The following is a 63,387-nucleotide window of genomic DNA, read 5'->3' as shown; positions in this document are numbered from 1 at the left end:
ACACACTCACTGCCGCATTCCTAGTTGTTCTTGTGCCTCTGAGGTGATGCTCTGCTTTGCTAAAAGGGAAGGGAATTGGAGAGGAAGACTTGCTGCTTTGCTTCTGAGTTAAAGTGTAGCAGCAGCTAACACTGCTCCCTAGGTGAGAGAAAGACAGTGAAGAGGCATTGGGCTTAATGGAGGCTGGAAGGAGTCCAGTGTAAGTAATAATTTTATACAAATGTAGCGGTTTAGGTCCCTATAGTCATCAAGAATAGTTACAAATATCATAACCCCAAAGGTCAGTGTTTGAGGGATTCCAGAAGTATATGGCACCCAAGCGGGTGCTTACCCTTTCAAGCTGTTTTCAACAGGGAGTGATGCTAATGTGTTATATGGGAAATAATGCACTGTTACCACCTACATAGTAAGTAAATTAATACTATTTAATCTTTTTTTTTAAAGCTTTGTCTGGGTAGACACTAAAAGCATTATAGAAAGCCAGGACTGAGATGTCCTTTTTAATAACAACTGATAGTACTTTTTATATATGTTACACAGTATGTCCTTTCTAAACTAGTTTGTATTCCTGATGGTTCCTATTTGTGAAGTGTACCTGTCTCTCTTTTTGGTCATTTTCTGCACGCACCCCCTCTGTATAATCGTAGATATTGCCATGGCTCTCCTTGCTCTGCTGTGATGTGTGTACCCCAAGCCCGCTGCCCTCTGAAGCCCGCTCTGGGGATGCAGGGTGTGGCCTCGGCCTCTTGTGCTTCTGCTCTGGAGTTACCCAGCCATCCTTCTCAAAGTGACTGTTGCAGCTACGATAAGTTACATCACATTTATTTTATATTCTTGGTGGAAATAAAACTTAATTGACTTTGTTTCTGTGTGGATTTAATTTTTTAAAGTATCATGCTCTTACATGCGCATGTGCAAAGACAGAGCATATGTAAAATGCTGCAGCACAGAGGTCTGTCTTAGGGTTTCCCTTTGTATGACAATGTTTTATCTCATCGTACAGCTGTCCATCATCCACAGAAGCTGGGGTGGGGACTTTGAGGCGGGAACTGGTGCACAGGCCATGGAGGAGTGCTGCTTACTGGCTTGCTTTTCCTGCTTTATCCAGCCAGGACCACCAGCCCAGGGGGTGTTGTGCCCACAGTGGGACTGACCCTCCCACATCCATCATCAGAAAAATGCACTCCAAGCCTGTCCACAGACATTCTGATGGAGGCACTTTGTCGGGGGCAAGTTCCCTCTTCCCAAGGCCCTCTGACTTGTTACAGGTTGACATAAAGCCATCCAGCACAAGGTTGGAGCGCAACTTTGGGGAGTTGGTTGGCTCTTCTACCTCATGAGTTCCAGGAGAGCAGGAAGTGCCTTTGCAGGATTCACTATTTACCTGGCTCCCATAAAACGAGTTTTGTTTGTTTGAGCTCCAGCTGTCCTGGAACTCACTCTGTAGACCAGGCTGGCCTCTTTACCTGCCTCTTTCTTGTGAGTACTGGGATTAAAGGTGTGGACCTGCCCCATTGCCAGCTACAATATGCTCTTTCATTTGGGGCAATCATGACACAAAACCTCAGGAAAAGTAACTTGGAGAAATAACCGAGACACCCTGTCTCAAACTAAGAGATAGAAATATCTAAATATTTTTGAAAGAACAGAAAAGCATTTTTGTGGATGGTGTTGGGGAACGAGATTCCCCCTTGTGGACCTGACTGCCCATCTAATCTGCCTGCTGAGATCACTCCAGTAGTCAGAGGCATCATGGAATGAAGAATGTTTTAACTGAGGTAAATAGAAAGCTTCCCTTTCTTTGTAAAACAGACTCCGTACATCTAGCTTGACTCTTGGCCCCATTTCTGTTGCTGTGATAAACATTGACCAAAAGCAACCTGTGGAGGAAAGGGTTGATTTGGCTTACTTACCCTGGATCACAGTCCACTGAGAAAAACCAAAGCAGAAATCCAGGACAGACACCTGCAGGCGGGACTGATACAGAGGCAGGGAGGAGTACTTACTGGCTTGCTCAGCCCATTTTCTTATAGCACCCAGAAACACCCAAGGGCAGCACCACCCACAGGTGGCTAGGCCCTCCCATCTAAATCATCAGTTAAGACCCCACAGGCTGGTTTGGTAGGGGCATTTTCTCAACTGAGGCTCCCTCTTTCCAAATGACTCCAGATTATGTCAACTTGGTGTACGACCAGCCAGCCCAGGTCCTGTGCTACTGGATAGATCTCTCCTTGGAGACGTGTTTGCTCGCCTGCCTTTCTCCTGCCATCTGAGTAAGAATGTGTGCACTATGGGCCCTCAACACTCATACCTCTAGGGTTTTAGGATTTAAAAATCGGCATGGTACCCAACACAAAGTAGGTTCCGAATGTGGCCTGTCAGCTGCATTGCTTGTTTGCTTGTATCAAAACCCCAGGTCCTATACTATGCCAAGTTTGTATGTAGACAAAGTAAATAGTTTTGGTGAGTGGGAGCAATTTAGAGATCACTGGCTGTGAGTTACTGTGGTCTGCTTGGGTCTCTACACTCCCTCTCAGTCACTCACCCCACCCAGGGTGGCCTTGCTTTCCCACAAAGGCTGCCCCTTGTAGCAAAGGAGGGTGCATAGTAGTTGGTGTCAGAATGAAAGCAGTGTTTTTTTTCTTTGCAAAGTTGCTGATTTAAGCATGGCCATAAAACAAACCAACCAAGATGACTGAGGCAGTCTTCTTGGGGAATAATCTCTAGACGGATTTGCTCTGGGTTTAAGAAGATAAACAGCAGGGTTCCCTTTCTATCTATTGTGACAGCAATCTGGGGACCAGAAAGGGAGACAGCCTCATGACAGGAATGAGAACCAGAGAACAACAGAAAGAGCTGAAACCAAAAATGTAACATCAGATCAGATTAACCAACCCTGAGGCAGCCCTAACTGTGGACTTCTTTTCTGGAAGATTGTGATTTTTTTTCCCCAATATCCAATTTTATTTTGGCTTTCTGATACTAGCAGTCAAACTCTCCAGCTCTGAGGAATTCTCCTTAGTGCTAAAAGCACAGAATTCTTACAGCATTGTGTGTGGAATGTTTATTGTTTGAAGCCTTAGCAAATTACTGTGAGTACTCTTCCCATAGTACAAGCTCTGAGACCTTTGTATTTAATAAGTGAATGACTGATATCTTTCATGTCTCTAAGTTGGGGAGTGAGACATTCATTTAGAAGCAGTGTCATGCAGGGATGATAAACAATGCTCACTGCTCTAACAATACAATCCCTCAGGGCCTCAGAGCATGCACACCTGCCCTGGGTCTCCTCATTTCCCCTGCAGGTGTCACAGTGTCTGGGCTGAGGCTCTTTGCATGCAACAAGCTTGCAGCAAACACTTCCCACTCTGCAAGGCACTAGAAGAGGGTCTCACCCTCTGTCCTCCAGGTCCTGGGCCTTGACAGTTCTATAAAAGCCTTCCCACACAACTTCCTTGAATTATTACTCAGCCTCCACAAAGCATCGCTTTTAATAGTTTCTGATAGATGCCTAGTTTGGTGCACACAATTTAACATGAATCGTATATATGTCCTGTGGTTTTCTTCTGTTAGTTTCCATTCTCTCTCTCTCTCTCTCTCTCTCTCTCTCTCTCTCTCTCTCTCTCTCTCTCTCTCTCTCTCTCATACACACACACTCGCACACACACTTGCCAAGTGAATAAAAGAGACAGTCATGGTTGGGCTAGGGAGATGTCTGTGCGTAAGAGTGCTTGCTTTGAAATCATGAGGCTCTGAGTTCAATTCCCAAGCACACATGTAAAAAGCCAGGCCTGGCTTCATATGCCTATAATGGAGGAACAGAGAGGAGCATTCTGGATACTTGCTGGCCAGCGTAACCTAATCAAAGAGCTTCAGGTCGGTGAGAGGCGCCATCTTAAGGCAATAGGGGAGAGCAATAGAGGGAATACCCAGTGTTCTCCTCAGGCTCTTTATGCTAAGCTACATGCCCCATACATATACTATTATGGGGTACCTGAAGAGAAAAACTCCCAAGAGGCCTGAATAAGCCAATGGGATCTTTGGTAACTGCTGGTGGGATTGTCCCATAGCAGAGTAGTAGGAAGCAACCTTGACCTCCAGTTGGTTTGAAATTCTAAGGGCAAAAAAACCCCACAATTGTGACATATACCAAAAGGCAGCTCAGGAGAGAGAACTGTCGAATGGCTAAGCACTTAGTATTTAACTCGGGGTCACATTGTCTAGGCATTTTAGGCTGACCCAAAACCAGTTTACCTTAGGAATTTACGGCTGGTCCAGAGACCAGTTTTACCCAAGGCAATTTTAGTATTTTTAGTATTTCTCAGGAATACTTTTGCAAAATGGTATAACTGTATATAGTTCAGTAGCCGACTACAATACTGCACACACAGAAGGCAGACCTGGGGAAAGCATTGCCTAGGCCAATAGGTCTGTGCCAGACACATCCCCTTTAATAATGAGCTTATAACAAGCACATAGAACCTGCTTTTGTTTAAAAAGCAAGGACTCTTGACTTGGGTCTGTATTGTTTACTTTGGCACAGACTATTTGATATCAAACAAGCGGTGTCTGCTGTCTACATGGCCTATCTCACACTCCTTGAGGCCATTGGTACATAGTTTAGCCACTGTCTTCCGGCTGTCTCCTTGAGTCCTGATTCCAGTACCAATAGAACAAACCACCATCCTTGCCCCCACCCCCTCACCCCAAGATAAGAATTGTGTTTATGATGGAGGAACCTATAAGGTTCCATCTTATAGGAATGAGAATGGCCTCTTGGGTTGTGACAGCCCAGGTCAGCAATTTATAGAACTGCCTTGTAGTTTATAGAAAAGAAAAGAAAGAGGAGAAAGGAGAAGAGAAGAGAAAAAGGCCATGCACCCTTTAGGAAACTCCTCAATATAGAGCCTGGTCTGTAAATTTGAGCATGCTCAGAAGTGCTGACCTTTGCCCACTCTAGGCCATCAGTACACCCAAACTATTGATTAACCCCCAAAGTCCCACAGACTTCTAGAAGGCTCTTAGGCATTTAAGTACCATTTTCCTGAGAAGCTTTGGCTACTCACTTGGGCTTGGAGTAAAGCACAGTGTGAAGTCAAAGCCTCCCCGCTTTTGTGTGTCCCTTTGTGTCAGTCACCAGCTGACCTCTGCACTGATCACTCAAGAAGCGTCTGTCCAAAACCAAGTGCCACTTAACCTACTTCATTCTACTTTGAGGCCGAAGACACGGAGAGTGTCCTCTCTGCTGTCGGCTTTTCTGCAATCTCCTGATACAGATCTCCAAGGACACAGGAAGGTCTTCCGCCCGTGTCCCAACTTTTCAGGTCCTTTGGAGGCCAGGGACAGCAGAGCCTCCCTCAGATAAGATTATCTTACGATGAAGTCATCCCCGAGCAAGAGTCATCTCCCAGGAAATGACTGCCACCTAAGCAGTAAGGACTTGACACCATCTTATAGACCCAGACCTGAGATAGTGAGATGCTTGGCCTATCTCTTGTCCTTGTGATGACCAAGCATCTCTGTTGGTATCCTCTAGAACTGTCTCTGATTCCAGTCCCTGGAAGTTGAGTGTACAGTCATATGACAGCATTTTTTTTTCTTTTGTAACCTGATTTTGTAGACAACCAAAGATTTTTGAGTTGCCTTAACCACTCAACTTGGCAGAACAGAACAGTTTTTGCTTTCTTGTATAGATATTGAAGGTCTTTGGGGGGTGGGTGGGGTTCTCTTTTAAAATCCCTTCCCCACACCCCTCCTTCAGGACATACCTGAGATTTGGCTTGAAGACTCTCTTCCTGGTAGCAGCTAATCAATACATCTTTTGATTATAATTGGATTGGATCTGTGGTCTCTGCTCTGATTCATCTTCTAAACCTAAAGCTCATGGGGCTATATCCCAAACATGGGCTGTGGTCACCAAGTCTCTTTATCAGCTTCTAGTCTAAGTTTGTCCGTGTATTTTTAATTTTCTCCCTTTGCCTTTCCTCATGATTTCCCTCTTCCACTAACCTGTTGGTACTTCTGGCCCCGGGCTCTTGACTTGGGTAACGGCTCTAGAGCAATCTACTGGGCTCAACCTCAACCAAGGCCTGCTAGAGACAAGGATATTTATTTATTACTGGATAATCCAGAACTTGACCTTAAACATAGCAGATCTGAGAATGTGAGGTGAATGCCAAAACGCAAGTTTACCTTCCATATGAAACAGAATTGCTCTTTCAAAGTGTGTTAAAAAAAAAAAAAAAAAAAAAAAAAAAAAAAAAAAAAAAAAAAAAAACCCACACGTGGGGATTTTGATGGAAATTGCATTGAATCTGTAGATTGCTTTTGGTAAGATGGCCATTTTCACTATGTTAATCTTACTGATTCATGAACATGGATCTTCTGATATCTCCTTCAATTTCTTCAGGGACTTGAAGTTCTTGTCATACAGGTTTTTCACTTGCTTGATTAGAGATACACCGAGATATTCTTTATGACGTGTAGCAGTTGTGAAGGGTGTGTTTCCCTAATTTCTTTCTCAGCCTGTTTATCATTTATATAAAGGAAAGCTACTGACTCTCTGAGTTAATTTTATATTGAGCCACTTTGCTGAAGGTGTTTATCAGCTGTAGGATTTGGGGACACATATATACTATCATCTGTGAATAGCAATACTTTGACTTCTTCCTTTCCAATTTGTATTTCTTTGATCTCCTGTCATCTTATTGCTCTGACTAGAACTTCAAGTACTATATTGGGTAGGGAGAGAGTGGGCAGCCTTGTCTTGGCCCTGATTTTAGTGGAGTTGCTTTAAGTTTCTCTCCATTTAGTTTGATGTTGGCTGTTGCTTTTCTGTACATTATATTTAGGTGTGTTCCTTGTACCCCTGATCTCTACAATACTTTTAACATGAAAGGGTGTTGGATCTTGTTAGGTTCACAGCTAATGGACATGCAATGGACTAGTCAAAGGAAGCAGTCAGTCAAGCCCTGGGGGAGGGGCCACTCATTGGGATAGTTCTCTGATTTGTTTTCCAGATGAGTTCTCACACTTCCCTCATCCTAGTCCGGGTTCCATCAGTCATGATAGAGAAGTGAATGTCCCATCTGCTTCTTTTCATGACTTCCTAACTTTAATGAAATGCCTTATATTTTGAGTTAGTCTTGTTATAGCTTTCTTATAGAAGCATGTTATCACAGTGGCTTTGTAGTCTTTGATAAGTGTAATTTCTGGGTCTCTGCAGAACTCATGGGCATTTGGCTCATATCCGTGAGTATGAAAGGGAAACCACAGTGAAAGCAGCTTCAGAGGCTTCAGGTATAGCTCAGTGGTGGGACCTTTACCAGCACACACAAGACCCTGGGTTCAATCCCTAGCATTACCAAAACAAAATAGGGGTTGAAGACCATTATGAAACGGCTTACAGCATTGATGGGAAGTTTAGTCATACCTTGGCCACAGGCTTAGCCTTCATATCTGGAGGGAGTTAGCTAGTGCCCAGAGGTGGGAGGAGAGAAAGAGAGTCCACCAGCACCAGCACCAACACCAAACAATTCAAAATGGACCAAAGATCTTAAGCCAGAAGCAAATGCAGGTTAAGCACTTCAAACACAGGCAGTGGCCAGGGCTCGCTGAACAGGACAGCAGAGCACAGGAAAGTATCCCAAGAACAGAATGATGGGGTTATAAGAAGGCAAAGGGCTTCCACACTGTGCAGGAAACCATCAGCAGAGCCAAGAACACCCATGGCATTGGGGAAAATGCTTGTCCTCCATTCGGACCCTGGCTCTTGTTCTTCCCAATGCGTCTGCTCCATTTTCTCCTGCCTTCCTCAGGATTGGGAAGGAAGCTGAACCCATATCTCTTAAATTACCAGTTTCTAAGACCCGGAAGTTTCTTAGTCTGGACTGATTTCCCTATTCATTATCTTCCCCGCATCCAAAACTTCGCAGGGAAGAACCATATTACTGGTAGGAATCACCTCTAAAAGTGCCCAGAAGTTTCTGCCAGAGGATAGAACTCCTAAGAGACAACTATTGAGAGAAGTCACAAGGGTGAGAGCTAGATATTAACCAGCCCTGGGTGGCTTGGCTCAGAGCCCTCCAAGAACAACCCAGTGACAAGCAATACCTGACGAGAGCAAGGCCCACAGTGTTCAGCTGACCTTCAAGAGAACGTGGTGAGCCTGGATCCTGAAACTGGCAGGCTGGAGGAACACAAGGTTCTCCAGCTTCAAGCTTGAAGGGCCGGTTCGTTGACTTCAGGCTCGGTACACCCGGATCTTCTCGTCCATCTCCATGCATTTCATCTTGCCTGTCTCCGTCTGACCTTCCATGGTTGACCCATCCCTAATGTCACCGAACAGGTATATTGGGGTGAGGTCTGAGACTTACTCAAGCCCAGATGTCTGTGGTCAGGCTAAGCAATCTATCAAAGACTTGTCTTAAAAAAAAAAAAAAGTCAGGTGTGGTGGCACAAACTTGTAGTTTCTCTGCTTGAGATGTGTAGGCAATAGTTCAAGGTCATCCTCGGCTACATCGAGAGTTTGGGGTCAGCCTGGGGTACATGATAACTTTCTCAAGGGGGAAAAAAAACAAATCAGCTTCTCAGTTTTATTAGGCATATTTCAACCACTCAAAAGCCACACGTTGCTAGTCATCTTAGCCCCAATGCAAAAAGTTCTACTGGGTGCCGTGCCTTGGGGTCTCCATTTTGTACTGTTTAAATGTGGCAGCGGCTGCGCTGTGCAGGGAGGGGTAGGTGAGCGGCCTATACGTGGGGATTTGCGTTCTTTTCTGAAGTTGCTCCCTGGCCAACCTGATCGGCTTCATGCTTCCTCCATGGTGCCCGGGAAGTCTGCACCAAATCAGAGGTTTCCACTTACTTTATCATCAAGGATTCTTTAGGTTGGTCCTTTGTTCTCTGGGACCCACACCCAGGGCTAAAATAAAGTGTTTTATTAGGTAATAATTGGCTTGCCCTTCCACTTTTGTTAACCAAGGCTATTTATAATTGCCAACAAAACCCTCTAATCAACACAAGATAATCAGAATTCTCATATTGTGTTGAAGCTATTCCAGTCCAAACTTAGAACTCTGGAATGAGGCTTTGCTTGGCGGCCTTATCTCTGGTAATTATACACTTCCCATGTGGTGTCTTTGAAATATTGAAAATAACATTAATCTCTCCTCCCTGTCTCTGCTATTACCTTCCCCTAGCCCTTAGAACGTAAGGGGATCCATTAGGAGTCTTCTGAATACAAGATCCCTTAAGATTTAATTAGGTCTTTGTTTTTTTATTTACTTATTTATTAGAAAGAAAACAAGTTTGTTTGTACACTGTAAGGAAATGACCACAGCAGAATTGCCTATTGATTTTCCCATAGGCCTGTTGGGTGGGTTCCCCCAAATCCCTTCAGTGACACTGGGAATCTAACCTCGAGCCTTGTTCAAGCTGGACAAGTGTCCATCACTGAGCTGTGCCCTTAGCTCTGACTACTTTAAAAGAGATTCTGGGCTCAAAGAAATGAAGCACATTGAAGAAAATTAATTTAAATGTTTATTTGATTCATGAACCAGGTAGTCTTCAGGCTCCGAAGAGTTTCACCTGCTCTATTCTGCAATGTGGGTGTCGATATTTATAGACCAGAAGAAGCCGAAGAAAACAAAAATGTGTGCACACATACACAAAGGGAGGGGGCAATATAGATAGAGAAATAGATAGACAGACAGACAGACAGACAGGCAGACAGACAGACAGACAGATAGACAGACAGATAGATAGATAGAAATCTATTTCAGGCTCAAAAATAGAGGAGGGCCCAAATTGGCCTGTGTGCAAATGTATTTGTTAATAAAGATTCTTGATTTTTTGGGAGGTCGGGAACCACAGTTTGGCAGTGTGCACCATCACTGACCAGCACTGGCTCCATGGGCAGCGGGGGCCAGCAGGCTAGAGGGGGAACAGAGCTGAGACACACACCCAGTGGGGTTGTGAGCAGAGTCAGCCAACTGTGCAGGAACCAGAGAGGAAGCTCCACAGCCAGGCCGGTCTGTGATCACAGTCCTGGTCAGAGTGAACAGCTGACTTGTGGGGAGGTTAATGGGAATCTCTAGAGCTCCCTAAACAATCTTTCAGAGGTGAGCTTCTTCCAGCTTGGCCAGAAAACTGAGCCTGTGCCCAGAGGGAGTTGAGAGAGCCCGGAGGATGAAGAGACAACCATGAAAACGCACAGGACTTCACAGGTATTCCTGCGCACACAGAAACTCAGCAATAAGGAATGTCCCCATCCCCCAAAGGTTTCAGGTGCACTGGCTGAATAATTGGTTGACTCCAGAGCTCTGCAGAGGCAGGTACCTTTACAAAGATGGGCTAAAACTTACAGGAACTAAAAACATAAACTGATACATGGCCAACCCCTTACTTGCTGAGTTTAGTCAAATTAATATTGACAGCAAGAGAGATGGTAACAGGGACCAGAGTTGCTGTCGAATAAAATGCCAAGATCCCAACAACAAACACTGACATGTGAAGATGTGAGACAATAGCCCTGACTGAGTCTGAGCAGGAAGCAGAGTCAGTTGATGAAGATGTCAAAGTAGGTGCTGTAAGTATACTCCAAGGAGTAGAGAACGGTGCTCTGGGATTCAGAAATCAGCATACGGTTGCAGGGGCACAGCAGGAGAATCTCTGTGAGTTCAAGGCCACAAGGTCTACAGAGCCAGTTCTAGGACAGCCAGGGCTACACAGAGAAACCCTGTTTGGAATGTCCATCTATCCCCCAAAAAGAAATCAGCATATTAATAAGGACTCAACAAATGGAGAATCTCAATAAATATGTACAAACTTAAAAAAAAATAAGCTAATGGTTTAAGTGTGTAATAACAAAAAATTGCCAGAGGATGTCACAGAAGAATCAGTGTGCTTAAACTTAGACCATTAGAAACGGTCCAGTTTGAAGAACAATGAAGAAAAAAATTAAATAAAAGTAAACCCTCGCTCTTCCTGTAAGTGGCCAGAGGTGACCAGTGAAGATGGTTCGATACTCTCTTGACCCAGAAAACCCCACAAAATCATGCAAATCCAGAGGTTCAAATCTTTGTGTTCATTTTAAGAACACCTGGGAAACTGCCCATGCCATCTGGGGTATGCATATCTGCAAAGCCACCAAGTATCTGAAGGATGTCACTTCAGAAGCAATGTGTGCCATTCCAGCATTATAATGGTAGAGTCAGTAGGTGCGCCCAGGCCAAGCAGTGAGGCTGGACACAGGGACGGTGGCCAAAAGAGTGCTGAGTTTTTGCTGCACATGCTTAGGAATGCAGAGAGTAATGCTGAACTTAAGGGTTTAGATGTAGATGTAAATTGACCTGAAGCTGTTTGTATTTTAATGTTAATTCCACTTCCCCAAGAAGGGCTGCCTAGTCACAGACTCCAACTGAACCTTCCCATTTTAATTAGTAAAATAAAGGAAAGCCAGTGACTGGGCGGGGGGCGAGGGGGATGGAGAGAGGGAGGTCTAAGGGTGAGAGGTGAGAGGTGGGAGAGCGGGGAGGAGGTGAGAGGACAAGGAGAGGTCGTGGCAACATGGAGCTTCCCAAGGACCAGCTGGACCCAGGTGGGATTTATTGGTGTTAAAAAACTATGAACATTAAGGATTTTATAGGTCTGGCATCTTATATGAAGGGCAGTTTGTATCTTTGTCTATTTGATATAATCTTGTTGTGTAGAGGGTTAGTAGATTGAGAATTGAATATATAAACCTGTATAAAAGCTATTGGGCTGTAGAGTTGTGTTTGTGTGGGATTTCGGGGTACAGAAATACCCCGGGATTGAAGCGGAGAACAGGTGGTAGAAAACCACCAAGGGAAGGGAGTTTCACAGACAAGTTGGGCCATGGTGGCGGCTTGGACCGGGCACCAGAGGAGCATGCGGCTCCGAACTAAAACCGGGCCTGAGTGAGACCAGGTGAACAAGGTGAACAAGGCACCAAAGATGCACCGGCGAACCTTCAGAGCTCATGGTCAGATCAACCATCCATGAGCTCCCCCTGCCATACTGAGATGATCCTCACTGAGAAGGAACAAAGCCAGAAGAGGAGGTTGCACAGAAGAGAAAGATATCCCAGAAGAAACTAAAGAAGCAAAAGCTCACGGCATGGGAATAAATTCAGCATAAAATAAATGCAGATAAAGTAAAATAAATAAATAAATAAATAAATAAATAAATAAATAAAAGTAAACCCTCAGATGGTGGATGGGACGACACAAAATGTAGCATACCCGTGTAATCAATCAACTTCCACAGAGTAGAAGAGAAAGTAGAAGAATACATTTAATGATATAATGAATGAAAATCTCCATCTGATGGCAACCATCTTTTACAGACCCCCAAACTCAACACATCTAGATAAATTCAAAGAGATATGAGACAAGGCCACGATTCTCAGACTGGGTACAAGATCGGGTCCAGTGAGGTGTAATCTGCAGGAGGCAGTCTGATGGTCTAGGGGCGTGGCTCAGTAGTAAAGTACTCACCTGGTTTTCAGGGGGCTGGAAGGGAACTGTGGAGAGGCCTCCAGTAGCATGATCTCTTTACAGATCTCTCTCTGCTCAGGTGCTGTAGAGCAGCCAAGAGTGGCTGTGGGCTATTGAGGATGTGTGTTCTGGAGGTCCAGAAGTGCTGTGTCCACACTTCTCTGAGCTCTGGGCTGCTGGCGGAAGCAATGCAGCTTCCCCTCGGGTCTTCTGACCTCCTGCTGGCTTTTTAATACTAGAGCCGATTAACTTCTCTTGCCCTGTATCATTTCAGGATTCACCACACTTGCAGGATCTGAGCTGGAACTTCCCTGGGCTGTGTCACCCGCAGTGCCACCCAGCATCTGTACCATCGTCATAGTCTTTGTGGCTATGAGACCAGTCTGCCTCCTGTGTCCCTGGCTTTGCCTTCTGGGCTCTGCAAGCTTACATCTGAGACATGTAAAAGGAGAGTAACATGTACAATAACAGAGAGCACATGTGTGTAAGAAGTCAAATTGTGGCCGGCGTGGGCAGCCGTGGGCCTTTTCTCTGCTGTGCTGGAGATGGAGGCACTGAGCCACAAAGAAACCCAGACTTGTCCTTGGGAACCTTCAGCTTAAATGAGAGTAACTCAGGCTTTAGTCAATTACTACGTCATAAATGACCCGTTGTGTCAGCATGCTTTCTGAGGCTGTAATGGAGTGCCTGAGGCTGGACTGTGGACTTGCTTATTGTGGTGATATTGAGGCAAGGCCTCATTGTCCCCACAGTAGGTATCATGACACAGTAGGTATGGTTACACATTCCCACTGGGCAGGTGGATAAGCTTGGACAGAGGAGAGGCTGCTCTGCCTAAGGCTGAGGGGCCCGATGTACACCGCAGATGCAGTGATTCTGGAAAGAATACTGGGAGGAGGCTGAAGGCCTCTGAAGCCCCAAAGGCCTTCCTGTGCCTCTCTACTCAGGAGTGGCCCTCCATCCCTCACAGCCTCTCTTCAAGAGGAACTCCCCCTCCCCCACCCTTTTATTCTCCACGTCTTACCTATTCTGCCAAGTTAAGGTTCTGTTTGCTCAGCAGCATCTAACCTGACAGCCCACTCCACAGAACCCGCATCCTGGAGGGGAAACCAGTCACTGGGACTTGGGTTTGAGTTTAGCAAACACTGAAACGATAACAGAAAAAGTACTGGTTAACTAAGGACGTGTTTCCCAGAGCAGCCACACACAGCATGAACGTCTCTTACATCTTCAGTGTACAGTCGGCGTCAGCTTTCTCCTTCTTACCAGGGACACTATCACTGGGAGTAGAGAAACATTGGCTGAGCACCTGCTGTATGCAGAGGCTGTGTATTTCCATTTGCCCGTAATCAGTATTGTTTTACGTAGAGTCAAGAGGAGCTTGAGTTTGAGTCATGGAAGAAAAATGTTCCTACTTAGCCAACAGGTACTCCTTGGAGAAGCTTCACTAGGTAGCAACTGTGGTGGGTCAGCCAATACAAGGGCCATCTTCATCACAAACAGAAATGGTGGCTCAGCATTCCCTGGGGACTGTACATGGAACAGGTTCGTTGTTCCTCTGGAGACCACAAGTGGACCACAGCGCTCTCTGTGTATCACCCCCAACAGCTAGCCCCAAGAATGACATACTTCCTGGCATTAAGAAGATACTTCTGTGGGAGGTTGAGGCAGGAGGATCATGTGAGCCCAGGTCTACGTAGTGAGATCCTATCTCAGTGAATGAATGAATAGAATCAGAGAGAAAGAAGGAGGAGGAGGAGGAAAGGAGGAGAAAAGGAGAAGGAGGAGTAGGAAAAGGAGGAGGAGGAGATGGTGATAAAGATGAAGAGAAATTTCTTAAATCTGAATACTTGACAGGCTGTGAGGTGGCTCACTGAGAAAAGTACTTGTAGCTCAAATATGAGGACCTCGGCACACTCATTAAGAAGCAGGTCTTAGACTGGGAAGACTGTACTCCCTGTTTTCTCAGAGGCCCAGCGCCCACATCAGGTGGGTCACAAGCTCTGTAACTCCATCTTCAGAAGATCCAACATCCGCATCTGGCCTCTGAGGGAACAGGTGCAGGTGCGCATTCTCTGTCCTCTCTCTTTCTGTCTCTCTTTCTCTCTCTCTCTCTCTCTCTCTCTCTCTCTCTCTCTCTCTCTCTCTCTCTCTCTCTCTCTCTCTCTCTCTCTCTCTCTCTCTCTCTGTCCCCTCTCTCTCTCTCTCTCTCTCTCTCTCTGTCTCTCTGTCTCTCTGTCTCTCTGTCTCTCTCTCTCTCTCTCTCTCTCTCTCTCTCTCTCACACACACACACACACACAGCCTGAGGTTTTTACCTGAATATAGGCAGGAATTACATGCTGCCTGTCAGTTACCAGGTGGCTGAAGATTCATTTCCTCAGTGTCTGTGATCTACAAAGAGAACCATGTAGGGGGTCAGGGAGCAGGGGAGAGTCCCAGGAAGAGAGTGGGTCTCAGACCATCTGGATCGCCTGGCCTGTGCGGAAGCTTCAAAGACTCTGGAGGCAGAATGTCACTAACGTTGATGCAGAGGAGTTGAGTTCATTGTTCACTCTGCCCCTTTAAGTCTGAATCAGACAACGACCTCCACGAGCCCTTCTGTTTATTAAAGGCATAAGTGGAGCAAAGAGGCAAACCGGAAGCCAGTGTCCACCACAGGCTGAGGGGCTGCTCTTCAGGGGGGCATTGTCTCTGTGCCCCCCAGAGCCCTGCAGGGTGGGGTCCCTTCTCTTTAGTTTCTCAGCAAGATCTGGTCGGCCAAGCAAAGACGGACAGACCCAGGTTGGCATTGTCGCAGAGTCAGCTCACTGGCTCATTCAGTCACGCAGGAAGTGCATAGATGCAGCCTGGACTCCGTCACAGAATTATTTATTTGTTTTTCAACCCCGAGGCTGTAGACACACTTCTCAAAAATCACAGACATGGCTCTCAGGGCCGAGTGGTTTCAGACACTAGAAAATGGTAGCAGTAGCAGCATGTTGAGGAAACCTGTTTCTCTCCAGGCCCCTTCCTGCACACATTCAACCTCTCCGTTGTCTGTCTGGTGGACTGTTGTGATTTTATTAGCAGCTTAATTTCTGGTTTTAAATCTGTTTAAAAACGTTTCTCCGTTCTCACAGAGCCCTGACTTGTAAACATCTTCCTATCTGCCTACATGCTACAGCCTAATGCTGCTTTCCTTGCTGAACAGGAAACAGAGATCAGCGTGCACTTCCGTTTGCCAGCTAGCTTGCAGCTGGCCAGCAGGCATGTCTGTGTGCTGCACATTACCATTGATATTATTTAACTGTTGCCAGGTGAGACAGAGAGAAAGGCAGGACATCCTTAACGGCACCACACCTCACGGCGCCACACGGATGCTTGGCCATCAACACCCCATCTCTTTGCTCTTTCATCTGGAGCAGGAATTGTGCTGTCTGTCTGTCCGTCCATCCATCCGTCTGTCTGTCTGTCTGTCTGTCTGTCTGTTTCTCCCTGTCTCCATTTTGGAGACAGAATGTCCATGGAGCCCTACCTACCCTTAGTAATGAGTTTAAAAAACAATGTTGATTTTTTTTTTCCGCCATCAATATTTTTATAGCGTTTTATATCTCCTTGGTGACTAATCTGTAATAACAGTGTGACAACAAAGGACACTGGTCTCCATAGTAGATGCTCAGTAAACTCCAGAAAATATTTAAGTTTCCTCTGGTTGTGGTGGCACACAGGAAGCTGTTGAGTGAGAATCACTACTAGTCTGAGGCTAGCCTGAGCTACACAGGGAAACCCTGTTTCAAACAGACAGCACTTCAGTTGCCCCCTCCTCCAACTCAGCTGAACACAGGAATCAGGGTTCAGAGAACATTAGTTTTGAGGTTGCTTTTTAAAAAATTATTGCATATGGAGGCTTTGCCTTTATGCATGTATGTGTGCCAAGTGTGTGCTTGGCACCTGCAGAGGTCAGAGGAGCTCATCGGACTCCATGGAACTGGAATTACAGATGGTGGTCTGGAATTACCACAAATGTCTGAAGGAGCAGCCAGTCCGTGGACTTAACCTCTGAGCCATCTCTACAGCCACCGGGTTGCGCCTTATTGTTTTTTTAACATTAATATTAAAATTGAAAAAAAGTTGTGTAAAAGTAAAGGGATGTGTGTATGCATAGGTGGGTCTCCTGGGGCTGTGAGCTGCTTGAAGTGGGTTCTGGGAACTGAACTCAAGTCTTCTGTGAGAGCAGAAGATGCTCTGTGCCCCTCACGCCATCTCCACCCTAAAGCAGTGTCCTGTGCACGTGGACAGAAGGCCTCTCCAGCCAGCTGTGCCATGCTCCCCCACATCTTACCCCACAAAGCTTTGTTCCCAGGGGCAGCATGCAGAGTTACTTCACCTGCCATAAGGTCACTGAAAAGCCTGCTTTATAAGTCTGGAATTCAGAAAGTGTATTTTGTCACCAGATGCCTCCCCTTGACCCAGTTTCACAACCTTCTTCTTCCAGACTTTGCCTGAGAGAATTCTCTCTACAAATGTTTAAGGAAGTTAAATCAGTGCGCCGTGTGTGCCTGCGGGGCCACTCTATTTTACATACACGCGGTGCACCTTGCCCCAGGTGACTTTACAGGGGCCCTGCTGACTCCTCAAGGAGCTGGCCCAGCATTGGCCGACCAGTGTGAGATGCAGAGAGACCAGAGTGAACAGGACAGAAGGTCCACGGGGGCTGCAGAGCGCGCCACCAGCAGGAGCCCCAAACACTGCCTGCCGCCTCGTGCACTCTGCACAAACACAAGTTCCGCTCCTTTGTGCTGTCCCTGAGTGTTTGGCAGATCCCAGGTCACGTTGCAGGGACCATGTGGCTTTGCAATGAAAGGCCCTATTGTGACCACTGGTCAACAAGGCAGGGCAAAGTCTGTCAGTGCAGCAAAACCAGGAACCTCCCCACTTTTACGTGCTGAGGAGTGTGTGTTTCGTATTGTGTAGATGGGGTGGGGGCAGTTCCTTTAAAAAGAAAACAACACAAAAGCCAGAGCAAGGAAAGAGAGATACTTATCTGCTCATCTCTGGCTCCAGAGGTTTTAAAATAACTTAAGCAATGGGTTTACGGTTTCCATTGTCCTTCCCCCTTCTTTTTCTTACGCCCCCATGCCCTTTCCAAAACCTTCCCTCTCAGCAGCCCCACGCTTCTGTTGGGAATTCTCAGTCATCCAGAGATAGCAGACTGTTTAAAAATATGTAGATATCATCGATAAATATTCCATTCACATGCACAGAGACATGGAAAAGCCTTAATAATACAAAGCTCCAGCTGGTTTGGAGCAGTTGCTAAATGCTGTGTGGTAAGCTGATCATGCATCGAAAATACGAGTTATTGTTGGGTGTGATGGTGTATGTTTATAATGTCGAATCTTGGGAGGGAGACTGAGGCAGGAGCATCAGGAGTGCAAGGTGAGCCTGGGACACAGAGTGAGATCCTGTCTCAAAGAATGAAAACGAAAGAACAAAACCTTACAAACAAACCAGAAACAGCAAGAAGAGCGAAATACTTAATGCTTGGCGGTAAATTAGTCTGAGTGCTGAGCACACAAGGGCCCCGGTTTCCTTGTCTGTGAGAGGATACACAACTCAGCTCCAGCCCCAGCTTTGCTGTCTGCCTCATGCTGGTGCGCCAGTTCCATGATATGCAATTATTCTGGAGGCCGGCGTCGATGATAGCCAAGGGGCCTGGAAGCATCCACATTTTCATGCAGCGACGGAGGCTGAAGCTGACATCACCAAGCCCATGGACCACAGTAAGTGTCGTAATGAGGAAGAGAACGAGACCCAGAGGGCAACAGACTCTAACATGCAAAATTCCACTCCTCCAAACTCTTTTTCCTCTCCCCAAACAATTCTCACCTGAAGTCAGCAGATCAGGGCAAATGACTTTCTTCCACCTCACTTTTCCCATGGCAAATGGATGATAAAGATTTAGGTAATCCCCGAAATCCAGCTAAACGCTGTGTACACAATTCTAGAAACTTCAAGACGTTTCGTAGCCACTAAGTCTTGGTTCTGCAATAAAACACCAGACAAAATGTTTTGTTTTTCCTTTGAGACAGGCTGGCCCCGAACTTTTGGGTTTAAGTAATCTCCCTGTTGTGGCTTCAAAATGCTGGAGAAGTACACACCACTCAATTACAAGGTTTAAACTGATGGTTTGCAGACCCAGGACCACAGACAGCGCAAGGCAGGGAATTTATGAGTAGGAATAAGTATTACAGTTACCCCTGCTTAATCCCTAGAGAGTTCCTGGCTGAAGGAGACTTCTGGGACAGACTCAGAGTCCCTGGGTTAATGGAGGTCAGACGGTCAGAAGGGCTGGAGCTTGTAGCTTCCCTGGCTACTTCTCCAGAGGAATTCAAGTAGAGCCAGATACTCAGGGATTGAGGGTCAGGGGGCCCAGAATTCACAGGGCAGTCTCTGTGGCAGAGAGATGCAGCTGTGGTTTTACAATATGGCCTTGGCATCTTTCTTAAATACTTATTTATTAAAATAAGTATTTTACAATATGGCCTTGGCATCTTTCTTAAATACTTATTTATTATGTATAGTGTTCTGCCTTCGAGACAGAAGAGGGCATCAGATCTCATTACAGATGGTTGTGAGCCACCATGTGGTTGCTGGGACTTGAACTCAGGACCTCTGGAAGAGCAGACAGTGCTCTTAACCGCTGAGCCATCCTTGGAATCTGGGTATGGATCAGCACAAGCACCTTAGGTCCCAACAGAAAAGTGTCAGAGCCGGTGAGTGTTAAAGGTACTATACTCACTGCTGGCTTTCTGGGCCCAGAAACGCCCATAAAAGAATGCATATCAAAGGGCAGGAGAAAGGGCTCTGCAGTGAGGCAGTTTTTGTTGCCTTAGGTTACTTGGTCCCAAGAATGATGTCCCTCAGGGAGCCAAGGCTTAGGCTGCCAAAAAAAATCTGGGATCCCAAGGGGTGATATATGCAGCCCAATCATTCATACTTTTGCCTAGAAATATCCAAAAGAACACAGAGATGTAAAATGGAGCCACGTGAAGTGAGCGTGTAAGTCAGCTCCCCTCCCCCCGCCCCCCACACCCTGCCTGGGGAAAGAGAAGATGGAGACTTCCTTATTTTCTTTTCACTGAGGGATTCTGGGTTGGACTCAGTGTGCTGGGTTTGTGTTTAAAATGGCTGGGATGATTTTCAGAGGGCCTCAGTCCTCTCTTCTGGTGTACTCCGCCCTTGAGCGGCATTCTAGCAAGGTCTTCCGCAAATTCCAGGATGTGAATCCAGCCCCCACTGGGACAATATCAGAAGACAATTGCAGACTGACTAGCAAAGGATTTAGAGCAGAGGCAGGACTTTGAGAAGGAAGCAAGCATGAAAAACAGAATTCTGGGGGGCGGGGAGAGCAAACCCAGCCACCTTCTCAGGGCTAGAATATTTAGCAGAAAGCAGCTAGCTGCTTGGGCCCATGCTTAGCCCCAGATGGTTCTCCCACACATCTTGACAAACTTGTTCTCATAAAGTCTGTTCATCGTTCATTTAGCGGTGCTAAACCTGTCCGTGTGTCCTATTGAAGAATTCACAAGGATCTCCACAGAAAGCCAATGGACCAGTGTCTGCCACGCTCAGGGTGTCAACTGTGTAACCGTGTGGAACACCCCAGAAAGAAGGCTACCCCATTCCTCTGTCCCCACCCACCTCAGCACAATACTGGAGAGCAGGTGGTCTTGAAAGAGGAGAGACTGGAGTATTCTAGAAATGGACCTGGAGTTGGGATGCAGGGAAGAGCCTAGAGAAGAATTAAGTTTGCATTTAGTGTAAAAAGTGATCGTCAACCATGACACTGATATTCTAACAGACAGATTTGGCACAACACAACAATCATAGACAGTGACATCTGCTGGGGACAGCAAACCATGACAGGGACTGCCTACAATCCTGTGTTGAGGTTGGACCCCAACAGACATTGATGAAGGTAAGCGTTAAGGGCTGGGGAGATAGGTTGGTCAGTACAGTGCTTGCTCTTTAAACAGGAAGGCCTGAGGTTTGATTTCTCTCCTTTCCCCCTCCTTAGCCTTCAGTGATTTTATCTTTTGACCCATTCAGCCACCTCTACCTGGATTTCTCCTCTTCCTCCTTCTCTCCCTTCTCTTCTCCTTCTCTCCCCCCTCTCCTCCTCCTCCTTCTGCTGGAGTCTTCCATTTGAGGGCACTGTGTCCCATCCTAGCTTCATGACTTGGTATGACTGTAGCAGCTGTTTCACAAGCTCTGAGATGTATGTGCATCTGGAGAGATGGTCTTCTCTAGCAGCTGCCATGGTACCATGGGGAAACTCAATGACTGATTTGATGCAGTAACCATATATGAACCAATAACTATGTCCAGAGAGTGGATACTGTAATCTACCACCTCCAGGCTAAGCGGGGGGAAGCCTTATTTGCCACAGGAACTACCAGTTGGGGAGAGGTGGAGTCTTTGACATAAAGTAGCATTCTGTTCCGGGGAAATCCTTGAACTACCAATCTCAAATAAAAGATGTGTGAAATTTTTATTTTTTATTCTTCATGATGATGAGGCTGAAATTCAGGGCCATACATGTGCAAGGAAAGTGTTCCACTGCTGAACTAGATTCTAGCCCAAGAACTGGTTTTAGATATAACAGTCACCAGAGCCAGACCAAAAGAAGTGACTGGAAATGAAGTAAAACATGTAAGACAAGGAATGGAGATCAACCCCAAAGGTGCATTCTCAGGACAGTTCCAAACCTCAAACCATATACACTAACTTATCTAAGAAGACAGTTGTTTGTTAGAAGAAGGAGAAGAAGAAGGAGGAGGAGGAGGAGGAAGAGGAGGAGGAGGAGGAGGAGGAGGAGGAGGAGGAGAAGAAGAAGAAGAAGAAGAAGAAGAAGAAGAAGAAGAAGAAGAAGAAGAAGAAGAAGAAGAAGAAGAAGAAGAAGAAGAAGAAGAAGAAGAAGAAGAAGAAGAAGAAGAAAAGGAAAGAAGGAAGGAAGGAAAGATCCCAAATGTGTCTTAAAAACACAAAAAGGAATTTTTTTTTCAAGGCAGCGTTTCCTTCTGTAGACCAGGCTGACCTCCCTGCCTCTGCCTGGAGTAAAAGCCATGAGCCACCACCAAGATCACAAAAGGATTCTTAATAGAAGCGAATCCAACCTTTCTCTTTCACCCACATTCACAGTACATAATTTTACTGACTTGCGATCTGCAGGCATCACACAGGTGATGTCTGAGCTGTATGACCCATCTTTCTTTGTGTTGTGGGGATTCATTTTTCTCCAAATAACTCTGACCTTAAAGTTATTCTTTTCAATGGACTTGCTTTTCTTCAGGGCTAGCTTCTGAACTAGACGCTTGGGGTGTTATTGCTTTTTTATTTAAATTAAACTTTTTAATATAATATGTTCTGATTATGATCCCCCATCTCCTCCCCACTTCCCCACCCTCCCAACTCTGTTCCTTCTTTCTCTCTCTCTTTAGAAAGCAAACAGGTAAATAAAAAAAAAAAAAGAAAGAAACAGAATGTATTAGCTATGGTTTTTCTGGAGTACAGAACTTATAGAATAAATCTCTCTCTTTAGATAGATATAGATATCGAACTATAGATACATAGAATATACATGGAGAATATATGTATATGTATGTGTATATATGTATGTCTTCTGAATACATTGGAATCTGTGAGAAGGAAGCTCCAATGCCGGTGAAGGGCTGGACTTGCTGATTAGATGTAAGCAAACAGTCAAAAGGCAAAAGCTTCCTTCTTCCACGTCCTCACATAGGCTCCCAGCAGAAGGTGTGACCCAGACTAGAGGTTGGTTTTCCCAGCTCAAAACATCTGCATTAAAGGTATGTTTTCTTAACTCAAGGTCTGGATTAGAAGTAAATCTTCCTATTTCAAATTAAGCAAGAATCCCTCATAGTGTGTCTTTCTATTTTTGGGTTTTAGTTAACTGCAGATGTAGTCAAGTTGACAAGCAAGAATAGTCATTACACAGAATAAAACAAAACAAAATGAATTGTCAAACAAAAACATAAAAATGCCAAAGATAAATGAACACACACACACACACACACACACACACTAAAACTACAAAATCAGAAACTGTAACATTTTTAATTCCTAGAACAATTACAAAGTAACCTTAGCACTCTTATTTAGATATGAGAAAGAGGAGGCCAAGAGAGATGCCATAATGTTGCTAGAGGGAGACCCAGGATTGCTCCCCAAGTGGCAATAATTGGTTTGTCAGCTTGACAGTGTAGGGTCACCTGGTAGAGAGTCTCAGTAAGAGGTTGTCTAGATCAGACTGGGTTGTTGGCAATCTGTGGGATGTGAGGTGTAGGGTGCACCCCTGTGGGTGGCGTCATTCCCCTGGAGGGGATCCTGCCCTGTGTAGGCTGGAGAAAGAGGGCTGAGCACATTTGTTAGTACACCCCTCACTCCTGCTTCTCAACTGGATAAATGTGGCCATCTGTCCCAAGCTGCTGCCATTGAGGCCTCTCCACAATGGTGGACTATAACCTAGACCTGAGCTAAAGCAAACCCTTTATCCTCTTACATCGTTTTTCTCAGAGTATTTTTATCACAGCAACAGCAATGAAACTGTTAGAGTTACCAAGCCCCGGTTTGGGTAGTCCAGAATGCCTTTCTCAGGGGGAAAATGTGGAACTCCCAAATCTGTTCGTGTCCTTTTCATGAGGTGCAGCAGCTTGGGGTATCGTATGGTTGTGGGAACAGAACAGGATTAAGTAATCAAGAAACCAAAAGAGAAGTCTGCACAGACAGAAAGAAAGGCAACCTAGGGCTTCTCAGAGGACGCCTCACTTTGGTCTTCTGAAAGAATTCCTTTTGGTTTTGGCTGGCCTATCAAGAGCAGGCGTGGGAGGGTTCAGGAGAGCAGTCTGATGCCATCTCCTGGTAAAGCCAAAGACTAGACATCGACATGCACAACAAACACCCCGAAAAAGCTCCTACAGATGATTCTCCTTGTACCCTCCATTATTTTATGAGCCTGATTCCCCCCCCCCCCCCTTCATTTGGGCATATACCTTTGGCACTGCTTGGCTTCCTGGAGATGTCATTTGCAAAGCAGCCAGGTCAGAGTGACAGTTTGTCTATTTGCATACTCCTCTCTCTTAACCATAATTCGGACAAGTCACACCTCGCACAGGTGAGTCACAAGTGTAACGTTTGAATCTTCAGAAAGAGGTGCTTCCGGGCCAACTGGTGTGAACTACACAAGCAACAAAGCTCTGTTTGTGGACCCTTTGGGATCAGAACAATCTGGGGTGTGTTTTCTGCTTAGTACAGGAAATGCAGGGTGCATGACTCCAGTTTATGGAATTTGGCAGCCTTCCACCAACATCTCTGATTTCATTACACGTATTTGAACAGAAGGAGCATCTTTTAGAAACTGTGAAACCCGTTCTTTGAACGGGGAAAGGTGAGACAAGCCATAGGTGTTGTGCAGAGAGCAGGCATCCTGTTTGAGCCAGTTGGGAGCAGAAGATTCATGGCAGGCAGTGAGCAACTAGAAACCAGTTCCAAGAAGGTGTCCAAGTCTCAGGTCTGCACTTGAGGCTTTATATCTCAAAGCACCCACAGCAGTGGGAGATAACAGTTCTTGACCTGGGCTTTAGACAGAACTATTTATTGGCAAGATGAAATTACAGAATCGTATTTTGGTGCTTCCTGAGATGGGGGCAATGCCTGTCTGGACCAAGGACATTGGGGAAGAAGTATACATTTGAAAGGAAAGACCCCTGTCCCTCTTCCGGGCATCCTACGTTTGAAGTCTTCATGAGTCACCAAGGTGGGGATGCTCGGGAGTCAACTGAAAACAGGAGACCAGGGCTAGAGCCTTTATCACTGGATGAGACCAGAGGTTTTCATGGAAACAGAAGAAGTAAGAAAGGAACTGGGAAAGTCCTGATTTAGGGAGCAGAGAGGTGGGGTAACAGTGAACAATGGCAAAGAGAGCAGTTCCCCAAAGAAGTAACTCTAAAAAGGGAGTGACCAATTGTGTGGGTTTCAGCCAAGGAGCTGTGAAGGTTCAGGAGTAACCAGGTACCACTGTTCTTGAGGAAATCCAGTGACAAGAGGTGAGGATCAACACCAACTTACAGAGATTTTCAGATGACATTTCATGTAACTGGGCTGTCCTTGAGTTTATTAAATAGTCAAGAACCACCTCCAATCACCAAGCTTTCCAGCAACTTAGGTGCTGGGAAAGTAGGCACGTACTGCTAGACCTGGCTACTCACCGATACCTGATTAATTGGTTGGTACCAAGGATTGGACGCCTTGCACTTGGCAGGTAAGTGCTCTCACAGAGCTACAAGGCTTCATTTGATGCAGGTCTAATCCAGTTGTCAGCTAACAAAGTATCTGAAAGTGTAGCCTAGCATGGTAGCACCGACTCGGGAGACTGAAGCAGGAGGATCTTGATTTCAGGGCCGGACTGGCTACATAGTAACATCCCATCTTCAGCTCTTCCCACTCAAATCTGACTGAGTTATACACCTCAGAACTGTCATAGTGGAAACCTTCTTAATTGCTGTTAAAAAAGCAAACAGGAAAACAATGTAGACATATAAAGACTGTATTCTCCTCTGCACTCTTCCATAGACTCGATACATTGTCACAATGAATTGCTTTAAGTCCTGAGAAATGCGCTAAAGCAGAAACAGGAGTGGTTCAGATCTCGTAGGGATTAGGGCAGCAAAGGATGGAGCACAAGGAGAAACTCAGGTCTTCTTTATTCCTTTGATGAGATACAGCTTAGACATGCTTCCTGGTAGGTCTCACAGGGAAGGAGAGAGGATGAGGATGGAGGGACAGGTAGTGGCTAGAATGTTCCTAGGAAGGTGTCTACACCCTAGGCCTGGGACTATGGGTGTGACTTTATTAAGAAAGAGAGTATTCACAGATTAATTAAGGATTTTGAATTTCCCTAGCTTATCCAGGTGGCCCCGCAATCCAGAGACTGAGACGGGAGAGGACAGGGCGTAGAGAGAACTTGGGACATCCTATAGAGGATGAGAGTGATGTGACCACAAGCCAAGGAATACCGGGTGTCGCTAAGAGCTAGAAGGACAGGAATGGTCCCTTAGGGTCTTAGCAGCTGGGCGTCAGCACCACTTTGATTTCAGGTGTCCGTTCTCCACAGATTGTGACGGGAACGACCATATTTGTTGTGGCTACTTGTTAGTGGCATCCTAGCGGACTAAAGCCAGGGATACTGGACCCCATGGCAGGAACTAAGGCACTGAGGTGTCCCGTGAAATTCTGCCCTCCTTGCTGCCTGGCTCTCACACAGCAGGGAGCTCAGTTCTTTGGGGCTAGACACTGCAGGTGACAACATTCTTGCCTGGCTTTTGACAGAGGTAAGTGTGGCTTTAAGTTCTTTTTGGTTTCCACCTGATTCTAGGAGATCTCCAAGTTCTGAGAGTTGAGACAGGGTGGTCCCCAAGGTGTCCTGGAGGCATTCTTCCTGAGGAGCCTTACTTCCTGCTGTGTGGCTCACAGGCCAGGTGACAAGGAGGTCTGTGACAATTCTAGGCCACGTTAGGGACTCCTGTCCCATCCACTGCTGTATATAACAGTGACACAGAGACCCATTGGCCACTCGGAATTTTTATTTTTTTTTACCTGACTCTAGACTCTTGTGTGGACCCTTTGAGGACTGAGGAGCTGGAGAACCAGTTTGGGAAGGGCTGATGTGGCTGTCCTCTCATGTGCCTCTGGGCCAGTTTTCACTGTTGATTTCAGTTGGAGGATCTCCAGGAACAGCCTGGTCCTCCTGTGGCACTGGAGTCTAGTGGCAGATTTGTCCCTGGAGAGAACACAGGCCACCTCAGGAGGACTCTGTGCTATGCGCACTGTAATTTTCCAGCTTCACATTCAGTTCCTGACAAGGACAGTGACTCCTTTCTTCTTTGCTTCCCCGGTCAGCAAGGGACCAAGCCTTTTGGTCCTTTCTCAGTTCTGATGCCTCTGCCCTTCCTTCTGTACCCAACAGCTCATTTATCCTTGTCTGGGACCCCTGAATGCTGTCCTTCCAGACTGTCCCTACTGTTCTTTAGACTAGGTACCGGTGCCACCTGCTGCAGGGGGAGGGACTTCCTACTCTGTAGCTGTCACTTACCACTCTTTGCAGCCTGGTCTCCTGACTCCTGGTCATCTTTGCTCAAACTGCACACCCAGAGTTGCCACTTTGGGTGGCCACATCTTCATGTAGGCACTCACTCCTGCTTGTTCTTCTCTGCTGACCCTACTCTGCATCCCACTGAGGCCCAATTTTCTGTGCTCACCATATGGTTCCCCTTCAGCTTACTCCAGGCCACAGAGCCCTCTCTTCTCTGAAAATTTTCACCCATCTTCTGCTGTGGGCAAATTTTCTTCTACGTGTCAACAAACTTGTTTACCCCCTTCCTTATGTTTGTTTTGGGAGGCAGGGGGTGGGGACAGCATATAGTAAATGCTTGGCACTGGACTTGAAGCTTTAGGTACAGTATGCAGGCTGGCCTGTTGCTACTGGCCCTTCCAGTCTGCCCTGTGCACAGTTCATACCCATGGAGGATGACTTTTATGGTACCATCCACGGGTCCCCTTCCTCTCTGGCTTCTGTGTGGTCCCCAATGTGGGCCCCGTCATTCTTTGGCTTCTACATGGTCCACCAGCAGGGAATGGGATAGAAAAGCAGAGGTCAGGGGCTTCAGGTGGGGGTTCCCCTGCTTCCTGCTATGGGGTTCTCTTTGGTGGCAGTGTTCCAGGTCTGTTTAGGGTGTCCTTTCAACATGGCTGTTTTTCTCAGGAGGGAGCACCTGTGCTTTCCTGCCTCCACCAGGCTGAGGAAGTCACTGCACTATATTGTCATGGCAACTCTCTACTGGGCCTGTGGCTCCCCCCCCCCCCCCCCCCCCCCCGTACTCAGCTACGCAGTCACAAATAGTCACATGACTTAACTGTTTCCGTGTGTCAATCACCCTGACTGACACGGGTGGTCAAGCAGTCGCCAGAGCTGAAGCCAGAGGTCTGAGTACACGGGTCTCACGTGAGGGACTGCCACACAGCACAATGTCCACACACAGATTCCTGTGAACAGTGTGACCACCGAGAACCGTTTGCTTTTCTGGTTATGGAGAAAACCTCTCTGGTTTTAATCGAACTCACAGCTTGCTGAGCTTCCGACGAGGAGCATTTTGCCAATGTAAGACCCTCAAAGTCATGTTGAAAACAGCAGACTCTGCTCCTCTGAAGAGCTTCTGGCACAACACGGACAAATGACGGCCCCAGGGCAGGCCGGCAGTTGGGTGGCGCAAGACCTGCAGTCATGCAGTGGTGGGCGGCCTGCAGGGAGAACAGGATCACTGCTTTCCCTCACAGAGGTTAGCAAGCAGCAATAGCCTCGAGACAAGACAAAACCAAATCTGACATGACCAGCAATTTCAGACACCCCCAAGTCCTCTAGGGGGTCCCCAGAAAAAGTAGTTAATCAGACAAAGGAGCTCCATCGGGAAGGAATCATGATAAAGCCAATCTAAAGTATTTCTGGAAACTGAGTTGCTTGAAAAGTATATTAAAGGGCAGAACTCAGTATCCAGAGGGCTTGTCTTGGACCAGTTTTCAGTCTCCAGAATAGATGGTGGGTGAGTGTGCGTCAGGATTATACTGTCCAGAGGTGCCCTGGAATCCTGCTTAGCAGGCGTTAACCATTAAAAAAAGATAGCTCAGTGGGAACAGGGAACAGACAAATAAATTCTAAGACACACAGCTTTCTTAAACCTCATTAACATATAACCTCAATCCACAACTGGATTCAGTTACCTCACGGAGAGAAAGGCGGTTTCTCACAGAGCTGGTGTGAGCGGGGCTCAGCCGTGACAAAGACAAGCCTGTGTGTTGTTTGTCTTTTCTGCGGGCACTGCCAGGCCCTGAGCTGTTTGGATCAGTTCCTTGGGGACAAGTTCTTGTTTGGTTTTCAGCGTTTTTTGTCCAGAGTTGACGGCGGAAGAGGGAGTCGGTGTCTCATGTGACTGGTGGCACTGATGGGCCACACAGAAAGATGCTGTGCTGGGGTGTCCCTTAGGAGCAGCTGTGAGGAAGATCACATCCTGGGAAGAGCCTGGGGGGGGTTCCAGTGGGTCTCCATATTATATATTCATTTTTCCTCCCTTACTTATTTTCTTTCTTCTTTTGAAAGTAGATTTTCTTACAGTATATTCTGACTATGGTTTCCCATCGTCCAAGTCCTTCAGTCCCTCACCCTTTCAGGCTTCCCAGGCATAATAATAAAAATTAGGTAAAAACAAAACAAAACAAAACACAAAACACAGAAAACAAAACAAGTTGGAATAGGACAAAACAAAGAGAAGAAAAAGAACCAAAGAAATAGCACAAGGAACACATGTAGATGTACACACACACACACACATATACACACACATATACACACACATATACACACACATACACACACACATACACACATACACACACATATACACATGCACACATATATACACACACAGGTACACACACATACATACACACATATACACAGACACATATATACACATAGGTACACACACACACACACACACACACACACACACAGAGGAATCCCATTAAAAACACAAAACCAGAAACCATAATGTATATGCAAAGAACATGCAGGGCTGGCATGACATGAGACAGAGACTGTCCAAAGGTGCCACTGTACCCGTCTTGTGTTGGTTGTTACCGCTGGGCATGGGCCCCGGGCCTGGCTGTAAGTGGTTTGATTGCCCAGTGAGTGGCTGTCAACTGGAGATAGCTTCTGGGGTAGGGATGGAACGTGGACCCCCTTTTCCTCTCAGTCCTAGCCCCCCACCAGGTGCAGGGCCTGTGATTGCTGTCATAGCCTCTGCGAGTCAATGTGCCGCTAGAAGGCCCCGTCGTCTTGTGTCCTCTGTCCCCTCTGGTTCTTACACTTTCTCTGCCTCCTCTTCCTTGGGGTTCCCTAAGTTCTGAGGGAAGGCATCTCATGGAGACATCCTCCTGGGTTTTATGATTTTAATGGGATTCCTGTGTGTGTGTGCATGTGTGTATGTGTGTGTGTTTGTGTGTGCAAGTGTGTATGTGTGTATACGTGTGCGTGTTTGTGTGTATGTGTATATGTGTATTTGTGTTTGTATGTGTGTGTATATGTGTGTGCTTGTGTGTGTATGTGTGTGTGCTTGTGTGTGCATGTGTGTGCATGTATGTGTAGGTGTGTGTGTATGTGTGCTCACATGCATGCACACATGCGTGTTCTGAGTCCTCCCACTCTCTGCACACCGTCTAGCTGTTTATATGTGTTTCTGTCTTCTGCAGGAGGAAGCTGCTCTGATAGTGGCTGTGCTAGAAGACACTGACCTCTGAATACCGCAGGCGTCACTGGAGTCATTTGATTGCTGTGTCCTTTAGCAGAGCAGTAGTATTTGATCTCCCCCAGGTCTACGGTCTCTCTTGTCTCAGGTTTGTGACAGGCAGTGTCAGGCATGGATTCCACCTCCTGGTGGGCCTTTAATCAAATCCCTCGTGTGCTTGCTCCGCCACTGTTGCACCAACACTTCCTGCAGGCTGGTCACTCACCACTGTAGATCCGAGGGTTTGTAGCTTGGTGGCTGCTCACCTCAGTGGTTTTTGTATTGAGACTCACGCAGTTCATGTTGGATTTGGACTAATTATGTAGCTGAGGCTGTCCTTAAACCCCTGGTCTTCGAGCTTCAGCCTCTCTAATGCTGGAAGTACAGCTGCGCATCTCCACCCCGGCAGTTGCTGGGTACTATTGTTTTCAAATATTAGTAATATTTGACACACAGTGTTTCTTACTCTGGGCTCTGTCCTAAATAATATTCTATAGCTTAACTCACGTAATCCTCCTAATCTTGTGAAATGGGTATTTGTCTCCCCCATTTTACAGATTGGAAAACTGAAGCACATAGAGATAATTTATTTGTCCAAGGTTATGTAATTAACAGGTAGTTCAAAGCCCAGGCTGGTACTGACTGTTGAAGAGTAGGTAACAGAAAGTCTAAAACCAAGACACAGGTGTTTTTTTTAACTGCTAAACACTGCATCAAAACTCTTTTCTTTTCCCCTTTATATTGTTCTTCCTCCTCCCTCTCCCCTCCCTCTCCTCCCCTCCCCCTCCCCCTCTCCATTCTTTTCTCTCTCTTTGTTGGGCTCAGATCCAGGACCTCACACTGGTACCAGGCACTCTATTTTGCTCTCACTAAGCTACATTCCTGCCCTGGTTCTCAGTCCTTGTGCCGTTGGTATAAAGACGCTATTCTCGAAAGGGCTGGTAAACAAAGCAAGCACAGATCTCAAGAGGAAACGTTGGGCCTCACGCACCCGTCAGATGCCCCAGCTGGCGTACTGCTATGACCACAAGGTAGCTCTGGACCCACACAGGGCACAGCAGGGGCTCGTGCTTGACTGGTTGCATTTATTATCTGTCTCGGTAGCTTCAAAGCCTCACATACACCTAGTTGGTGAGTGTTCAGGAAATCTTGATGATGCCCAACTTCCTTCCACTTCGGCCTGCCAAATTCAGAGCGGGACTGCTTCCTGTAGAGGCTCTGATGTCCCCTTACCTTGAGTTTTCTCTGTTCAGTGTGTGTGTGTGTATCTTAGAGATTTTCTACTGCTCTAAGCTACCCATTAGGGGCAGACACGAGTTCGTATCTGTTGCAGATTCACTCTTCAGTACCCGCTCTGTGCCAGAAGGTTCGGATTCTTCAAGCAGTTCTGCTGTGCTAACTGGAATGGGTCGAGCTTTGTTAGGGTGGACAGACCCCGAGGGGAGAGCTTTGGTTAGGGGCTAACTTGTAGGTTTTCACAGCGTTGGCAGCTCACGATGCCTTCCTGTGGTTTCCGCTGGAATGCTTCAGGCTGTGCGGCAGTTTGCCAAGACTGGGTGCCTGCCCTTGGCCACCTTCCCTGGCAACTCCTTGCCCAGCTTCTCAGCAGATGGCTTCTTCAGTACTCCAGAGAGTGGGTTTCTAGAAAGGTCAACCCTCATGACCTTTTCCGCCCATGGAGTCTAGGACAAGGTGGCCTCCATCTTGAATGATCTATCTGGGCGTAGGGGCTGAGGATGCTAGTCGCTGCCTCTCCCTCTGCTCTTCTGATATTCCTTAGAGCTCCCTTGTCTCACTGACCTATTCCTGCTAATGTCAGTCTCCTGAAAATCACTCTTTAGAGAATTTACTTGTAGAAAGTACAGTTTCTGCCTTCTTGTTGGAATATATATCTGTATATCTATCTATCTATCTATCTATGTATCCATCCATCCATCTATCCATCCATCCATCCATCTATCCATCCATCCATCCATCCATCCATCCATCCATCCATCCATCCATCCATCCATCTATCTATTCATCTATCCATCCATCCATCCATCCATCCATCTATCCATCCATCCATCCATCCATCCATCCATCCATCCATCCATCCATCTATCCATCCATCCATCCATCCATCTATCTATCTCTTAAACATGAGCTGGCAACCATGATGCAGGCCTGCTGTCTCAGCTATTTGGGGGACTGAGACAGAAACCCAGACATCTGAGCCTCAACAATATAGGAAGACTCTGGATGGAGACAAACTAATACAGGATAAGCCAGCAGGTGGAAATAGGCAGATCTCCGGAAGTTCAAGGCAAGCCCAGTCTACATAGTGAGTTCCAGGCCATAAAGAGGGACACAGCAAAACGCTGTTTCCAACACAAATAAATACATGGATCAAGATCTTTTCCCACATCAGCCTCAACATGGCTGGGGTCCTCAGAGCCTCAGGACTTGTGTACTGTGCATAGCACAGTCTGCCAATGTTGTCTCCATCCAGTGGCTGAGTCCAACCACCACAAACTCCTTTTCAAGATCTTTCCCAACCCTCTACCCATAAAATTAGTCAGGAATCAAAAAGAGAAAATTTCAGCGTTCAGTGCTCTGTAGCAGTTAATATTGTACACTACTACAATGTCCTGGTCCGAGCACTGTGTTTTCAGGCCATCAATGAAAATAAGTGTAGCCCCCTCGCGCGGATAAACACACGAGAATCACGGAAGCAGCAGAACGCAGAGACGACACATGTGCGTGAGCTAGAGGAGGCTACCTTCCCTTCCGCCTTTAGCTCTGTCACTGGCTTCATGATGGCCACTTTGGGGCCCTGAGCACAGTCGGGCCCTGAGCGTGGTCTGTCCTTTGTGGTCACCTCTGCCGCTACTTTGTGTGAACCTTCTCTGGTCCCTGAAGCCCTGGTGCAGCTACTGCCCCCACCTTCGCATTTGTCTTCAGTCTTAGCCACACACGGCTCCGTTTGTTTGCCCGACTGATTCAGATTCTTGGGTCTTGGGTTAGCCCACACTCCCGCCTTACGTCTTGGTTAGCCCACACCCCCGCCTCACGTCTGGGTTAGCCCACACCCCCGCCTCACGTCTGGGTTAGCCCACACCCCCGCCTCACGTCTGGGTTAGCCCACACCCCCGCCTTATGGAAAGCATAGCTTCAGATCTCTTTGCTCCTGTTGCCTCAGCTCCTCATCCGGCTTCCGGCTTCCGTCTGCGTCCCCTGCCCTCAGCCCTCTGTCCCCTGCTCTCAGCCCTCTGTCCCCTGCCCTCAACCCTCTGTCCCCTGCCCTCAGCCCTCTGTCCCCTGCTCTCAGCCCTCTGTCCCCTGCTCTCAGCCCTCTGTCCCCTGCCCTCAGCCCTTTGTCCCCTGCCCTCAGCCCTTTGTCCCCTGCTCTCAGCCCTCTGTCCCCTGCTCTCAGCCCTCTGTCCCCTGCCCTCAGCCCTCTGTCCCCTGCTCTCAGCCCTCTGTCCCCTGCTCTCAGCCCTCTGTCCCCTGCCCTCAGCCCTCTGTCCCCTGCCCTCAGCCCTCTGTCCCCTGCCCTCAGCCCTTTGTCCCCTGCTCTCAGCCCTCTGTCCCCTGCCCTCAGCCCTCTGTCCCCTGCCCTCAGCCATCTTGGTCGCTGGTCTCACACTGCCTGACCGGAGACAATAGAGTCTAGCAAAGGGTGACCTATGGCGAATGTTTACTTAAGACGGAAAGTGGAGATTAAAAAAACACAAACAAAAACAAAAATGGAGGTAAAGCTTCCCAGAGCAGGCAGTTCAGTGTAATAACTAGCTCCCGCCAAAGGAGGAATGAATGGGTCTGGGAGGTGCAGGCTGGGGAAACTGAGTGGAGGCCGTGAGGTTGGGGGAGCGAGGTTGTTCAGGATGGAGACTTTGCTGGAGTCTCTCATGTTGTAACCTGTGACTAATGCATTAGTCAGGCCAAGCACGTGGAAACCACACAATATGGCTTAGACAAACATCTCAGTTCTCAAGAACAGCCTCCGAGCCAGACAATGCTGGAAGTAATCGAGAGCAAGGGGCTCATTGTGATTCCTGCTCTCTGACATTGTAAACCACCAATCACTCAGCTGCTTCCTGAGTTCCCAGCGTCGGGGGCACGGAACTGGGGAAATGTTAACCTCCTATTAAATCTGTTTTTCACAGAAAGGATGCCCGGAGTGTGTTCCAAAGGAAACTCAAGCTTGCACTACCTTCGAGGGTTCGTTTTCTTGTCCGCACATAATGCTTATTTCAGAATTTCCACTGCCTCCCACTGATTCTTAAAGAAGCTGGCCGAGGCACGTCTCCCCGTCCTACCTTCTCCCGTCGAAGCGCTCCTTAAACGGGAGTCCGGGTTCCGGAGCAGCGCCTGTTGGCAGTCAGTCCACTTGCGTTCTCTGTAGCAGATCTATCTTGTTTCTCTTATCGCCCTTAAACTCTTCCTTTTGAGTTTGGCAACTCTGCAGTTTTTAAAGATGAGTCTGGCCGCTGTACACGTTCATGGTGCAATGTCGGTCGGTGGAGTTTCCAGTGTGCGTGGAGCTGCGGCGTGCATCCATTCTGGAAACTCATTTATTATTATTGTTGTTATTTTGTCCAAATCTTGCCTTTTCTCTGATCTCGCTTATCTTTCCTGGAGACTAGGTTGGGCATCCCATCCCACGCCAGGTCTTAACCCCTCGTTTACATTTTCTATCTTCTTGTCTCCCCAGGTCATACTGTGGGCAATTTTCAGATACAGCAAATGACTTTCTTTTCAAGTCTGTCTTTCTCTCTCTGTTACTTAGTGTTCTTCGATTCTAAACAGACTTTTGCATGGTTCACGGGAGACCGGAGGTTGTGAGTCCAGAAGATTCTACAGGGTTCTTCCAGAATGCTGAAGGCTGGTTTGCTCCTCCTCAGAGGCTGAGAAGGCCCAGGGAGACTGCTTTCCACCTCACTGCACGTTTCTTGGACTTTGGGAAGTTTCTCTGCTCTCTGGGAGCCTGCCCCGAAACCGCATCGTGTGTCTGAGCATCTTGCATCAGCTCAGGACAGCCTTGAAGGACTTGGCTCTGGCATCGTAGTCAGAGTGGAGGCCATGTGGGCAGAATGTTGGGGACATATAGACACAGTGGCAAGATACACATTAGCCAGCATCACGGTCCTCGGCCAAATATTTGAGAAGAAAACAATTGCACAGGAGTTAGAGAACCATTCAAAGCTTGCTGGCTGTCTCTCTCGGCAACAATGTTTATGTATGTAACTTAGCAAGACCCGGGAAAGAGTGACCACTTACAGCGTGAGATCTCTATAGGGAGGTATCTGGGGGCCTAGAAAGCAGTAACTGAGAAGCAAGGAAGAACTAAGGGTCCACCCTCCTGTCTCTTTACAGAGAGAGGCTCGTCTCGCTGTTTACCCCTCTGCCTTCATAATTATAAGACGTAGCTAGTAATTTTTTATATGAATATCCTGCTTGGAAACCTCTATAATTTCCTTGTTTACCAGAGGGGGAGTGTTCATTAAAGCCCGGGTCCTGTTGGACAGCTTTTCCCAGGGACAGCGCCAAAGAGCTAAAGTCAAACGTGATTTTGAAGAGCTGCTCCCACTTGGGTGGGCCAGTGTCCTGACTCCCTGATGCCCCCAGATGTGGGAGCCTTTCTGTCCTTAACACAGGCTTTCGGTGAATGTGCCCACCTTCCCCTTGGCGCGCCAAAGCTGCCTGCTGCTACCTCCGTGAGTGATGGAAGTCTGCTGTTGTCTACAATCTTCAAAATAAAACTTGGAACCAGGTCCCAATTCTGGTTGGAAATTAGTTGAAGAGAATCTGGGCTCTGAACAAAAACCACACTTGAAAGAGTGTCCCCCTTCCTCTTCCACTGGCTTGTGTTCTAAACACAAAGGCTGAAAACAGCTCTCCATTGTTTATGCTGGAATTTTTTTTTTGATCTAACTTCTAAACAATAGCCGTTTTCTTCTCCACTTGGTAAGGTGTATTTTCTTCTTGGACCATTTAAGTCCTTAGTCCATGTGGCCCTGACGGTTGGCCTGTGACTTCTCCCTATGTCTAGGAGGAGATAAAGACAGGTTCTCACTCTGTAGCTGACCTGCAACTCATGGTAATCCTCCTGCCTTAGTCTCACAGATACATACCGCCGTGCTCACTCAGTTCTGGGTCATTCTGATTGCTCAGAATGCTTACTCAATTTTGGCTTTAGGAATGAACCCCTCTGAACTTTTGGACCAACTCAACACAGGTTGTCTTTGGGAGACACTTTACAGGAAGTTTCTGTAGGCCCAGAATGAGGAGGGCTTTTCGTTAGAGCACAGTCTTTGACTACCTCACAGTGCCATCCTTCCCCACCAGAGCTGTCCCCTAATTTTTTTTTTCGATAGAATCTCTCTCTCTCACTGGCTTGGAACTTACAAAATAGCTAGGAATCTGCCTGTTAGGACTTCCACAGTACCGGATCACAAGCCGAACCACCATTTTTACAGTTCTGAGGCCTGGCCTCGGGGCCTCACACTTGGGTGGCAAGCACTTCACCAGCTGAGACATCTCCCCAGTTTTCCAACTATATAAAATTTGAGGGACACAAACGCTCAGACCACAGTACAGGGTGACTGAAGTTAGAGTGTGCACTTAACCGCTCTTGCCATAGCTGCATGAGGTGTGCATTTGGACACACACATCTCTACTTCTAGTACTCACAGAGCCTTGTCTGAGGAGAGGAAGGTAGGCCAGAGACTGGCTGCATAACAGTCATCAGTCTTACAGCTGGGTGAACTACGGATAATAGAACTTTCAGCTTCTGTTACCCATCTGCCCCTGGGAGTGTGATGGAACCGAGAAAATGTTTATGGGCTAGTAATTTTTTTTCTACTAATTTGCAAGGCTATAAGAAACCCATGAACGCGATGGCCTTCAGGAAGCAAGAATTAGTAATGTAGAGCAAGTTAGAGCCACAAGGTCTCTTTAGAACCTATAGAAAATGACTCCCAGAAAAACTGATGAATCGTAGCATTTTTAAACAGAGAATTAAGTGGCTAATTTAACCAGCTGTCTGCTAAGATCAAAATTTTCCTAAACCAGTTCGCTAATTCCATCTCCCTTGCCTTAAAGAACACAATCAATTCATGTATGTAGGAAATAAAAATCAAATTTAAACAATGACAGGAACACCATGTCTCTTACGATGTCACACGAACTTCTCTTTTAAAAAGAACACTATATGCAGCCTCATCCTGCCCCCTTGTGGATGAAAGTATTACTACATGCAAAAGACAGGTGCGTTTTAATTTAATAATACTTAGACTCGGGTTAGAAATCATATTCAGTGTAGTTTTCCCCCGTGTGAAGAAACAGCCGCACCCACCAACAGAATAGAAGAAAAAATCTAGAAATATCTCAAGGTTTGTCTTTTTTATATGAAAAAAATAATAAAAGAAAGTATATTCAAGGAAGAGACAGCCCGAAGAAGGTTGCTGGCAAAGCTCTGCCGTCAGAGTTGGCATACCTGAGTCATCTTTATGACTACAACCAAACGCAGGCAGCAGGAACCCTGATGTTTATAATAATATACACAAAGAAATAGCTGTCCCAGAGAACTCCTCGTTTCTGTTTCATGTTGAGCGTATCTCGTTAAAGCACAGTCCTGCTAGTTACTGTCACCTATGAATAAGAGATATCTTTAATCCTTTTGTGAGCCTGGCCGTTTTCTCCCTCACATTATCTTATTTGATCTCTGGGCTCCGGGGTTATTCGAGAGTGGGAGGAGGAAATGCTTCGTGTTAGCTGCTGCTCGCCTAACTTGCAAACGAGAGCTGGGAATTGAATAGGACCTTCCCAGTCCCATCAAGCTGTGGACTTTTCATTGAGCAGCCTGGCCGGGCCCCAAGTTCAAGAACTGAGTGTGTGGGAGATGCCTGCTGCTGCTGAGTCTCTGGGACTCACGGTGTGTGTCTTTCCCCTTCTGTCAGGAGCTAGGGCAAGGGCAGGGACTAAAACCATGCACGGGAAGAAGCTAGCAGACAGGAAACCCAGAACATCCACAGAGAAATGTTCTTACACAGATGGATGGTCTGCACTTTCTCACTCAGAAAAGCTGCGGAGATCCCTGCGGATCTGGTCCCAGGACCTTCATGAACCAAGTTCTTTGTATTCTCGAGTACACGTTGGTTTGCGTAGGTTGTTTATAACACAGTGTCAATGGTAGGTCCAAGTAGCATCTCTCTGGGAAAGGTGACAGGAAGGCAGGCTCAGTCAGATGCAGGGTTTCCTCCTCCGTAGGGTTTTGTTCTGCAATTGGTTTAATCTACAGATGTGCAGGGTAACACATGTTATCACTATGTTCATCATTACTGTGTTACTGCTTTTTGGCTTTCATTGTGGGCAAGATCTGTGGCTTGCTGTTGGGCTGAATCCCACAAAGCCAATGGGTGCACACGGCCACCGGTGTCACATGACCGCTACATAAGGAGCAGGGTCCATGTAGCTGGAGAATCTGGCTTTGAGGCAGCAAGTGACCACATGTCGAGGGGCTGGGGTGACAGCTAGAAGCTGAGGGCCGCATAGTGAAGTCCTGGTCAATAAGTGCAAAAAATCTGATTTTCCAATATGTGTAGTCAGTTGGGTCTTGCAGGAGACCAACAGCCTAACAGCAGACAGAGAGACAACCAGAGGGAGGGGCCTGGCCCATGGGAGTTGGGAAGTAATAAATGTGAGTTGTTCTGAGGCGCACAGCACTAATTATAACATTGTTACTCAGGACGGGCAGAACAGTTCTCTTTAAAAATTTTAAATTTGGGATTGATGGCTCACTGGGTAAAGGTGATTTACCTGGGGACCTGAGTCCCATCCTCGCCACCCAAGTAGAGGTGCAAGGAGGGAAATGATTCTGCCCAGTTGTACTTCGACTCCACACACACACACACACACACACACACACACACACACACACACACACACACACACACAAATAATTATGCATTTTAAAAGTTAAAGACTTATACATTTGACTCTTGTGCTTAAGTTGTTGGCTGCTTGTTAATCTTTACAGTGTGGGGGTGAGAGGCAAGGTTCTTTCTTCTTCCCCCTCCCTTTTTGAAACCCTGAACCATACGTAGTCCTGTTCAGTCACCCCAATCCTCCCATCCTGTCCCCCAAAGTTCTGGACTACTCTCGGTGCACATCTGTCACAGAGTGACAGCTTCCTTTTACCCTAGCTGAAAGCCATGCCTCCCACCTTTAGCTTCCTCAGTCCTGTGTCATCTGTCCCCGGGCCTGGCAATTTCCAGAGACACAGACCACAGTCTCTGAGAGGTCACAGGAAACTCTTGTTCAGACCAGGTGAGAGGTGAGCCATCACCCCTTGCAGGTAACAGCGCCTCTCCCAGGGGTGTCATAGCCTTCCCAGGGAGATCTGATCTCTCTAAAAACATTGCTCTGTGTTGGGTAGTCATAAATCTTGATTCGGCACTCAGAGCTTCCAATGTTATGTTTGGCTGCACAGTTTAATCTTCACATCACACTTTTAGGTAATTTCAGCTAGACCTTCCAGTGGCTCTTCAGAGGGCGGTGCTTGGGGAAGGCAACACTCCTAGAACATCTTCTTCCCAGGTCATCCGGGTTCTCGAGTCTTCTGTAGGCTACACAAGCCATCTTCAGTGCAGCCACTGGCCACAGGCCACAGGATGTGAGGACTCAGACCCCCAGGGACATTTTCTCAGTACCTTCCGCATGCAGATGTGGTTTCCATGGGTTCAGAGCCCACTTCCGGTGGGGGCTTCCAGGCAGGCGGACTGGCCGGACATCGGTATTGCCCTGTGGCAGCTTTGCGCAGAAGGACGCTAAGAACACAGGAAATGCTGGTGACACAAAAGTTGCTCTTGCAGAGAGGACGGAAAGCCATGAGTAGGCAGCCAGAACAGTGTTTCAGAGTTAATATCGTGGCTGGAAAAACCAGGTCTCCTTCAGTTTGTATTTTTTTTTTAAAGGTGATATTGTGGATTATTTTATAACTGTTTGAGACACTTTTTATTAAAATAAAATTTCCGGTCCTTGTTGGAGGAAGTGTGTCTCTGTGGGGGTGGGCTTTGCCAGTCCTCACCTGACTGCCTTTGGATCGAGATGTAGGACTCTCAGCTCCTTCTCCAGCACCATGTCTGCCTGGATCTGGCCAAGCCTCCCACCCTGATGATAATGGACTGAACCTCTGAGCCTGTGAGCCAGCCCGGATGAAATGTTGTCCTTGGTCTTCACAGCAATGGAACCCTGACTGAGACACTGTGACTAACCCATGACTGACAGCGACCTGAGAGGGAAGGGTTAACTCATCTCGTGTCCTGTGCCCTCACTGAGCTTAGGACGGGCACATGGAGGCGGAGCTGATGCAGAGGCCATGCATGGGTACTGCTTATTGGCTTGCTTCCCCTGTCTTCTAATAGCACCCAGGACTGCCAGCCCAGGAGTGACACAGCTGGGCCCTCCCCCATCCATCATCCATCGAGGAAATGCACCACAGGTTCACCACAGGCTCACCACAGGCCAGTCTGATGTGGCGTTTTCTTAGTTGAGATTTTCTTTCTTCCCAAATGACTCTTAGCTTGTGTCAAGTTGACATAAAGCTTATGTGGACAGAGGTATTTATTGCTGACTTCTGGCTTGCATATGCACATGTGAACTTTCACACATGTGCACACACATATTAGTAAGACACACACACACACACACACACACACACACACACACACACAGAGAGAGAGAGAGAGAGAGAGTAGCTCCAGAGTGCATATCAGCAGTAGAGTTTGTATTTAGGAAGAACAAAGCCGTGGATTCAATCCTCATCACAAAGAATAAAAGCAATGGAAATATAGTGCAGCACTGGAATCAGTGGAAAACACACACACATTGGGCAGGATCCCCACTGCGCCATACATGCCCCTACTTTCAGTCCAACAAATATCAGAAGAACATTGATACTTAAAATAAAAATACAAGTAAGCAACCTTAAAGCCATAGTAAAAACACATTTATGCATGTATGTGTCATTAAGCATGTATTGTTCTGTTGCTGTGAAGACACACTGTGACCAAGGCAACTCTTAGGAAGCATCTACTGGGAGCTAGCTTGTATTTCAGAGGTTTAGTTGGCTGTCACCTTGGTGGGAGGCATGGCAGGCACTGGGGAGGAAATTGAGTGGTACAACCTGATTTTCAGGCAGAGAGGAGGCTCTGCATGGGACTGTGAAACCCACCTGCGGTGACACACTTCTTCCTGTAAAGCCACAGCTCCTGACCCTTCCATACAGTGCTAGTCTCTAGTGACTAACTGTTAGAATATATGAACCCATGGAAGCCATTCTCGTTCACATCAGCACAGTACGGATTACGTAAGCATGTTTGGGTTCATGCATCCATCTTACAGGCTGTGGGAGATAGATGAGGTGCTGAGTTAATGTGCCCTGTTTGACAGAAGGACAGCCATGGCAGACACCCCAGATGCCTCACGGGAATGGCAAAATCTTCCCTGGATCAGGATCAGAGAAACGGCAAACCGTCCTCTGGTCCATGCGCAGATGTTAAGAGCGATTGGCCTTAAGCTAAAATCAGTGTATACAGAAACTACCAACCACAGCTCTTGCTTCTGAGGCTCTCAGAAATATTAAGAAAGAGAGAGAGAAAAGGATGGGCTTTTTCTGGAGAGATGGCCTACCAGTTAAGAACATTTGTTGCTTTTTCAGAGGACCTAGGTTCAGTACCTAGCATCCATATGGCTCACAACGACCTGTAACTTCAGTTCCAGGGGATCCAATGCCCACTTCTGACCTCCTAGAGCACCAGACATGCATGTGGGGTGTGTGTGTGTGTGTGTGTGTGTGTGTGTGTGTGTGTGTGTGTGTGTACACATATATGCAGGCAAAACACTCATAAAAAGTAAATATAAGAAAGGCAGATTTGGGACAGGGGGAGTAGTTTAGGGAGACCAGAGTCACCAAATCTGTTTTGGACAATGTTATAATTTCAATGTGACGTATCTCCACAAGCTCATGTGTTTGAACACCTAGTCCCCATCCGCTTGTGGTATTCTGGGCGGTCTGTTAAGCCACTGGGGTGAGAGATACAGATGGTGGAGGTGGGTCATGAGAATTCTGCTGACCTACCCTGCTTCTTGCCTGAGCTCCTCTCTGATCCAAGATGTCAGGAGGTCCTCCTGTTGAAGTTGGAGCTGCTCGAGCTGCTGTGTCCTGCTGAGAAGAACTGAGGCCTTCACATAACAAGCACAAACAGTCTTTTGTCCTCTAGTTGCCTCTACTGGGGTGTGACTTTGGGAAGGAGAGAAGCACCCAATACGGACATGTTAGGGCTGAGTGCTAAATGGCTTCTCGGAGAAACAGCTCTAAGTAAACTTCAGCTGCAGAGAGCAGAATTGGGGGCGAATCTCTGGTGTAAAGATGACATTCGGATATATGAAACAATCAGCCTTGGGGGAGAGAAGTGCATTCCAAGGACCGCCAGGGCACAAAGACAGATTGGTAGGAGAGAAAAGTCCAGCCGAGGACACTATGGGGCAGGAAGAATCGAGGGACCACAGATCCCTGGTTCTCAGACAGAAAGAGTAACCTAGTCTGCAAAAGTCACTGATTGAATGAGAACATCCAGTGCTCGTGGGAAATGGTGGTGGAGTTCATCAGTGGAGCAGTACCTGCTGAGTTGTTAACAATGGGAAGAATGGGACAGAGGATAATGTCAACCCTGGCAGGTTGGAGGGATTTCAGAGTGACGTTGGGACACACACTTCTGGAAGATCCTAAGGAGAGAGGGGCTAGGCTGCCGGGCACACAGAGGAAGTCGAGAAACGGATGGTGGACATCTTGAAGTGAGCAGCAGAGTAGGACCTATGGTCAAGCAATAATAGTGATGTACACCTTTGATCCCTGTATTCCGGAGGCAGAAGTATCTCTGAGTTTGAGGCCAGCCTGAAACTCTACTAAGTGAGTTCCAAGACAGCCAAAGCCACACAGTGAAATCCTATTTCAATAAACCAACCAACCAACCAACCAACCAACCAACCAACCAACCAAAAAAGGAAGGGGCCTAGGGCATGTATGGCAGACCTCGGTATTGAAGAGCAGGGTACTGGGTTTTCTACAGCTCTAGGGAAACAAACCATAGAAGCATGAAGGCAGTGTGTACAAAATTCTGTACAGGCTGCATCTATGTACCTGGTGTAATAAGAAGAAGAGGTCAGGGGCTGGAAACAGCGCTCAGCGATTAAGAGCATTGGCTGCTCTTCTGAAGAACCAGGTTTGACTGTTAGCTCACACATGGTGGCTCCCAATCATCTGTAACTCCAGTTCCGGGGGATCCGATGCCCTTCTGGCTTCTTAGGACACCAGGAACTCATGTGGTGTAAGGATGTATATGTAGGCAAATACCCATGTATAGAACATTAAAAGAAAAAGGAGTAAAGGTCAGTGGGGCTCGAGGGGTGGATTATGGAGGCAACCATACAAATGGTGAATGAAAGGAGAGGTTGATGATGGATGGTCAAAAGGAGCAGGGCTGCAGAGATGGCTCAGCACTCAAGAGCCCTTGCTTTTCTCGTAGAGGATCCAGGTTGGGCTCCCAGAACCTACATCTGGTGGCTTACAGCTGCTTGTAACTCAGTTCTGGGGAATCTAATGCCCACTTCTAGCTTCTGTGCACACCTTTGTATATGTTGTGCACACACACGAAACAAAAACAATATATCTGTTTCTTTAAAAGAGTTGAAAGCAGGCTGCTGCAGTAAACTGGTGGGTTCCCAGACTTTACTGAGAGATCTACTTATTTCACAGAGCTGTGCCAGGCTGGGAGGGTAGACAGACTGATGGACAGGTGAGTTCACCTCATGAATCATGGGACTCAGGAAGCTACATGTCATTGTCTATCCCAAGAGTATCAATGAGAGAGAGAGAGAGAGAGAGAGAGAGAGAGAGAGAGAGAGAGAGAGAGAGAGAGAGTGACAGAGACAGAGACAAAGACACAGAGATAGACAGAGAGAGCAAGAGAGAGACAGATAGAGAGACAGACAGAGAGGCATACAGAGAGAGACAGAGAGACAGAAAGAGACAGAGCGAGACAGACAGAGAGACAGACAGCCAGACCTGGGGGAGGGGAGGCAGTAGAGCCTCTCATCCAGGACCCCTCATGCACATTAGGGGCTAAGTCCACCTGGTCTTGCAGCACTAGCTCTGCATCACTTCAGGGAAAGGGGACTTGATCCCAAGGAAGAATGTGAGCATCCAATACAGACTGTAGAATGATGTCTTCTACCTACTACAACTTACTTCTTCAGTCTGAGTATTTGCTCTCTCGCTTTCCCTCCCTCTCTCTCTGTCTCTCTGTCTCTCCCTCCCTTCCTCCCTTTCTCCCTCTCTCTCTCCTTCTCTCTCTCTCTCTCACTCTCTATCTGTCTCTCTGTCTGACTCTCTGTCTCTCTCTGTCTCTCCTTCTCTCTTTGTCTCTGTCTCTGTCTCTCTGTCTCTCTGTCTCTCTGTCTCTCTGTCTCTCTCTCTCTCTCTCTCTCTCTCTCTCCCTCTCTCTCTCCCTTCCTTCCTCTACTGCCACCCCTCCCCCAGGCCTGATTCTGCTGCAAGGCCTAGTTCTCATTCTGAGCAATAATTGGGGGAGCAGGTATTTTCAGAAAATCCCTCCCATACATTAAACGTTCACATAAACCTTTCAAGCCACCATGTCCCTTTTCCCTTTAAAGGTTCCATGTAGGGCGCCATTAAGTAAACCAGAATCATAGAAGACATACTAAAACACCATGTGCTTGCGGCCTCTGCCCTGCAGCTGGCTGCAGTCCAAGAGCCAGACCCACAGGATCCTGTTCAGAGCCGTATTTCATTCAGGACTTCAAACAGAGCCACACTGAGCTCTCGCACAGCTGTTGCTTCCCCATGGCACAATTATGCCCCAAAGCTCTGTCACCCAATGCCACTGTTTATGGGTACCCATTTCTGTCTATGAGAGGCCCTCAGTGGATTTTTAGAAAAGAGATTTTTAGTTAATTGAACTCTTTATACTTAAAAACAAAAAATTTTCACACAGTTGCTTCTTCTGTTCTCCTGCTGGAAACAAAGTAACACAGGCAATCATTAATTATAGGCAGTCCCTGCCCCACTCCCAATATATATTTGATATATATCTGAAAGATAAAACATTAAAAATCTTTTTAGTTTTCTTTTTGGTCTTGCCTATATATTCTTTCCCTGGCACTGGATTGTATATTTAAAGTTATATATTGTAATAGTTACTTGATAAAACACCTGGATAAAATCTACTGCAGGTGCCCACTCTCTCCCTACCTATTCAATATAGTACTTGAAGTTTTAGCTAGAGCAATTAGACAACAGAAGGAGGTCAAAGGGATACAGTTTAGAAAGGAAGAAGTCAACATATCACTATTTGAAGATGATATAATAGTATACTTAAGTGACCCCAAAAATTCCACCAGAGAACTCCTGCAGCTGATAAACAACTTCAGCAAAGTGGCTTGATATAAAATTAACTCTAATAAATTACTAGCTTTCCTATACTAAAAGGATAAACAGACCTAGAAAGAAATTAGGGACATGATACCCTTCACAATAGTTACAAATAATATATACTACCTTGGTGTGACTCTATCCAAGCAAGTGAAAGATAATAAGAACTTCAAGACTCTGAAGAAGGAAATCAAAGAAGACCACAGAAGGTGGAAAGATCTCCCATGCTCATGAATTGGCAGGATTACTATAGTAAAAATGGCCATCTTGCCAAAAGCAATCTATATATTCAATGAAATCCCCATCAAAATTTCAACTCAAATTTTCATAGAATTAGAAAGAGCAATTCTCAAATTCATTTGGAATAACAAAAAACCCAGGATAACAAAAGTATTCTCACAATAAAAGAATATTTTTGGGGAATCACCATTCCTGACCTTAAGCTGTATTAGAGAGCAATTGTGGTAAAAATTACATGGTATTGGTACTGAGACATGCAGGTAGATAAATGGAATAGAACTGAAGACACAGAAATGAACCCACACACCTAAGGTTACTTGATTTTAGACAAAGAAGCTAAAACCATCAAGTAGAAAAAAGACTGAATTCTCCCCCCCCATGATATTCTTTTTCCCTTTTTTTATTGGATATTCTCTGTATTTACATTTCAGATATTATCCCCTTTCTCCCAATCCCATTCCCCCTCCCCTTGCCTCCATGAAGGTGCTCCCAACCACTTTCTCCCCTCTCAGCACCTTGACATTCCCCTACAATGGGAAAACGAGCCTTCACTGGACCAAAGCCTTTCCTCCCATTGATATCAGAGAATGCTATCCTCTGCTACATATGTACTTGGAGTCATGGGTCTCTCCATGAAAACTCATTGGTTGGTTTTTTAGTCCCTGGGAGCTGTGGTGGGTTTGGTTAGTTGATAACTTTGTTCTTCCCATGGGGTTGCCGATTCTTTCAGATCCTTCAGTCCTTTCTCTAGCTCCCTCATTAGGGTCCCCATGTTCAGTCTGATTGTTAGCTGCAAGCATCCTCCTCTTTATCAGTATGGCTCTAGCAGATCTTCTGAAGAGACATCCATATCAAATTCCTGCCAGGAAGCAATACTTGGCATCAGCAATAGTGCTTGAGTTTAGTGGGTACATTTGAGATGGATCCCCAGGTGATACAGTCTCTGGATGATCTTCTCTCCAATCCCTGCTCCTCTATTTGTTCCTTTATTTCCTCCCATGAGTGTTTTGTTCTCCATTCTAAGAAGGACTGAGGCATCCACCTTCTAGCCTTCCTTTTCTTTGAGCTTCGTAATTTCTGTGAATTATTTCTGGGTATTCCAAGCCTTTTGGGCTAGTATCCGCATATCAGTGAGTACATACCATGAGTGTTCTTTTGTGACTGGGTTACCTCACTCAGGATGATAGCTTCAAGTTCCATTCATTTGCCTAGGAATTTTATGAATTCATTGTTTTTAATAGCTGAGTAGTGCTCCATTGTGTAAATTTACCATAATTTCTGTATCCATTCCTCTGTTGAAGGACATCTGGGTTTTTTCCAGCTTCTGGCTATTATAAATAAGGCTGCTATGAACATGGTGGAGCATGTGTCCTTGTTACATGTTTGAGCTTATTTTGGGTATATCCCCAGGAGTGGTATAGTTGAGTCCTAAGGTAGTACTATGTTCAATTTTCTGAGTAACCACCGGACTGATTTCCAGAGTGATTGTACCAGCTTGCAATACCACCAACAGTGGAGGGGTGTTCTTCTTTCTCTGCATCCTCACCAGCATAAAAGACAGCATTTTCAACAAATGGTGCTGGTTCAACTGGTGGTCAGCATGTAGAAGAATACAAATTGACCCATTCTTATCTCTTGTACAAAGCTCAAATCCAAGTAAATCAAAGACCCCCACATAAAAACCAAACACACTGAAACTAATAGAAGAGAAAGTGGGGAAGATCTTAGAACACATAGGGAGAAGGAAAAATTCCTGAACAGAACACCAATGGCTTATGATCTGAGATCAAGCATTGACAAATGGTGGGCTGGAGAGATGGCTCAGTGGTTAGAGCACTGGCTGCTCTTGCAGAGGTCCTGAGTTCAATTCCCAGCAACCACATGGTAGCTCACAACCATCTGTAATGGGATCTGATGCTCCTGTCTGGTGTGTCTGAAGATAGCTACAGTGTACTCATATATAATAATAAATAAATCTTTAAAAAAGAAATTGAGAAAGGGGATCTCACAAAATTGCAAAGCTTCTACAAGGTAAAGGACACTGTCAAAAGGACAAAACAACAACCAATAAATTTTGAAAGAATCTTTACCAATCCTACATTCAATAGAGGACTAATTTCCAATATATACAAAGAACTCAAGAAGTTAGACTCCAGAGAACCAAATAATCCTATTAAAAAATGGGGAACAGAGCTAAACAGAATTCTCAGCTGAGGAAACCTGAATGTGACAAAGCTTTCCTTTAACAACATCAGTATGTTGGCAGCCAAAATACATGGTTTGAAACTAAAAATGGACCCCCCCCAGAGATTGAGTTAGTAATTTAACAGTCAGAGTAAGTTCTTCTTCTTCTTTTTTTTTGTATATATTTTTATTTGCTCCAGGTGGGGTTAATGGCAGGTCACTTTCCATCACTCTGGATTATTTCTGATCCCACAAGGTGGCCTTCAATGTGGCTGACAGATTCAAAATCAGGGATGTTTTCTCAAGCCATTTTTCTGAGGCAGTCATTTTAGACTCATATTCAAAGGTTATTGCACACGAGTCTGGATAAATCCCACACTCAGCCTCCCCAGGTTCTGACCACCTCAGCTCAGCCCTTTTTTGGCAGGAGAAGCTAGGCATGGGGTGGGGGTAGGGGTGTGGGTGGGAGTACTATGGTTTTTCCTTTAATTTGTTAGAAACCAGGAGAGAAATACACCCTCTCCCTCTAGCTTCTTCCTTCTCTCCATCCTGGGCTGAAACCCTTTGCACAGAGGGCCAGGTATAAGCTGATGTTTTTGCTCATCTCCATGTTTTGAAAGCACCATTATGAAGTCGGATGTACAGTAGTTAACAGTAATATATATATATATATATATACACACACACACATATCATATCTATCACACACACACACACACACACACACACACACACAAACACACATATATAAACTGTAAACAAGAGGTAACGGCAGCTTCTAGAAACTGGTTTTCTTCAAGGTTCCCTGTGTGGTAGGCACCTAAAATACTGTAGAAAAGTATCTGAGGTGTTCTCAGTGCCCTGCTGCTAGTTGGGTTCTGTTTTGCATGACCAGGAGTGGTGCTGTTGAGACTGCTCAGGGGCTGGAAGAGGAGACTCTGCCTCCGAGGGTCTCCATTCTGTTCCTGTTTGTGCTCCTATCTGATCAGGCTAGAAACAACCAAAGAGATATATAGAAAAGGAAAAAAATATTAAGTTTTTATAGAATTTTCCCTCTCTCCCTTTCCTCTCCAAGGCATTACTACTTTTTGTTGTTACTGCTTTTGCTACAATAACTCTCTTGTTTCAGTCACAGCAAGAAACAAAAACCCAAACAAACAGAAAACCCCTCTGAAAAAAAAGAGTAGAAAACAAAAGGTTCACCTCCTAGGACAGGAGGGGATAAAGGGGAGGGTGGCCTATTCTGCTTTTTAGATAGGACTGAAGATTAACATTGAAAACTTAAAAAGATGATGTCCAACACTTTTGCAAGGCTAAGCCCTCCAACATTTTCTCCTCTTGGGTTTGCTTTAAATTCCTTTTTCTCTTCTGGGTGCTGAACTTCTCTCCATCCTCTCGTTCTTGGTGTTGTGTTGTGTTGGGTTGTTTGTTTGTTTGACTTTGTTATTATCACGACTTCAGGTTGCCCCCATGTCCCTTACACACAAGCAAAATATTCCTTCAGCGGAGCAAAGAGGTGGAGGATGACCAGCATGCTCCACGATCGGCCCTGTGGTCTCTGCCTGGCCAAGCGGCTCATGTTGGAGACATCTGTGTAGTAGATGGGGAAGCCAAACACCCTTTCCATTTCAGTGCACCAGAGGATGTCCTTCTTATCATTCATGAAGACAGGGAAATGCTGGTCTTTGCCCTGCTTTATGGAGTTTGACCTGAGTAAGTTCTGCAGAGCTGTACCAACCTGAGACAGAAGTGCATGGCTTTTGCTAATGCATATTCCATGATGGGTGAGTTAGGCATTTCCATTGGCATAACCTAAGACAGATGCAGTCTTGTTTATGAAATAAAGAAGGAGATGTGGAGAGCTTTTGGGGCCGCTTGGCAAGAATTTGACATTGGGCCAGGACAGGGAAGTAAGCTCAGGCAGGAATCTGATTTTAGACTAGAACGAAGAAGTAGGCTTCAGGCAAGAATATGAGTGGGCTAGGACTGGGAAGTAGGCTCAGATATCTTTGTAATTCTGATAAGCCCTTAGAAAAAGGGATCACAGGACTTTGTTTATGGTCTTGCTTATTCTTTAACTGTGTTTATTGTCTTGATTGTTCCTTAACCTAGAACTGACCTTATTACTTGCATGTAATTAAAATGGTATAAAAGCAGACTAGGAAAAAATAAACCCACCTCAGCCTCAGAACTGGCTGCGGTCATGCTACAGTGTTGTCCAATTGACTTTTTTTTTTTTCATGAAATTCACAGGAAAATGGATGGATCTAGAAAATATTATCCCGAGTGAGGTAACAAAAGAACACACTGTACTCATTGATACATGGATATTAGGCAAAGAGCTTAGAATACCCATGATACAACTCATGGACCACATGAGGCTCAACAGGAAGAAAGAGCAAAGAATGGATGTTTCAGTCCTACTTAGAAGGAGGAACAAAATAATTAAGGGAAGTATCGGGTAGGAGGGACTTGAGAAGAAGAGAGGAAGGGGAGGGAAAAAAGAGGGGCAAAATCAGGTATGGGAGAAGATGGAGGAGATGTACAGGGAGTCAGGAAATTGAACAGAGGTGCGTAGCTATGGGAGATGGGGAACTGGAGATAGCAACCAGAAAGTCCCAGATGCCAGGAAAGCAAGAATCTCCCAAGACCCCATGGGGTTGACAGTAGTTGAAATATCCCACAAAGGGGAGGAAGAACCTGTAGAGACCATATCCAGAGGTTAGGCAAGGCCCCTGGTTGAAGCATGGGGCCACCCACCCATCTCCAAAATTTTAACCCAGAATTGCTCCTGTCTAAAGGAAATACAGGGACAAAGAGTGGATGAAGCAGAGACTGAAGGAAAGGCCATCGAGCGACTGCCCCATCTGGGGATCCACCCCATATTCAGCCACCAAACCCAGTCACTATTGCTGATGCCAACAAGTGCTTGCTGACAGGAGCCTGATAAAGCCAGACCCTGACCAATACAGATGTGGATGCTTGAAGTCAGCCATAGGACTAATCACAGGGACCCCAATGGAGGAGTTAGGGAAAGGACTGAAGGAGCTTAAGAGACCTTCTCTGGTATCACTGGGAGGGGAAGCCATGGTCCTGTGAAGGCTTGATGCCCCAGTGTAGAGGAATGCTAGGGTGGTGAGGGGGCAGTGGGTGGTGGGTGAGGAAGCACCCTCAAGGAAGCAGGGTAAGGAGGATGGGATGGGGGTTACAGAGGTGAAACTTGGAAAGGGAACAACGTTTGAAATGTAAATAAATACAATGTCCAGTAAGAAAAAAAACACCCCCCCAATACCCTTATAAAAAGAAAAAATTCTACTATAGGACCCCTCTCCAAAATACCCTTATAAAAAGAAAAAATTCTACTATAGGAAGAAAGGATTCAAGAGTGAATGCAGATATCAGGTGGGTGGGTCTTGGAGCAGGGACCCAAGGTTATGACCTGAGACCCTTTAGCCTTGGCTTCTACAGCTGCTGTCAAGCTATTGCTTCTTTTTAAATGATGTTTACTTGCTGTTTTGCAAATTTGTGTGAGCTGTTATTTTCAGTTATTTGAGGCCAAGAGACCAAGAACCTGAAAGAACTTCACCCTGACCTTGTGGAGAACATCCATTCTCTATTTAAGTAGTTTTTAATCACCCTGGAAAGTTTGGAAATATAAGCATAAAAAACATAAATAACATCACCCAAAATTAAGTTAGGCCCTCAAAATCACCCCCAACCTACCCACATGGAAAACAGGTTACAAAACTGGGATCATATTTTTTCTAATCACACATTGTTACACGCTGTGAATGTTTTTTCATGTTGCTACACAGCCACCCTAGGACTTCTATTTGTAAATTATGTATTATTCATTACAAAGTAAAAAACTATCATTACTAAACATCCGAGAGAATGGAGGGATGTATATATCTTCATACCAGCATGACATTTTCAATATTGTATTTCATATTATTGTATAAATAAATAATAGAGAACACCCATTATTTATTTAACTAGTCCCTGTTAATATTTAGCCTCTAGTTACTTGTTTTGTTGTTTTTGTTTTTAATAAATAATAGCTCTTGGATATTTTGCATATAGATGTTTATGCATTTCTATGATTGGTCCCTCCTTTCTCAGTGTATGTGCAGCTGAAGTGAACACTAGTCCCTCAGTTTTTTGAGATTCAAACACCTGATAATAGTAAGGGTAATGCACATTTATTAAGACACTTTTTTGAATGAATAAACTCATTTTTGTCTGAGGCAATTGAAACCTATTTATGCCTAACTAAAAACTTTGGTAGAAAAGTAAAAAAAAAAAAAAAAAAAAAAAAAATCAACAGCAAGCTTTCCAGCTTCCGCCTCAGACCCTGCAGCCACTGTGATGTTAATGCTTAAGAAGAGTCGGATTGCCATTAATGAACTTTTTAAGGAAGGAGTGACAGCTGCCAAAAAAGACGTCCACATGCTCAAACACTCCAAGCTGGCAGACAAGAATGTGCCCAACCTTCAGGTCATGAAGGCCATGTAGTCTCTCAAGTCTCAATGCTACGTGAAGGAGCAGTTTTCCTGGAGACATTTCTACTGGTACCTTACGAATGAGGGCATCCAGTGTCTCCGAGATTACCTGCTGTCCCGAGACTGGCAGGTGATGGCCCAAAGGTCCAGAGGGTGAGCGACCTGTAAGAGTCACAAGAGGGGAGGCCGACAGAGACACCTACAGGAGTGCAGTGTCCCTGGAGCTGACAAGAAAGCTGAGGCTGGGGCTGCTCAGCAACCAAATTCCAGTTTAGAAGCGGCTTTGGTCGTGGACGTGGTCAGCCGTTTCTGTGAAGTTGGAGATTATGTGTATTGAATAAACTTTAGAGAAAAAACAATAAGAAAGAGGAAGAAAGGAAGGCTGGAGATGGCTCAGTGCTCTTCCGGAGGACCCAGGTTGGAGTCCCAGGACTCACATGACACCTCTCACCTTTCTGTAACTCCAAGGGATCCAATGCCCTCTTCTGACTTCCATAGGCACAGAACATGCCCAGAATGTATAAACATGCACACAGGATGCACAGCCACACATGCAGGCAAAACACCTGTACACATTAAAATAAAATTTAAATTAAAAGAAGAGGTAAATTTTCATGTGAGTGGGCTGCATGTGCTACCAAATTGAATTAGATAAAGAAAATTAGACATGGGAAAGAGGTAATATGATTATTGCAGCTGTTACATCTAAAAAGTTAAAGGCCACGCCAACATAGGAAGCAATTGTGTTTGATAAAAAGTAAATATGAAGACATAAACACATAAATAGAGATAATTAGAAGAGAAAATGGAGGAACTTAGACTAATTAGATTTTGATAGGACTCTGGCCAGCTGGCAGGCCTTGCCCTTCTCCCCCATCCTCTCTGCCTTGCTGAAAACCATCAGGCCACATTCCCAACGCTGACTCTAAACAAATGGGAACAATTCAAGATGGTGGTGGCCAAAGGCACCCATGGGTTGGGGTAGAGTTGCTTTGAGAAGCCTGGGAGCCCCCCCCGGGGCGGTTCTAGGGGAGATGTAGTGGAGAATGAGCCTGCAAGGCCCACAGTGTCTCTGAACAACTGGAGAAGAGAGGGTCTCATTGGACAATGCTTTTAAGAAGCTGCCTCATGAAACGGGAGAAAAGATGAGGGAGCCGGGCTGCGAGCATGGCAGAGAAAAGGGAAACTAGAGATGCACCACCACCATCATCATCACCACCACCACCATCATCATCATCAGCAGCAGCAGCAGCATCATCATCATCATCATCATCATCAGCAGCAGCAGCATCAGCATCATCATCATCAGCAGCATCATCATCATCATCATCAGCATCAGCATCATCATCATCAGCAGCATCATCATCATCATCATCATCATCAGCATCATCATCATCATCATCATCATCATCATCATCATCAGCAGCAGCAGCAGCAGCAGCGGCCACCTTGTAGGATGGTGGAGCAGGTCGTCACGGAGTGGGGCTGATCCTCAGCCTTTCCCGGGAGGCTTTGGTGCTGCCCTTGGGCTGCAAGTAGGGCGAGTCTGCTGGAAAGTCAGGAAAGGGAGACAAGTACAGCATGTGCTGCACAGTCACGAGGTCACCTCAACTCTGGGCACAAACAGGATGTCCATGGTGGATCTCAGCAGTACTCCAGTATTTACAGCACTTCAGAAACCAGAGAGCTTGAACCAGATCAATGCCTCATTGCAATAAGTATTTCCATGTAAAGCTGTTTGCAACACACACACACACACACACACACACACACACACACACGCACACACACACGTACATGTATATACACAAATATATGCATATATATGCTGCGTATATTTATTCACAACACAGAGAATATATATGTATATACACATATCCACCTATATATCTACATGCTGTGTGCCACACAGCAGTTTGCATCGTTACTTTGACAAGATGAATGTGTGAAGCAGAGATGGAAAAGGAGGCAGAATGGGCTAGAGACACTTGGGCTGTGGCCACATGTGTGGGAGCATGGCTGTAGTGGGTGGGGGAACCTGGCGTTGCTGTTCAACAGCCTGGAACTCACGCAGCTCTGCCCCAAACGGGCTGCCCAGCCCCTCGGCCACCCAGACTCGGAGCGACAAGATGTTGGAGACGAAGAACAGCTCATTTTCTTGATTAAGTCCCCTCCATGGTCTGTGCTCCGATGGAGGCCACGTTGAGGTCCGTGGTCTGTGCTCTGGTGGAGGCCACGCTAAGGTCCGTGGTCTGTGCTCCCGATGGAGGCCACGTTGAGGTCCGTGGTCTGTGCTCCCGATGGAGGCCACGTTGAGGTCTGTGTCCCGTGCTGAGACCAGACCCCATCTGTGCTGCTGCGGGCTGTTGTGAGCAGGGAAGCTTTTTTTTTTTTTTGTATGGATGACTGCAGACTCATAATTGAGAATGAGACACTGAAGGTTCCTGTGGCAAGCTCCCCCCGCCCCCAAAAAGAAGCTAACGTGGAGCTTTTCACTGTTGATGGCTTCTGGTGGTGGGAGGAAACAGGCAGTGGTGAAGGTCTCAGTTTTCCTTACTGGGCTGGCCCCTGGGAACTGGACCATGCTCCAAGGAGTATATAGGGGTACATCGTATAAAATTTCCAAATAATCAATAAGTATATTATGTTGGGAAAAAAGAGAAACGGACAGGAAGAGACAAGATGGCAAAGTAGTTAATGGCACCTGGGAACCAACTGAGTTTATTCCTAGGGACCAAAATGGTGGAAGGAGAAAGCGGACTTCTGCAACCTGGATCCCCAGATACTTGGGTAGCAAAAAAAGTTACACAGGACTCCTGCAAGTTGTCTGCTGACCTCTGGTCATGTGTTATGGCATGTTAAAATCAACCTTTGAGCGGATGAACTACGTCAAAAATAAAAGCTTGTGATGACAAGATCACCATGGGAACCCAAATTCAGACACAGCCAGAAGGGAAGTGTGCCGTTCTTACTCATAAAGCTTCGGTTTTATCTGACAAGGGCACTTCTGTGAGGCAAACCTGCAGCTCAGTGGAAGGATACTTGCCTAGCATTCAAGAGGTCCTGGGTTCGATTCCCAGGACTGCAAAAACAAGAAGAGAAATGACCACTGAAAGGAAAAGATGGGAACCATAGGAACCAAACACAAAAGCCTCTTAAACATGTAGAAAGATGCTCAACTTCACATACAGGGGAAAAAACTATAAACATTCCACGTATCAGTTTGGCAGATCTTGTGTTTGCTAGCATATTGTGTAGCTGGAAGCCAGGAACAAACACACAGGCACTGCCTGAGGTGGACACTGGTACACCCACTAGAGAGGGTGACTTGACAGTGTCTACCGGCATTACAGACCGGACATCTTTACCCTAGTCCCTTTCTAGGGATTTGGCGAACAAACAACTCTCACGTATACAAACAACATTTCTTTTAGGACAAAGTCATTCATCATAGAATCGTGAAAGTTTGGAAATAATTTGAATGTTTAGCAGCAGACATCTGGATAATCAACTACAGTGGTTCCTTAATATAAGGGAAAGATATCATGAATTTTTTTTCCCAAAGCAATGTTGTAAACTGCGTTGTTTTTTTTTTTCTTTTCTTTCTTTTTTTTTTTTTTTTTGAAGCTAGAGTACAGAGAGTTGTAAAATAATTTGTGTTTAAAAGGAAGGATATTATATCTATTTGTGTTTGCTTAGAGATCAAAATTTTTTAAAATATGATTTATACTATTTTAAAATATGTGTGTGGGTCTGTGCACATCGGTGCGAGGGCCTGCAGAGGCCAGAGAGCAGGTCAGGTATCCTAAAGCTGGAGTTACAGGTGACTGGGAACCGCCCAGCATGGATGCTAGGGACTGTGGACGTTTCCTCAGGAAGAGAGGCACACCTCTTAGCCTCGCGCCAGCCCCACGTTTCTGAATTGGATATTTTTGAATGGATACTCAAGTGTCTCGGGATGCAAAAAAGTTACACAGGAGAGAGTGACCGGGACAATGGAATATATTATCTCTGCCCCAGCTTGGTTTCTCTTGCTGTTATAAAGCGTGGACCAAAAGCAACTTCGGGGGTGGAAATGGTTCGTTTCAGTTTATGGCTTCCAGTCATTCATCCAGGACAGGAACTGAAGCAAAAGCCTTGGAGCAATGTTCCTTACAGGCTTGCTCTCCATGGCTTAATCAGCTTGATTATTTACACAACCCAGGACTACCTGTGCACCGACTACAGTGTCCTGGTCCCACACATTACTCACCAACCAAGAAAATGCTCCCCAGAAATTCCCACAGGCCAGTCATATAGAGACCATTCCCTGGTTGAGATTCTGTCTTCTCAGATGATCCGAGATCATGTCACGTTGACAAAATCTAAACAGCACAACAGATCCCTTGTGTCAACCGGACACAGACACATCTCTTTCTCCCAAGGTACCAGGTTAAGATCACAGTATAAAACCTAGTAGTATAACTTTGAAAGTCACACAGTGTATCAGTGTCACATAAAAGAGACAGAATGACCAAGGGCCACCATTTCTATTTAGTGAACAGCACATTTAGCATAGTATGAGAAAGGGATGAAGACCTTTGTCCTAGTCAATGTCTTGCATGAGTTTTACAAGGGAAGATGATGATTTTCTGATGTCACTGACCAAGAGCAGCAAGCCAAGCCACAAGCAGACATTACACATGAACACGCTCTTCTCACAGCTTCTGTGGGTCATTGGTGCTCTGCGTTCCTGCTTAGATCCAGTCACTGCATCTCATGCAAGTGAGCACGGAGGGTTTGAGAGAGTCGTAGGGAGGGAGCAGGGTTTACGATTGAGGCTGTGAGTTCAGCTTAGCTTGCAAACGGTGATTACAGGAGGAGTTCGTGCCAAGTCAGATGGACCTCACTGCTTTCCTTAAAGGTAAGTTAAATGTAGACAAGCAGGGCACACGGTGAACAGCTCCAGCTGATCTTACAGAATGTGATTAACTTGGTTATAAGGTTAGGTCAAAGTTCAAGGCAGACTACGACAAAACAAACCAAAACAACCCTGAAAAATTATTCCCATCTTACAGTCTTTAAAAACTCAAATGTTCCAAAAGTTTAAAGTCATTTGCAATATCCCAAATCCCTTAACTGTGGGTTTCTATAAAATATAAATTAAGTTAAATACTATCCTTAAGGGAAGACCCACTGGGCACAACTGCAATTAGATTAATACAGATTCAAAATCTAATAGTCTTAAAAGCTCAGTGTCTGACGTGTGTGGGGTTCACTCATAATCTTCTGGGCTGCAAGGGGTCCCCGGCGTTGTAATCTACAACAGTGGAGCTTCTTCAACAGGCTCAGTCTGGCTTGATGTCACACCTGCCTCAGTCCTTGGTGGTTGGCATGGACCTGACATCTCTTATTGGGGCCTCAACTGCAACGGAGGCTGCACCTTCACCAGCAGATTGTCTGGCCTCCTCAGAGACTCCAGAATGGAGACTTCAGTAGTGCCAAGCATCGGCTTCTCTCCAGGACCCCTTCAATCCTGGGGTTTCCAAAGCAACTGAGTTTGCATCTTCATGGACGGCCTCTTCTGGCTTCTCTTCAGAGTGCCTTTGACCCCGTCACACAGTGCCAACCAAGCCTTGGCTGCTCTCCACACTTCTTTGTGCCTTCAAACCCAATGCCATGTAGTAGATTCCTACACATTATTGGCCAGGGTTTGCTGCCAGTGTGATCTGTGGTTCCAGTAAAGGAGAACTTTTAATTCCAAATTCTGCATTCATGCGCATCGCAACGGTCCTGATAGTCTTTGCTTTCCCGTGAAACTCCACAAGCCAGGTTCCCATTATCCGAACCGCCCCCAGTGTTATCCCCACAGCAGCTAACTGAGTTCTGATCACTCATGGATTTTAGAACCCCAAATCTCTTGGCTTATGGGCGTGTTCATTGGTTTGGAAGTAGCCACTCTCCGGGTATTTCATTATGTAAGCACACGGTGAAGTCTTTGGTGGTGGAGATTGATTTCATCTCTAGCTTTCTTTCCTGGAAGCAGAGGGTAAAAGTTCTTATCCCATAACTAGAGGGAGCTCAGCCCATCCTGAAGCCACCTAGAAGCAGATGTGCTGGTGTACATCTCCTGCCCCAAGCTCCCAGAATAACGACTCTGAGACTGTATTTACAAACACTTTGGTTCATTCTTCTACGGCTCATAGCTCAAATCCTGTTTCCTCTTGTCTGAGTCCTGCCATGTGGCTAGTTACCCCTGCTCAGCTCTGAAGCATCTGTTCTTCACGACCTGGGGCAAATCCTCCACCTACTCTCTGTCATAGAATCCAACCTCCCTACAGAGGTTTCACCTTCCATTCTACCCTTTCCTATAGGCTGTAGGGTTTTATTGACATGTGACACATTCATACAATACACAGATATTCTCTCTACACAAATGTTTATGTTACAATTCATAACAGTAGCAAAATTACACTCGTGAAGTAGCAAGGAAAATAATTTGTGATTTGGGGTCACTACTACATGAGGAACTGTATTAAAGGGCCTCAGCATCCCGAAGCTTGAGAATCACCATATTAGAGACCTTAGTAGCATAAACTCCACGTGGCTGAAAATGCGCTGTGGGTGACAGAAGATGCTACAGTTACCCATGTCAAGACTTTCAAAGGGTTCGATGACGTCATACCAGGAACCAGGGGCAAAGGCCAGACAAATGGTTAGACCACAGCAACATTTGCTTTCGAGTGCTCATAGTGTCAGGTTGTCTCTAACTATGTAGCCAAGGATAGCCTTGACCTTCTTCCTCTCCTGCCTCCCCTCCGCCCCACAGAGGGAGTACAGGTATGTGGAACCTCTCCCAGTATTCCAGTGATAACTTTTGAATTTTGACTTATGCACGGAGCAAAATGAGGTTGTACAATTCTTTACCTTGGAGACAAACATGAGGCATGACACGGAAATCTCCAGTGTCATCCTGTCTCAACACAGGATTGTTGATTCCCTGACGCCATGAAGCAACAACCCCAGGAAGAGCTTCTTTGCAATGTCAGTGACTGACCACCAATGTCCTTCCCCTTTCCTGTCACCCAGTGAGACTGTAATGGCTGAACTGCTGTAACCTTGTTTTCTTACAAACAATCCCACTCTCATTTTCTACAAACAGCCTGTAGATACCTTTCCAGTACAGCATTTTGGGACCAGTTTTCCCGGTGGCTAGAATTCCCTTTTCCTCCCTGGGTGTTTACCTTACTCTGCTTTCTCTGTCTCTTTGGAACTCTTTGCTAGAATACTTGAGATGCCTTAATCTGACTTCTAGTTTAATCATTTGGACTACTGGCATGGGAGCACATGCTTGAGAATACATGCACACGCACACAGACATAGACACTACACAGAGACACACACAGACACCTCAGAGACACAGACACACACACACACAGAAATACAGACACACAGAGACACACACAGACACCCCCAGAGACACAGACACATACAGACAGAGACAGACAGACAGACACACACACATACACACAGACACGCACAGAGATACAGACACAGAGAGAGAGACACACACAGACACACACAGACACCCCCAGAGACACAGACACACACACAGAAATACAGACACACACAGACACACAGAGACACACACGGACACCCCAGAGACACATACAGACAGACACACATACACATACACACACACACACACAGACACACAGAGACACAGACAACCCCAGAGACAGACACATACATATAATCAGACAGACAGACACACACACAGACACACAGAGATAAACACACACATATAGAGAGACATACACAGACAAACACAGAGATACAGACACACACACAAAGACACATAGAGACACAGAGATACACACAGAGACACATGCACAGACACACACCTAGAAACACACAGATACAGATACACACACACACACACACACACACACAGACAGACACACACACACACACAGACACACACAGACACACATGAGCACCAGGAGGGGGAATCTCATCATTTGGTAGCTTGAGCATCAGCCTCAGCTTTCCTTTCTTCTGTCTGAAGTTCTGTCTGCAGTGTGCTCTCTGTCTCTGGAGGTGTTTACTGTCTTCTTGACTTTAAGGAAACTTAACATTCTAGTTTTTGTATTTAAAAGTGAAACTTCCAGGGTCTGTATAGGGTCGTATAGTGTAGTGGTTCTCAATCTTCCTAATGCTGTGACCTTTAATATAGTTTTACACATTGTTTTGACCTTCAACTGTCAGGAGCCAACAAGTAGAAGCTAAAAACCACACAGATGGTCTTTCTGAGATGGGTTTGTTGATTTGCTCTTGCAGGCAAGGCTGGGGAGAAATCCATTTCAGGAAAGATTTCTGCTATTAATATGCTTTTCCTGTTATTATTAAATATAACACCATATTATTAAATATAACAACCACTGGGTTTTAGCCCACCCTTTTGAGCATATCTCTGCAGAACAATGAAACTGTACTGTCTTGTAGTGATGCTGTAGAGATTTCTCCTTAATCATTCAGGATGATCCTATAAGAATTCCTAAAATTATAGTAATTATAAGCTCTTCTATAACACAATGCCATTTAATCCTGTCTGATAGTGAAAACTGTCAGTCTTTAGTGTCATGAGTTAATTGCTTCTGAGATATCAAGCAGGCATCTACTACTCAGAGCACATTCCAAGAGGTTGTAAAAACTAGTTACCAAAGGTCATAAAAAGAAAACTATTTACTATAGATGCCAGGTCAGAAGATAAAATATTGACTGGGTTTACCTATACAAAACTTTACTAATACTTAGTCACCAAAAGTTATGATTTTTAAGTCTCCATGAACCTGTGGAGCTGTGACAGATAACAAATGCCTGTCCAGATAATTACTCCTAATGGATATGCATGTAAACATTCTCTGTTGTAAATTATTCAATTTATGATTTGAATTTACATGTAAACTCTTTACCACGTGATCATGAATTCTGAACGATGTGTACGTGCTGGGGACAAAGACAGAATGGACCTGAGGACATGCTTTTTTAGACAATGTTTTAGACAGAACTGATCAAGAAGAACGTGGAAGTAAAGGCAGAGCACTGGGAGTAAGGGCATTGTGCCATCAGAGCAGGAGCAGGATTAGGAGAGCGCAGAGTCTGTGGGGAACATAAAATACTAAGAGAGCCATGTGCAGAATGCAGAGGGAAAGAGGTAGAGAGAAGCTGCAGGAGGAGCAGCCATGCTTTCCCACCACGGCACAGAGCAGGTCTTTTCTCAATAGTAAGACAGGCTCAGGCTTACTAAGGAGAACAAAGCTTTCTTCTTACAGACTCAATTCATTTAGCAATAAAATGGTAGAAGCCTTTTCTTTCTCTATGCAATAAAGATTGGAGCTCATTTTTCATTCAGAGTGAGTGAGCTCTTTATGCACTGGCTCTTGGTCTTTAGCTCCATATGCATATATAAGTATAGATGTGTGTGTGTGTGTGTGTGTGTGTGTAAAACTATGAGATAGTATGAAAGCTGAGCCCAGTTGGTTTGAATGGAGAATTAAAAATATGTATGCATGAGTCTGTATACAAATTTATGTGATGCATATTTGCTTATGTAAAAGTTTTCTCTTCTGTGAGCACGATTCTCTTTTCCTGGTTCAATACAAGTTTATTGCTCCAAACTTCCCTCTAGCCTGACAAGTGAGCGGCATCTGGACAAAAGGTTCTGCAATTAATCCTTTACTTAATCTCTTTCTGTTTTAGGATGAGTGCTAATTGCCAGAGACCATAGTTTCTAGCCTCAGAGGAACTCAGAAGGCAGACCAGCCACTGAAGCAAAGTGACTTAGATTAAAGATAGGTGAATGTTTTATTATTATACAGCAACCCTAAACGTCTTATAAGACCAAGTCTTACTCCCTCTACGCTTCTCCCCCTCCATTACTGCCTCAAGAAGAACCAAACAGGAAAGAAGAGCCACTGGGGCTGACCTCGGGCACTCAATCATAAAATTATTTCTGTTGCTACTTCGTAACTGTAACTTTGCTTCTGTTATGAACATAATGTTAATATTTTTGGAGATAGAGGTTTGCCACAGTGGGTTGAGAACACTGTTACAGAGCATCAATGTTGTTTCCTCAACATGAATATACATTTCTGGAACTCACAGTGCAAAAGTCAGTGTAGAAAAAAACCAACTGTTTATATATGTGAATTGGGAAAGCCTTGGAGATTGTTCCATCCAAAAGCATTCCAAAAGAAATTCTAATAGGTTCCATGATTGTGCATGCCTAAAGCAAAAATGTGAATATCTCTAGGGAAGAATTTTCACATACTCAACAACAGTTAGCAATTTTTGAAGACGAGTTGATCAGATTCTTGCTTAAGATTAGGGTCGAAGGTCAATTGCTACAGAAATGAGACAAGGAATAGAATTTATAAATATTAAAAGACATTTGTTTATTATTTACTTTTGAGACAAGGATTCACTATGTACCCCAAGCTAGACTTGAACTGTTGATCCTCTTGCCTCAGCCTCCCTAGCGCTAAGATTAGAGGCATATGCCACTTTGCTCAGCTAAAGAATGGTAAATTTTGATTAAAAAAAAAAAAGAAATATTCGGAAATCTCAGCCTCACCATCTGTAAAATGAATGAGTTAGACTATTGTGGCCCCAGATTTCTCAGCCGCTCTCTGCCTTTATCGTTATCTCTCACTTTATCTCATGTCCTCTGGCACCAGGGATGAGTGGCTGTGACTTTATCGTACTTGCCTCCTTGGGTACCTGGGTTGAGCAGAAGGAGAGGCTCTTCACTGGTCAGAAGAGGATGCTGAACATCATCAGCATCCAGTCTTGTGCCGCTGTAACAAATGCTGCTGACTGGATAATTTCTACTTATTAGAAATGTATTTCTCAGAGATCTGGAGGTTGGGTGTCAAGGGTCAGCGCTTTGACTGATGTGAGCCCCACCTCTCTGCCTGGGCAGGTTGGAGCTATTGGATGCCCAGTGCAGATGGCTTGAGTTGCACCTCTTTTCTAAATTCTCCTCTGTGCTCCAGGGTCCTTAATGAAT

At 45.8% G+C, this 63,387-nt stretch overlaps 1 pseudogene across 1 annotated transcript; it reads left to right on the top strand.

Moving 5' to 3' along the window:
* The first annotated feature begins 52,203 nt into the window (after positions 1–52,203).
* LOC308437151 (small ribosomal subunit protein eS10-like) lies at positions 52,204–52,652 on the top strand (annotated as a pseudogene). Its single transcript has one exon. The product of its transcript is annotated as a small ribosomal subunit protein eS10-like (transcript).
* The last annotated feature ends 10,735 nt before the right edge of the window (positions 52,653–63,387 follow it).

This window comes from Micromys minutus (assembly GCF_963924665.1).
Source record: "Micromys minutus genome assembly, chromosome: 25".
NCBI lineage: Eukaryota > Metazoa > Chordata > Mammalia > Rodentia > Muridae > Micromys > Micromys minutus.
The sequence above is the reverse complement of the archived record's forward strand: the minus strand, read 5'-3'. Positions and strand labels throughout refer to the sequence as shown.